Source organism: Brachyhypopomus gauderio, chromosome 2, assembly GCF_052324685.1.
Source record: "Brachyhypopomus gauderio isolate BG-103 chromosome 2, BGAUD_0.2, whole genome shotgun sequence".
Lineage (NCBI taxonomy): Eukaryota > Metazoa > Chordata > Actinopteri > Gymnotiformes > Hypopomidae > Brachyhypopomus > Brachyhypopomus gauderio.
Window position 1 is genome coordinate 10781856 of NC_135212.1, and position 71447 is coordinate 10853302.

Below are 71447 nucleotides of genomic sequence, written 5' to 3' on the forward strand. Positions count from 1 at the left end.
TACAGGGACGTAACCCCCCGTCCTTCTTCTCTACGAAGAAAAACCCAGCCGCGACAGGAGATGTCGACGGGCGAATAAACCCCTTCTGTAGGGCCTCACTGACATAAGATTCCATAGCGGCATCTTCTGGGCGGGAGAGCGGGTACGGCTTAGTTCTCTTGGGCAAGGTTACCCCGGGAAGGAGGTCGATGGCACAGTCGCAGGTTCTGTGTGGAGGGAGTAAACTGGCACGCTCCTTACTGAATACGTCAGCGAATTCTCTGTACTGCTCAGGGACCGCATCGGAGAGAGGTGTGTGAGGACTCTCAACCATCGAGGAGCGAAGGGGTAAATGCATACAATCCTGCTGGCAATGCGATCTCCACGCAACTAATTCGCGTCTTTGCCACGAAATGACAGGGTCATGTTCTCTTAGCCAGGGGAAACCGAGGATGACAGAATCGCGAGGAGCGGAGACCAGGAAGAACTGCCTCATCTCGGTATGGAACAGCCCGACACGGAGGAGCAAGGGCTTGGTACGTCGGTCAACTAATCCGGTACCTATGGGTTGTCCGCTTACTGAGTTAACTCGGAAAGGGGGGTTTACCTCCTCAACGGGAATGTTTAACGATCTGGCTAGTTCGCTGTCGAGAAAGTCCCCTCCTGCGCCTGAGTCAACTAACGCTGAGTAGCTGCGAGTTACACCTCCCCAGGTGAGCTGTATAGGTAGGTTAAATTGGGAATTACCACAAAGAGAAAGTAATGGAGGGCTTACTTTTGCTTGAGAGGGGGAATTCCCACGGAGACGAGGTGGTCGTGTGGAACATCGGTCTCGGAAATGACCTTCCTCGCCACAGTAGAGGCAGAGTCCTTCGCGCATGCGACGCGCCCTCTCCCGGGGAGTGAGTGGAGACCGGCCCAGCTGCATCGCTTCGGAGTACTCTCGATTGTCCTCTCCGGGGAGACGAGACGACTGGTGAGAAAGAGTGGAAGTGCGTACACCTGCTGTGTTAGGACGGTGAGTAGTGAGCAGCTTATCTATGTTCACTGCTGCTTGTATGAACTCGGAAAGAGTTAAATCTTCATCTTTACAGGCCAACTCAATCTGCAGATCGGTTCTGAGACCGCGGCGGAACACCGTCTTGAGGGCAGTTCCACTCCAGCCACTGCCAGCAGCCAATGTACGGAATTCTCTGGCATAGTCTGCCGCGCTGCGTCTCCCCTGTTTGATTTCACATAACTGGGTGCCGACATCGCGCCCGGCGGCGGGGTGATCGAAGACGGATCGGAGCAGTTCGGAGAAGTGGCGCTCCGTATTCAGGGAGTCGTCTCCGCTACTCCAAAGAGCAGTAGCCCAAGCTCCTGCCTCTCCCGTCAGGAATGTCAGCATAAAATCCACCTTTTGACGATCCGTCTGGAACAGGGCCGGGTGATAGGTGAAGTACATGGAGCACTGCATCAGGAAGTTCTTGCAACGCTCCGGAGACCCGTCATATCGTTCAGGTAGGGCAACTGGCATATTGGCGGGATGCATCGCAACGGTCAGGGGGGCAGAAGACACAGGGCTGGCACCTTGGACGTTCTGGCGTGCAGATTCGGTGAGGGCACGGAGCGCGGTTTCTTGGTTACACGCTGTCTCGGTGAGCTGTTGTATACGCTCCGTCAGGGCCGCGATAGTCGCCTCTTGGCGAGCTAGGTGAGCCTGTGTTTCCGCAGGATCCATGGGAATGGCGAAGTATTCTGTAACGTATAGAACACGCTGAGAGGGATCCTGATGCGGAATAACACGTTCTTTATTTGAATAACTCTGTACAACAAGCCACACGATGAGCAAAGTGACGTATGGCAGGTGCAGAGCAGTAGCGTGGGAGCGGTGGTCAGTGCGGTCCAGGGTCGAGAGGCGAGGGCAGAGTCCGGGAGGTAACCAAGGATCAGGCAGGAGACGTGGTCTAGGGGACAAGCAGAGTTCGGCACACAGAGAGACAATCAGGAATAACGGCTTGGTATGCAACGACATGAGGCAATACTTCGCAACCAGGAAGTGAAGTCTGGGTGCTTAAGTATGCCCGGAATGTGGGCGTGGTGGTGAGACAGGTGAACGTGATTATGTTATCTGCTATTCCTGACAAAATGTTTTAACTGTTAATTTCATGTGAACTCACCGTAAATAAATTAATCTGTGAAAACAATAATTTGTACATTTTTTCTCAGAAATAATAATACATTTTTTATTTTTTTATTTATTAACATTAATTTGCTGAAAAATATACAGGTTTTAATTGCTGCATGCAAGTTAGGTTGTGCTGGTAATGAATATATGCTGTAATATAACATTGTGATTTTTAAAAATATTTTCACAGAAAAATGGATTAAGGAGCACTATTCAAGAAACTGAAAGCGCTTTACATTAATCCATTCTTGATTCACAATTTAAAAATGTTCATGTCCTTGTCAGTTTCCTTTTGTTTTGTGATTTTTAATACAGCCTATTCTTCTTCTTTATACTTGAAACTGTGTTTTGGATTTATTTTTTGTAAAGAACGCAACGCATATCTTTTACATATACATTCAGTTTACCTTATAAATCCATCAGGTTTAAATTTCAAAGACCAGTAACTTGATGCATCAACAGCTAATGATAGACTGAGTGAAATCATATGTTATATTCTCAAAAGCATTAAAATAATAATCCACTGTCTGTTCTATTTTTTCATATTTGAATAATTGTGTAGCGAGTCTCCGCTACGGAGAGCCGCCATATCACCCATAATCCCTTGCGTGTCATTCCTAGTGTAGAAAATGTAATGTCTCATGTTTATAAAATGTTTGTCAAGTTGTGATACCGTGAACGTGTACTGTAAGGTGTAATCTTTTGTCTGATGTATTTATGTCTGTTAGAAATGTTGTTTATGGTGCCCACCATCCCTGTGTGTCGTGTCAATGTCATATACCACCCCCATGTTGTGTGAAGGTGAAGTTTCTGCTCACATTCGATAACTCTCTGGTGAATAAAAGAGCCTTTTCCCTTGCTAAATAGCTTTTTCAAATAAAGAGAGAGAGTTGAAATGAACAGAATGACCAGTTCCTGCTTCCACCCCTCCGGGGCACACGCCACAATATTGTATCTGTTTTATTTCACGGAAAATAAAACTGATCTAAAAAAACAAACAAAAAAATAACGTTTCCCCATCTGGAGCGTCTAAAGGCGCCAGAATTCAAACGCACCAATCAGTGCACTGCATCACTGCATCACGCTCCACAGCAGCAGACATAAGTGCAGCAGCTCACAGAGATTCGGCATCAAGCCAACATTCACTAAGTTTTTTTCAGTTTTCTGGATTTAACCTAAACCACAGATCGTCTTTAGTTACTTTGGTAAGAAAATAATCGAAGTAGGTTAATTTATTAATTTATTGTGTTGCAGACAGCAAAGGCGCAAATGATAAAGTTGCGTTAGCTTTAGCTCCCGCCTAGCATTAACGTTAGCCACATTAAACTGTAAAATACGCCTGTAGTGCATGTTTCAGAGACGTGTGTAGCGTCATGTTAATACTTTTTATAACGCCAGGATGGATTTTCCAGCCTGTTTTAATACCAGGCTGGAGCTTTAATTTAGCTAACCTCATAACTGTGTCCTGTTGAAGATGTATTCTTGCAGCATATGTGGCGAATCGGTTAAGTCCGTGAAAGCTTGTTTTTCACTGCAGACTGCGTAATGAACCCCGGCGTATTTTTAAATGTGTTGAAGTAGGTTGTAAGCAGGTATTTTCTGGTAAGAGGATGTCAAAGTGAATATATTTGATGTTCACAACTTTAAAAATGCTAAATAAAATACTTTCTTGCAAATATAATGTGGACATTTGTGTTGTATTTAGAAATGTTAATACATGAATGCTTTGTGCATTTAGCTTGCAGAATATACTATTTAAAAGAACTCTAGTCTAAAAAAGGTTGATTTGCAGGCTGAATATTTTAATTAAAATGATTTGCATTAATGAAATGAGGTAGTAGTTAAGTCATTGTGAAATAACCAGCAAAAGGTGATCATGTTTCATCAGGTAAACCCTATGATTAAAAACTCATGATAGTTTTTCACGTCGTGTCAATTATTAATCATTATTAAAAGGGAAAGTACTCTTCATACATATTCTCTGAATTTTTACAAAATAAAATTATTTTTCATAATTAATTTTACAGGGAAAATGCGTTGTTTTTTGTGGCACAAACTTAATTTTATAGGTTGTTTTCATGTTAATTTTAGGGGAAAACATTGTTTTTTTTATTCAGTTAAAACATCTTTTACAGTAAAATATTGACTCCAGCACCAGTTTTAACCGTAAAAACAACAATGACTTTGCCTTCCAACCGTTAAAGAAAAAAATGTTATACCCGTAATTTTATGGTGGAGTTCTGGCAACCTCAGCTGCCAGCGTTTTACCGTAAAATCTACGTTTTTTTTTTTTTTACAATGTACTAGATGCTCCTGATACATGTGGTAAAACTGCTTTTTGAAGTGCTTGTTCTTGAGTAAAGTAACATTTTTTTTCCTGTAAACTTACTTCCAATCTGTCTAGTGTACACTCTATGACTACACTTGTTATTTCAAAGTTATTCTGTGGAAAACCAGATAGTTTAAATCATCTGAATGTATATATGTTTTTGTTTTCAGATGTGTGTAAACCTGTTGCAGCCATATAACTGAGAAGAATGTCAGATGGGTCTAATGTTCGTTGCCTGTGGATACCATAGCACTGCAAAACCTTTGCTTGAAGACATGGTTAACACTATTGTTCTGTTATCAATAACCCTAAATTGAGAATTTCTATAACCTAATGTGGCCAAACCCTCTTATCACAGTGGTGCCAGTCTAATATTCTTTATTCAGATTAATTCCATCTGTTGCCCATGGTGACACTGTCTTTACCTTTACAGATGGAACAGCATCAGTAAAATTCACAGAACTGAAATGCTAGAGAAGGTTTTTTTTTTTAATTATTATATTTAATCATTTTGAGGGCAAATCTTGTTGGATCAGTGGCAACAGCAGAATGTCCATTTAACTGCCTGCCAAGCCCTCCTGAAGAATGCTCGGACTCGCTTCACTTTCTTGGGTCTTGAGCCTTTGTGTTAAAGAAAAAAGTAACATTTATTAACCAGCCTACATGAAACAGATCAGTACTTAGGACCTGATTAGTGACTCCTGCTGCTGATACTTATCAGCTGGGGTCTCTTCCATTTTCGGCATCTCCGTAGCAGTCTCTCCAATTGCAACTACAGTGTCTGCAAGACTTTCACCTCCAGTTGCATCTCCGACATCAGTCACTGCATAAATGCATACATTATATGTATTCTCGTCTTTCAGTCACTGCATAAATGCCTACATAACATTTATTCTCGTCTTTCATTCCCCTAGATTACATAAGATAAAATGTCAATTAATTCCAAAATGCACTGAACTGAAGTTTACCTTCTGTCTCAAAGAGCTATTCCATTACAGTTTCGACAACAGCACTACGTTGCCATAAAATAAATGCATGCTGGGGATGTGATGAAACAACGCTCTCAAAGTCTTGGATGTGAGTTGCCAATTCAGGAGATTAACTGTGTAACCTAAAAATTTCCATGATCATTTTGGTTACAGTTATCTCCACAACTCTCAGCACAATCTCGTTGTTGTTATCCAAATTGGCAGAACTTGTTGAGCCTGTATCATTCTGACCCTCAATTTGCAGGCCTGATATTACCCTCTCCAGAGATGATTTTACAATATCCCTTTTGATCATGGAGATTTGAGAGGGGCTATCAGTCAATGGTTCTGTTACTTCCTCCTCTATGGTTAATATTGGAGAGGAAGTAAAAGGCAGAGGTTGTCCAGGGAGGTTATTGAGAACCTCATCCATGTTGCTGTCAGTGTCGGCCCGCTGAGAGTATCCACTCGAGTGTCCTGAGAGACCTACTGCGTTCAGCAAAACAGAACTGCGGTACTCTTTACTTGCTGTGCCTGAGATGACAGGTGAAACAGAGTCCTGGCAAGAGACTGCTGTGACAATGGGCTCTTCAGCTATTTGGTCCATATCTTCTTTTGAAGACACTGGGATAAAATCACTGGATGAATCTGTTCTACTGCATGGCGTAATACATTCCTCATGCAGGACCTCCAGCATAACAGAGGCAAGATTCTCCTTTACTTCTCTTGTTAAAGAAGTTGTGGTTTTCTTAATTAAATTGTGCAGATTTTCCACTGTCATCTGTGCAATTTGGGGTATGAAACAGGATGTCAAATTAGGATCAAGATCACAAACACTTCAACACATACTGATTTTCATTTGCACTTGAAATACCATGATTTATAAAATAATAATGAGAACCTAGAGTAGTGCATTTTAAACGTTATGGTCACTGATCTAGCATTATCTCTTAGTATGAATAATAACCAAACTCACGTCATCTTCAGCGGATGTCCTGTTACTCCTAACAAAAGCAAAACAACAAAACCAAGTTTGTCATGTTTGTCTTTGTACATGCGCCCGATGCGCTGTTTGGTGAGCGCAGCCTGGTTTGGTAACTATTTTAAAATATCTACAAAACACCCAATTCACAATTTAAATTGTAAAAAAATTGTGTTCTAATTTAAGTTGAAGCGTAGTTTAAAAGAATGTAATTTTTAAATCACTAGTGCAGGGTTGCCAACTTTTGACGTTCGCTTGGAGTGAGATTTTAACCTGTAGCGTTAAACAACGTAAGTTGTTGAGCATTGGGGGGGGGGGGGGGTTACGTAACGTAACGTAGCGAACGTAAAATGGACACAAACTAAGTATTATATCGCGATCGATCGATCGCCGGTGGTTGGCGCCAGAGCAAACTAGTAACTCATTGAATCATAGATATGGATCAGAGGTAAATAAACTGGATTTTTTTTTCGGCGTGAGATATCGCAAGTGTGGCGTGAGAGCGTGTGAAAACAGTCAAATGCGTGAGAGTTGGCAATCCTGCTAGTGGTTATAAATATAGAATATAGATAGAACTCACAGCTGAAGTTAATTGATCTGTCCACGTGTTTTATGGATAAGAAGTTCAGTAAATCCGTCCGTCACGTATTTAAATGAGCGCGTGTGGGGCGGGCGCGTCTATACTCGCACGCGATGACGTCACAATGACAGCCGCAGGTTAAAAGTAACTTTTGCGTATCAATATAAATTCTCCAATTTTTTGGATGCATAAAATACCTTCAAAAGGTTAAAACACTACTTAGAAATTATACTTGTCACACTGTAAAAAACAGAACTTAAAATTGCTCGCCTTACAATGATTTTTAGTTTAGCTAAGCCAAAAATAATTAATTGCACCACAAACGATAACAAAGTAATTGGATCAGCTTACTTTATTGAGTTTCTTGTTAAAAGTTGATCTGACATTGTCAGAATATACAACCTGCATTGTCAAAATATACAAATTGTAGTTGAACCCTAGTTAAGGCCAGGCCAACTCCTCTGCGCATGCTCAATTTGACTCCTTGTTGAGAACGGGGCGGGGTTTGCGATTGGACTCTTGAAATGGATTTCACCTGCAGCAAGCAGCGACCTACGCTACTCTGTAAAAGCGAAAAAGTCGAGAAAACTCAAAATTTCAAGGCAACTTACTGCACTCGATTTTTGAGTTTTGATCCCAACTCAAGCTTTTAAGAAATTCACTCACTGTTACGAATTGACCAGGCAGAGAGGGATCCAAATGCGGAAGAACACCGCTTTTATTGAAATGAGACGCTGGTACAGAAACAGGCAGGGGAATCACGAGTACTAGGATAAGTAACAGCGTTTTCTTGGCATGGTCAGGACGGTCCAGGGTCATACCGGGGGAGCAGAAGTCAGGAGGTACAGAGGGACTAGGCAGGGGACAAGGTCGGGGACGTAAGCGAGGGTCAGAACACAGGAGAGCAGACAGGTAATAGAACGGCTTGGTACGCGGCATGAGTCGGCAATACTTCGCGACTGAGACGTGCTGGGGAAGGTGTATAAGTGTGACTGAAAGGGGGCGTGGTAATGAGGGGCAGGTGAGGCTGGTTAGGGAAGATCAGGTGGCATTCCTTACACTCACAGTTGAGCCAACTTATTATTTCTTGTTTCAAACGTCCAAATGTGAGTATTTTGGTTGAAATACTACCTTTGTTGCAGAAAGGTATAATAAACGTGTTAATTTAACTGTTTTGCCATTTGTCTTATATGACCCAACTTCAGTTAGCTATTCTTAGTATTGAATTTAGAGGTTTATGTACATGTGAAATATACATTATCTCAGGGGTCACCAACGCGGTGCCCACGGGCACCATGTCACCCGCGAGGACGTCACGAGTCGCCCGCGGGCTTGTTTTATAAATAGTTCACTATAGCGCCATGCACCAAAGCGCTGCATCGTTTATGTTTCTGCTACTATTATAGATTGTCCGCGGTTGCTAGCTATCTTCCCGCTTAGCAATTGACACTCACACACGCACAACTTTCGTTCGCCACCCCTGCATTATCTAAACAAGATATTGTAACGTCGGGCCAATGGGGGGGGCCCTTGCGCTTTTCCGTTTTTACAGTGCAGTAATCAAGCTCTGACAGGCTCAGCTAAAATGTCTGACAATCATATTTTATAGTGTTGAAATAAAAATTGTACAGTATTTGCACACTACTGCTACTAACGAGAAAAAGTATGGCATATGGAACTTATATCAGCACTACTTCTCAGTAAGGCTAAAAAAGAGCAGTATTTAATTTTCTATCTATTGCATACTGATTTGCTACTATAGCATGTCAATGTGCACTGTAAAAACAAAAAAAGTTGAGAAACTCAAAATTTCAAGGCAACTTACTGCACTCGATTTTTGAGTTATGATCCCAACTCAATCTCTTAAGTTTTTAAGAAATTCACTCACAGTTGAGCCAACTTATTATTTTTTGTTCCAATTATTTATTTTTCACAGGTATATAAACTTCAGATTTTAAGTATTGCCTACAAATAATTCCAAATGATTCAAGTTATGCTAACTTATCTTGTTCAGATAATTTATCTTGCCCATGTATATGAACCTCAAAATGTACGTTTTACATACCAAGAGTTCCAATTTTTTAAAAGTTGTGCCAACTTATTATATTGTGGCGTGGTGTGGGAGAAAGAGGCTGCAGACAAGTCCATTCTTATCAAGAACAGGTTTTATTCTCACCTCGCAAGAAAATTGGCACTCACAGGCACAGTCAGATCAAACTCAAGGCCTCAGATAGCTTGGCCTTGCACATGAAACACATGGGGAGGTCATGAAGATGGCAATGTTACACATACATGGAGGGGGAACTCGAATAATGCACATGTATATAAAAAAATGGACCGGGGTGACTTAACTAATAAGACATAATTAATAATCATTAATAACACTATACAGACATAAACACCACATAATATGCATAACAGGGCCGGAGCCGCAAGTGCTCATGGGTAATGATGTCACCCTCTGGCACCCCCCCCCCATTGGCCCGACGCTACAATATCTTGTTCAGATAATGTCTATTTCACATGTACATAAATCTCTGAATTCAATACTAAGAATAGCTAACTGAAGTTGGGTCATATAAGACAAATGACAAAACACATTTGGACGTTAATATTCAGTTCAGAGTAGCGTAGGTCGCTGCTTGCCGCAGGTGAAATTCATTTCAAGATGTCCGGAGTCCAATCGCAAACCCCGCCCCGTTCTCAACTAAGGAGTCAAATTGAGCATGCGCAGAGGAGTTGGCCTGGCCTTAACTAGGGTTCAACTACAATTTGTATATTTTGACAATGCAGGTTGTAAGGTCAGATCAACTTTTAACAAGAAACTCAATAAAGTAAGCCGATCCAATTACTTTGTTATAGTTTATGGTGCAATTAATTATTTTTGGCTCAGCTAAACTAAAAATCATAGTAAGGCGAGCAATTTTAAGTTCTGTTTTTTACAGTGAGGTCACTGTACAGCCCCTGACTCCTCCCTCCAGCCATGTTTAAGTGACTAAATTAATCTGTATATGGTCCATTTCCTTGTGCATCTTCTTCTTTCCTTGTGCATCATGTGTGTTCGTCTGTGTTGCTTTGCACCAGTTTCTTGTTTTGTCATCAGATGCTGGACTTGTGTTTTGTTAGTATTCGTGTATTTAAGTATGTTATTAGTATTCATTTAAATGTGTTTGTTGTCTATGTTCCTCGTTCGTCAGGAAGAGACTGACCAGGATCATCAGGAAGTCCAACTCTGTCCTCGGGTGTCCTCTTGACCCAGTGGAAGTGGTGGGAGACAGGAGAATGAGGACTAGGTTTAAACACATGCTGAAGAACCTGTCACACCCCATGCACTACTCTCTGACTGCAGTAAGCAGCACCCACGGTGCGTGAAGGAGAGATACCGCAGGTCCTTCCTTCCACACTCCGTCAGACTGTATAACACACGCTGCTCTCAATATCTTGTAGTAAATGTTTAACATTGCTACCACATGCCGGCCACATTGTGCAATCATACGGCAATGTGCAATAGTTAGTACTTCTATGTGCAATATCACCATACGTAAGATTATTATATTTTTCAATATCATATATGTTATAAACCAGTGTACATACATTTTTGTTTTGTTTTGAACTATTTATCATATATATTGTTTTTATACTTCCTTTCTCTGTCCCTTCCTCTCTGCTGCTGCAATACTGCAAATTTCCCCATTGCGGGATCAATAAAGGATTATGTTATTGTAGTTGTTAGGTGTGAGGTGTCTCGTGTTATTTAAATAAAAATTACACAAATCACCACTCTGCCCTCCTTGGCATTCATTTCATTTTATTTCTTGCATTACATGTCACAAGCACATAATTCCCTTAAAATTAAGAATATTATTCAGTCAAAATTACAGATTTACATGTAAATTTACATTAAACCCTTTGGTATTCAGCAAAAGCATACCTTAATTTCTACAGAAATAAGATATTAAAAACATGTGTTGCAAGCTTTGAAGCATACACACTTAAATATATTGGGACTTACTGCCATTTTAGGGAATGCTTTTATAAATAAAGGGATAAATTGTATTGTGCTATATGCAATGGAAAACTAAAATGTTATTTCTTGTAGACAGTCAAGTGACTGTTGTGCAGCAATGCTAGCATGTCTTTGCCAGGGTTTAACAGGTGGCTACTAAGGTGTGTGCATAATTGCTAAGGTGTACTGGGGGCTTGCTAGATTGTTCAGGTTATCAACAAAGATCAAATAACAGGCTGCCAGGGTGTTTCTAGGTGGGTAAGGTGTTCTGGTTATTGAGTACATTCTGGTTCCAAACTTTGCAACAGTGTACCATGTGGTTATTAGGATATACATGGTTGTTATAAGGGTGCTCCTCTGTGATTATTAGGATGTGCTGAGTGGTCAGTGGTGGAGCCAAAGGGGGGGCAGTGGTGGCAATTGCCACCCCCAACAGAGCCCTTGCCACCTCTAGTGCCACCCCACTGGAAATGGTAATTTTAAGAGAAAATATGCATTTCTTTTCGTTCATCATTTGTATATGGACCCCTCTGATAAAGCCTTGCTCACCCATTGGCCACCTCTTGAAAAAAAGTCTAGCTCAGCCACTGTGAGTGCTTAACTGGCATAGGTGGTTGCTATAGTGTATTTAGATGGTTACTAGGTGTATGAGGTGATTACTAAAGAGTGGAAGTGATGTTTTTGTTGTTGTTTGGATATTCCAGGTGGTTGCAAAGATAACAATACCCCAAAAATTTGGATTACTGATATAATATATAGAATAAAGAGATCGTCTTTTACATTGTCATTGTCGCATTACAGCCCTGAATTCCTCCATTTTGGGCGTGTCTACATGTGATTTAGTCCAGTTATGTCCTTGTTATGCCCTTATGTAATTACATGTGTGTGACTGTGTGTGTGTGCGCCAATACCCCTCATTCATGTTACCTGTGTCTTGTCTTGTTAGGGTTAGTGTTACACTTGTCTCTCCTTGTGATTCGTGTATATAAACATGTGTCTTGCCCTTAATGTTTGTCAGATGTTGATCATCTGTGTAAGTGTTAGATATGCGAATAGCGATATCAGCTATTATTTGTATAAATAAAGACATCTGTGAGAGCATGCAAGTCTCGGCATCCTGCCTTCTCAATCTTGTCACAGTTATATTCTAGAGCCAGTGATTTGATTATCCATATGCTTAATTTATTCTTCATAATCACTACATACAGTAACAAAGAGCACTTTAAAAGGCTAACCAATAAATAAATATCATGTGTCTTCCTAAAATAATCAAAGTACAATATGCACAGCATGTAGCCTACAGTTTACAATAAAATTCTGAAAAGGTGTGAGCCTGATTGCCAATGTCAGCAGCGGCAGTGTGTGTTGTCTTAATCAACATTTGCCACATTGACATGCTATAGTAGCAAATCAGTATGCAATAGATAGAAAATTAAATACTGCTCTTTTTTAGCCTTACTGAGAAGTAGTGCTGATATAAGTTCCATATGCCATACTTTTTCTCGTTAGTAGCAGTAGTGTGCAAATAGCTGTAAAATTTTTATTTCAACACTATAAAATATGATTGTCAGACATTTTAGCTGAGCCTGTCAGAGCTTGATTACTGACAAGTTTCATTTCTAAGTAGTGTTTTTTTATGCATCCAAAAAATTGGAGATTTTTTTATATTGATACGCAAAAGTTACATTTAACCAGAGCCGTATAGAGAGAGAGTCGCGACAACGGAAGTTCAAAACGCTTGATGGTCATGTGATTCACGGAGACTTCAGATAGTTCCAGGAAGTTCAATTTGAGCACATAAACACAGAGACAGAACTGCGATTTGAGGATTATTGTGAACATATAACGACCAACTTTAGGCTAATTTTAGAGCACATTGCTGTTTAATGCTTTGATTGTTTTATAATTGTTATATATTACGTTCATTTATATATTTAGAGGGACAGGAAGGGGTGAGAAATTCAGATTAGATTAATTTTCTAACATTAACATATCTTTAAATCATGGTAATTTCTGTAATCCCATGGTATTGGTGACCTAAGTAATCTAAATGACTAATGTACATTTTCTGACAGAAGGAAAATTTTCTTTGACTTCATTGTGCAGAAATATGCTTTAAAAGGGTACATTAAAACACATTACATTTAAATCCAGACAGTATATGACATATACATTGATAAATTATATATATCTTGTCTTTTTAATACACACTTATTTACAGCAATTAATTCATTAAATAAATCTCTAATAATCTCAAATATTAATATGTCAAGCCGTTTTTCTGTTTTCTTTCCTCCGTGTTGTTTGTGTAGTGTCCACCATGGTTTGCTGTGTTGCATGGGGATGCTCCAATCGAGCAAAAATGTATGGTTTCCCCACTGATACTGAGAGGAGAAAAAAATGGTTGTCTCAACTAAGCAGGAGCAATCTTACCCTCACTAAAGATTACAACAGCAAATATATATATGTGAGGTAATCATCAAACACTGCATTTGCACTTTTCACAATAAACACACTATTGGAAAGCTTAATGCCTGATTTATTAAAATACAGAATAGTGAACAAAAAAAATCTAAGACTCCAGACAGACTCGGGTGCAGGGTGAGGGTGCTATCTAGTTGCAGGCTCCATTGAATCCCCTATGGTTCTTTGGCTTAAAGAGAGAGAGGAGAAAAAGACAGGAGAAAATGATTATTATGAGTATTGATGTGATATGAATTTGAACTTGTTGCACATCCTTGGTTGTTTTTTATACGTGTAATGAGTGTATACGTATCCAGTAAGTGTTCTCTAATACTGTGTATTCACCCACTATGGAATATTTATATGGGTAGACAAAACTGAGTTGTCATGTGTGAGGAGTAAACTCACATCACTCTGCAGGCACATTTTGAGGCAGACCAGTTCATCAGAACCAAACAGGACAAGACTAGGCTGAGATCAGATGCTGTTCCCACCATTTTTGTGCATCGCCCCGCACTCAGAAAAAGGAAGCCCCCTGCACTACGATGCACCACTGGACCTGTAAAGACAGGGCCCATAGCTGCTGATCACAGCTATAGTGTTGACACAGAGGTATAATAAGTATGACCTCCTAATAATTATATTATTTCTTTAAGTGATAGAATATTTAAAACTTAATCACACTAAATAGTGTATGTCTTTTATATCCAGCAGTTTCAAAAACTGAGGAAATACGTTAATAAAATAAAATTAAAATAAATATAACGAAATTAAAAGGAAAATAAAATAAATAGAAGGATAAATAAAATAAAAGGAAATAAAACGTTAGCTGGTACTCCAAAATGGATATCCTCGTTTCACCTCCTCGACCCAACACACTCTACAATCACACTCAAATGTTATATTTAACCAATACTTAGCTACCCCGCAAAAACATCGCGTTTAGGTGAAATGGCATTAAGAGAGGAATTTACAATTAATAGGCTGTCAGTCGTTAATGTGAAATCTCGCTAACCGTATTCGCGTTGTCTTAGCATAGATTTAGTTCCCTAAATCTGCTTATTAAGAGGTGGATAATTCACTAAAATGTTTTAATGCACATTTTAATGCACATGTTAATTTGATTCTGATGTCCTTATAATACACAATCTGATTTTTTAAGCGTACTAACCTGTAAAAGTGTATCACAGATGGTCCACTGCTCCAGTTTGACTGCGCTGCTCGTATTTGCTGCTAACTTCCGGGAACTATTGACAGGCTCCACGATCCGCCATTGCTGTAAAAAACTGGTCCATTGGAGTGAACGGAGTTGACGCGACTCTCTCTCTATTCACCGTATTTCGCCACGCCCACTTTCAAGTGTGCGTTTCTTCCGCCTTTGTGTTAGAACTTCCGGTCAGCTATTTTCGCATTAGTGTACACTACTACATTTTAATGATTTTTTTCATAAAATAGGCATTCTTGTCTATTTACTTCTTTACTTAATTACTTAAAATTACAAAATGAATGCAAGGAAAAGATGTGGCCACTGATAAAATAGTTACTTATCTGATAGCCTCACAAGCACCCAACGCGTTTACTTCATCGGAGCTTCATAACCGAGCCATTTCTCGGGATAAGGATGATCTGGTGTTGGTTTCCCCTCCACAAAATGATAAGAGCAGACGTATGGACGTTTGGGTGGATGTTTTAAATTTAGCGCCTTCAGCCTTAGACACAGGTCCTCTTCTTTGGAAGGCGGTGGATATAAGTTATAAGGTGCCCCGCAACACTCAGATCTTTTCGAGTTGTGTTCGTAACACTGTTGGTCAAGCACTGCTACATCTTCGTGCTGCGCGGTTTGTTTACAAGCCCAGCGAGCCGCTAATACTTTTAAAACCGGCGTAGTGGAAAACTGGAGACTAGCGGTATGAAGTATCTGTGATATTGTGATTGTGATTTGAGTCTCGTTGGTGAGACGCGGTTCTTCTGTCACACGTTTGGAATAAACCACATACGAGGTTCAGCAAAGGCACCGCACACGACTGAGGGAGGTTTAAAAACTACTGACACTGTGTTATTTTCTTCCTAAAAGTGAGCGCAGGTCAGTGGCGTTGTAACGAGTGTTGATAACGGAGTTTATCCACTTTTTACCTAGAAAACAACAGTTGTGTACATAACAGAGCTCGTAGTGTGCTCCAAACGTGACAAAGTCCTGAAGCATATCACGACTTATGTTTATATCGAAGTTTGTGCTTGTTTTTGTACTTAATACTTAATTTGTGTCCATTTTACATCCCCCCCGCTAATAATTTACACTCGCCATCCCCCATCTTGTGGCTCTTGGTCTCTGACGGGTTGGCCACCTCTGCTCTAACTAAACATATTATGCTAGTCATTTTGTGTTTGTTGTCGTTTTGCTTGTAGGCTAATCGGCATCAGCGTATCCGTAGCACCGGAAGTTCCAACACAAAGTCAACCAAGATGGCCCTGCCCAGCGTTGTCATGGAAAATAGCGTGAATAGGGCTCTGCTTTTAACCTGCGGCGGTCATTGTGACGTCATCGCGTGCGAGTATAAATAGACGCGCCCGCCCCACACGCGCTCATTTAAATACGCGATTTATGACATATCGGATCTACAGACGGATTTACAGAACTTCTTATCCATAAAACACGTGGACAAATCAATTAACTTCAGCTGTGAGTTCTATCTATATTCTATATTTATAACCACTGATTTTAAAATTACATTCTTTTAAACTACGCTTCAGCTTAAATTAGAACACAATTTTTTACGATTTAAATTGTGAATTGGATGTTTTGTAGATATTTTAAAATAGTTACCAAACCAGGCTGCGCTCACCAAACAGCGCATCAGGCGCATGTACAGCGCTTTCTTCCAGGGGTTATTGTGGCTACCCAGATATTATTGTGAAAGGCTGTAGCTAACGTTAGCTAGGAATGTATCTTAATTGTATTTGGATGGAGTTTGCATTATTTCACTTTTAGCACCCCGAAGCACCTTTACAAACTGTTGTCAGTGGGTTTAATGCATTTAATCGGATATTTTCAGTGTTTACTCGGTTTTCGGTGTGCGGCGCAATCAAACAAATACTTAAGAATAATATGAAACTGTCATTTGTCAAGCAGCTATAATCTGAAGACAGGTTCGAGTTTGGCATTGGCAAATAAGTTAGCTAACTAATATTACTAAAACCGAGACCAGCGAGCGGTTTTGAACTTGGACATGAGACTCTAGTCGGCTGTTTCATCTGTCGCTGCCCGTTTCAGCATGTTTCACTCAGTTTATAACTGTGTACCAGCTTAAGCAATAGAACACGAGAGGGAGTGTGTTATCGCGAATAACGTCACGGCTGTGTTCACAGCGCGTTCAGTTGTTCTGCTGTCATTGCAGTCGACCTAATCGTTTTTGTGGTAAATGTAGGTTCAGAATTTTATGTAAGTGTGGAGTCACACTCTTTTTCTGAGTCTGTCCAAACTGGCTGCAGGTCAAACGTTATGTTAAAGGCATCAATTAGATTAATTTTTGCAGGTTGTTTAAGCACAGATACATAAATGTTGCGCGCGCGCACGTGTGTGTGTGTGTGTGTGTGTGTGTGTGTGTGTGTGTGTGTGTGTGTGTGTGTGTATGCCGTTCCTTGGCAACGTGTCCGCGGAGTGATACAGATTAGCGTTAGTTTTCCAGCTAGCTAACGGCTTGTTGTGTAGCTAATTTGTGAATTGAAGTAGTGCCTGCTAACTGTTAGCTCGTTTAGCTAGTGTTGCTAACGTTAGCTACTCTGTGTTGTAATGGTGGTGCTGGCAAACGGAGCTAAAATGAGCCCTTTACAACTGCCAAATCAATTAAGGTCATTTTGTAAAATAAAGGGAATAATTTAAATAAATAGAAGGCTTGTCTTCTCTTTCTTTAACCTATTTCCTTTAGTTGACAATATTCGTGTTTTTCACATCCAAAAAAAGATGTACTAAATTCATAGTGCTCAGTTTTGCTGTAACAAACGTGTGAAAGTCGCATAATCTGTACATTATGAATAAAATGACACCACAAATAACATTAGTTTTCCTTGTATGTAGCAAATACATCCAGTAATATTTGGATGTCTAGACATTACAAATGTTTATTTCTGAACTATACTCAGTTTTCTCACTATGATGTGAAATACTGTCTGTGTAGGCAGCTTCACTCGGTTTTAGGACAGACTGCTCCACCTGGAGGATTTTTCACTAGCTGCCACTGGTATACAGAATACAGTGGAATCTGTAATAAAGAATTTGTTTCGTAAATGTAATGATATAACAGGAAGAAATGATATATAGCTGTTGTATAAGTGATTTGATGAACACAATGCATGGTGGATGGATGATGCAGCAGTGCAAGTGTAAGTGTTACAACTGTACTGAGTTCAGATGGGAAGAAGAGTTTAAGAACACATGGAAGTGGTGTATTTCTTTCAAAGAAATCAAACAGCTTTGTAGTGATTTAATAATGGTGTTTTCTTCTGTTTTACAGATGAATGCTAAGAAGATCGACACCAGGAAGAAGGACCAGAGATCTGAAGTGCCTGCCAGGCCTTCTGTGCTCTACAGGGGCAAATTGGGAGAGAATGTGAGTGTGGGAAGAATGATTTTCACCTCTAATGAAAACACTTTGACTTAATCTGGACCGGTTTATGGTTGCAAATGTTTTTACTTCAACCATCTTAAGTGTTTGGGATTGAGTTAGTTGGATGTGTGCGGCAGGTTTAAAATGCTTTTGATGTTATTCTTTCCTGACAGCTCACTCGACCTTTCCCAGACTTTGACTTGTGGGATCCCAACATGCACCTGACTGACTGGACCTACAACAGTCTGCATGATTCACACTTGAAGAGCTACTTTAGCAAGCCAAATAGGAAAAGGCTGCTTATTAAGCATGGCCTTATAACTCGTGATGAAAAGGTACACACATTTTTAACAGGACAAGATATACATACATTTTCAGAAAGTGATAATATTAGACTTTGAAGTATATTACAATAATATCAGAGTTAGAAGAAAAGGTTCTAAACCAGCACTTTTTCAGGTTCTGTGCTCTCGGAAGGAATTCAGCCAGCACACGAAGTACGTGAAGACTGTTCAGCAGAGCTGGGAAAAGCTCTTTGTCCAAAAACAGGCAAGTCAGCTGTCATTCAGTTAAACTGATTTACATATTTAAAACCTTCACTAACAGTTAATGTTGGAGTAAGATTCAGAAGTGCAGAGTTGGACTAAGCAGAAAACTCAGTACAACATTCTGAATCTTTGTGTGTGTGTGTGTGTGTGTTAAATATATAGTATATATAACATCAATATGTCATAAAGCATGTATAAATGAACGTCCTTAAACTGATTCTTATTTGCAATTGTAACGTATCAATTTATCCTTGCAGAAAGAGCTTCTGAAAGAATTCATGCTGCAGGGACTGAGAGGCGAGCTTCCAGAGCATGTCACTATTTCAGACACGAAACAGTGGCTCGTTTATAAAGGGAAGAATACCTTCAAGACAATGTAGGTTTCTGTAGCTTCAGATTCAATAGTATAAAAGTTATCAGAAGTTACAATGATTTATGTAACATGTAGATTTGATTTATTTAAGATTAAAATTGCTTCATGTTTTTATGTGCAGGTATCAGAAATTCATGAAATGGAGTGACCCTCAGTGTGCTGAATTGGTAGGAAGGCGGTTTAGCATGAATATACTATAAAATAATACATGACCAGCTGTGAAGCAGTGTTGCTGATTGATCAGATGTTGACTGGGCATTTAAGGTTTATCTTGACCATGTTTGTTTACTTAGGTCTGGGAACTGAGCCATCGGTTTCAGCTTGAGGAGCTGGAGAAGAAGATCATCCGAGAGCTACGACTGGAAGGCCAAGGCCAGGAGCAACTGGAGAACCTGAGCAGATTTCTCTCAAGGGCGCGACCTGTTCTCTCCATTTCATCTAATGAGTAAGAGATTTAATGAAATTTAGTAATAATCAAGCTTATATAATGGACGACAGCTGCTATGTGAAACACAAACAAGACAAACTTGGTTTTTTTGTTTTGCTTTTGTTAGGCGTAACAATACATCCGCTGAAGATGACGTGAGTTTGGTTATTATTCATACTAACAGATAATGCTAGATCAGTGACCATAACATTTAAAATGCACTACTCTAGGTTCTCATTATTATTTTATAAATCATGGTATTTCAAGTACAAATGAAAATCAGTATGCGTTGAAGTGTTTGAGATCTTGATCCTAATTTGACATCCTGTTTCAAACCCAAAATTGCACAGATGACAGTGGAAAATCTGCACAATTTAATTAAGAAAACCACAACTTCTTTAACAAGAGAAGTAAAGGAGAATCTTGCCTCTGTTATGCTGGAGGTCCTGCATGAGGAATGTAGTACACCATGCAGTAGAACAGATTCATCCAGTGATTTTATCCCAGTGTCTTCAAAAGAAGATGTGGACCAGATAGCTGAAGAGCCCATTGTCACTGCAGTCTCTTGCCAGGACTCTGTTTCACCTGTCATCTCAGGCACAGCCAGTAAAGAGTACCGCAGTTCTGTTTTGCTGAACGCAGTAGGTCTCTCAGGACACTCGAGTGGATACTCTCTGGGCTCTGGGGCAAAGCGAGCCCTCAGCAAAACCAAGGTTGACTGCTCTAACCAGGAGAGTTCCTCAGCAGTTAAGCTGATCTCCAATCCTCCCTCAGAGTCCAGCGACTCACCAAGTTCTGCCAAGTTGGATAACAACAACGAGATTGTGCTGAGAGTTGTGGACATAACTGTAACCAAAATGATGATGGAAACCTTCAGGTTACACAGTTCATCTCCTGAATTGGCAACTCTCATCCAAGACTTTGTGAGCGTTGTTTCATCACATCCCCAGCATGAGATTATTTTATGGCTACGTAGTGCTGTTGTCGAAACTGTAATGGAACAGTTCTTTGAGACAGAAGGTAAACTTCAGTTCAGTGCATTTTGGATTTAATTGACATTTTATCTTATGTAATCTAGGGGAATGAAAGACGAGAATAAATTTTATGTAGGCATTTATGCAGTGACTGAAAGACTAGAATAAATATAATGTATGCATTTATGCAGTGACTGATGTCGGAGATGCAACTGGAGGTGAAAGTCTTGCAGACACTGTAGTTGCAATTGGAGAGACTGCTACGGAGATGACGAAAATGGAAGAGACCCCAACTGGTAAGTATCAGCAGCAGGAGTCACTAATCAGGTCCTAAGTACTGATCTGTTTCATCTAGGCTGGTTAATAAATGTTACTTTTTTCTTTAACACAAAGGCTTAGGCATTTATGCAGTGATTGAAAGACGAGAATAAATATAATGTATGCATTTATGCAGTGACTGATGTCGGAGATGCAACTGGAGGTGAAAGTCTTGAAGACACTGTAGTTGCAATTGGAGAGAATGCTACGGAGATGCCAAAAATGGAAGAGACCCCAGCTGGTAAGTATCAGCAGCAGGAGTCACTAATCAGGTCCTAAGTACTGATCTGTTTTATGTAGGCTGGTTAATAAATGTTACTTTTTTCTTTAACACAAAGGCTCAAGACCCAAGAAAGTGAAGCGAGTCCGAGCATTCTTCAGGAGGGCTTGGCAGGCAGTTAAAAGGACATTCTGCTGTTGCCACTGATCCAACAAGATTTGCCCTCAAAATGATTAAAAAAAAAAAAAAAAAAAAAAAAAAAAACCTTCTCTAGCATTTCAGTTCTGTGAATTTTACTGATGCTGTTCCATCTGTAAAGGTAAAGACAGTGTCACCATGGGCAACAGATGGAATTAATCTGAATAAAGAATATTACACTGGCACCACTGTGATAAAAGAGGGTTTGGCCACATTAGGTTATAGAAATTCTCAATTTAGGGTTATTGATAACAGAACAATAGTGTTAACCATGTCTTCAAGCAAAGGTTTTGCAGTGCTATTGTATCCACAGGCAACAAACCATTAGACCCTTCTGACATTCTTCTCACACTGTTATATGGCTGCAACAGGTTTACACACATCTGAAAACAAAAACATATACATTCAGATTATTTAAACTATCTGGTTTTCCACATATAACTTTGAAATAACAAGTGTAGTCATAGAGTGTACACTAGACAGATTGAAAGTAAGTTTACAGGAAAAAAAAATGTTACTCAAAAGAAAAAATATACTTTACTCAAGAACAAGCACTTCAAAAAGCAGTTTTAACACATGTATCAGGAGCATCTAGTACTGTAAAATGTTTTTGTAAATTTATGCATTCCTAGAAGTCCTAAAAGCAGGTTTTAAAAATTAAGAACATTGTAGAAAAAAGAATGCAATGAAACATTTTCAAAATGGAATGGAAACATACATGAACCATGAATCCCTGTTTTATGTGCACATGAAAACCTTTAAAAGTATCAGTATTAATATTAGAATGGGGACACTAGACATGCTAATGTGTGAATCTGTTAAACCACCAGTCCTGTTCTCCTGTACGATGTTGTTAATCACTTGAGTAATCATGGAGTTCTTAGTGCTAGGATGGACATGCTCCACTTGTTTTGCTGTTTCCTGATGTTTTCATTGCTGTTACTGTGGTGTCCGTTGTCGATCAGAAGAGGATGGGACCCCCTCTTTCAGTCTTGGTTCTTCTCCAGGTTGAGGAATATATGGTATGACAAATAAAAAAATATCATTAAGAACCCATAGAAGACCAACAAGACGGTACATAGTTGACTTCAAAGAGAACAGCAGGACACTGCAGTCCAGACCTTTACACTTACAGCATTTTAGCAAATGCCCATAACTCACTAGTTATATTATCTACACAATCTGTAACCCACAGCCGTGATAAGTGGATCCTAAATAAGTCATGTGACTCCTTACAAGCGATGAAACACTCCCAACAACACAGAGTGGTGACATCAACAGTTAATTTTTTGTTGGCTAAGTAAAATGTATGCCGAGTCAGTTAACTAGCATGTTTTATCTTTAACACAATGCTATCTGTGTTATGTTCAATGGTATTTTTAAGCAAAATACTTGATGTATATGAAAAATATTTTAAACAAACAATGACAATAATAATAATGACAAAAGTTATTGATCCCACGAGTGGGAAATTCAGTTTCCCCAGGACCCCGGTGTAAAGCACAGAGAACCTAGAGTGGCCACACTTCAAGGTGCCGCCGTACAGATTAGGGAGAAACATAGAGAAATAAACATTAGGAGGAGACAAAAAATATGACCAGATTATTCTCACAAACAGGACAACAGTCTGTGTGCATGCAAAACATCCCCATAGCACATACAAGCATTGATAACACAGACAGTAAGCAGTGAGAGGCGTGATTCATTCAGAGAGGGAGTGGGGGAGCCAGAGGCCTGGCACACAGTCTTTGTGTCAAAGTTAGCGGTGGAGGCGACAGTCTCTGTGTGGGGGTAGGAGCAGGTAACCAAGATGACGACCTTCTGGGAGAAATTTACAGTGGAAATATACATATTAAATAAAGCCAAGAGTACAAGCAAGTAACATTAAAAAAACTTTTTATATTCTGCTGTTTTGTGTGGACGGTACATGCACAGGGAACTGTGGGTAACTGAGGAGCAGGAAGCATACGTCAGTCATGTCTTACAAATCAGGTTGAATGTAGGCTGCATTTCTAGGGTGTATTTGAAGGGCCCTTCAGTTGGAACAGCCTCCTATGATGTAATGGCTGATTGATGCAGCCTATCTAAGCTTTAGCCTAGATCTTGTAACGCAGCTACTGTGTCCCTCTCTCCAACAGAACTCCTCCCATTTCCTCTACAAGACAGTTTATTACACGTAGACAACATCCATCACTTTCCCATCAGTGCACAATACACATTTTGCCAACAAGCAAAACATTTAACAAGCAATATTGTTTGCAATGCATATGTAGCTTTACCTTTCCTATACGTTGCAAAACACATTTTCCACTGCTGAGTCTGGACAGGGACACAGCCTTTCTGCCATCATGCAAAATTAAGGGATGTCCAAGCAAGAACAGACCAGCTTGGGCAGTTTTTACAATGAATTCAATTTCGCAATGTCCTTAAAGAGCTGAACATTGATGCTCTGTAAGCAGTTCTGTAAATGTGTGTAATTTCATTTGTGCTTCTTTGCTGCTGTTTGACCAGGGGAGTCTCATGGTTGCCATGACACTCTTCAGATGGAGTTCTTCTACACGTCTTGATCCACACTGGTGTGCAGAACCTCTGACATCTGCTGTTCTTCACCCAAGAGCATTACAATGGAAAGATCACATGTTCAACATCACATGGTGGCATAACATCAATGAGATCTCACAACATGCTGACACACGTATTACTTTGAGAGCAGTATGACAGAAAAGGGAGCTGAATACGCTGGTCAACAATTATTTAGTTTCCTGCAAATAAAACTCCCTGTTTATGATGTATTTTTGCATAGTGAATCCAAATGTTTCCAGTACATTTGTAAATATTCATTATTGAATGATGAATGAATGAATGAACGTTCGATTTATATAGCACCTTTCAGAATACCCAAGGCGCTTTACAATTTCAACACAGGTACAAGTCACAGACAACCAATCACACACACAGCGGCGAGAAGCGGAAGCCAATTGCGCACAGCGTACTCTCTACCAGGATCCACAGCCCCCTGGGGGACTGAATGGGGTGCAGGAAGGGGAGAGAGGACAGACCCTAGTGGTAGAGCACCATCCACCACTGGGCATACAAGCACACACACACACACACACACACACACACACACACACACACACACACACACACACACACAGACACTAGTTTTTATTGAACAGAGAGACACAGACACACACTCAGGGACTGTCAGGGACTGCCAATTTACCCAGCCTCCATGTTTTTGGACTGTGGGAGAAAACTGGAGAACCCGGAGGAAACCCACACAAACACAGGGAGAACATGAAAACTCCACTCAGATAGGGACTTGAACCCAAGACCCCAGTGCTGAGAGGCAAACGTGCTAACAAGCCACCATGTTGTTGCTTATTAATGAATAAGTCATATACACTGCTCCAAACATTTAAGGTAATGGGGTTTAGGGTCTGTCCCAAATCCAATAAGCTGCCTAAATAGGCTTTGATTACAAACGTTTGATGCTGCCTTAAAATTCGGCCAGATGAAGGTACCTCAGTAGGCAGCATATTTAAGGTATCTAAGAACTGTGACAGCCTACGTGTCAGGACAGCACAACCTCAGTATGATAATATAGCAGTTTTGCTCCTCCAACCCTAAGTTATGCAATTGTACTGTTGCTAAGCAATATATTATATCTGTGACCCATAATAAAAGCAGTCGTGAACCGTACATACTGGCTATGGGCCTTCACTAGACACAGACAAATGAAAACATGACCGTAGTATTAAAAACACGTCCATACTACTGTTGTCATCATCGCGTATACTATGTGCAACGTATTATTTCTCACAATATCCACTTTTTCGTTGAATGACCGTCTGGAAAATGGCGTTGTTAGCAATACGCTGATGCTTGGAAAACCTCACGGTGGTGCTGGCTAAGAGCTGCTAACTTGCTAGCACACTCACTAGGGGAAGCCCCTTAATGGGAAATTAACAAAACAAAATTCACAATCACACTAGAAAAAAAGCGAACACACTAGACCAGACACAAGAGATGTGACAACGCACTCACCAGCTCCAGTCCCAGACGTCATACACAGTGTTCAAACACACACACACACACGACGAAGGACGAGCAAACATTCGAGGCATAGGCAGTCTCGTGTGAGAGGAGCATTACCCCAGTCGTGGGTTCTAGTCCCCCCCATGTTACATATAGTGTGCAAGACAAAAACATTTAGACACGGCGGGATGAACGGTGACCGACCCAGCTCCCTCTCACACAACACTCGACAAACATACATCACGCAGACAAACACCACGAGACCTGACCACAAACGAAGGAGAAAGTAAAGGAGGCTGGCAGCTTTCGAAAGGTGGCTGGTTATTCTGTGACGGGCGAGGAGTGCGGTCATGCCAGTCTCAGGGAAAAAGGAGGGTTTAATGATAACATGCACCAACTAAAGACCTGTGACAAGATTGAAATTAAGGATACAATAACCATCAGTCAACTGGTATTAAAATAAGACTTATATAGACAAATGACCCTCAGGTGGTGGCCTGATGGGCCCCCCGTATTGTGACAGACAGCTCATCCCCCCCCCCCCCCCCCCCCCCAAGGCAAACTTCACAATGTACCAAGTGTCCAAATTGTTCTTTTCAGGGAATGAATGAAAGCCTTGGCATGAAGTCTTTAATTAATATAAATGTGTTGTCCAAGTGCTTAGGATCAAGAAACATTCATTAATATTTCACTTGTAAATTAATGATATATTATGTCAGTGTGTATTGTTCTGTATCATCAGTTGGTCTTGTATCTACTCAATAACAAAAAATACAGATGTCATTTTTACAAACAGGGAATTCATGAATAAGGCCAGTGGAATCCAAGAGAAAAAAAGAGAAGACTTGTAAATGGACTCATTATACAGACAACTCCGTTACAGTTGGGAATGTGCAGTTATAAATTACATGAAAATATACATTTTCATAGTTTTGTCCTACCTTCAGTGTTCAGATGGAGATGATATTGGCCTTTATTAGCACCACTCACATCATAGGTGTCTAATCTGTATCTTCCTGAGTCCTCCCTCTCCGTACTGGGTATTATATTGGTTCTGTTATCAGCTATAAACTGCCATCTTGGCTGATACAGTAAGATTCTGATCTTTTTATATTTTAAAATTACACTGCTATTTTCCTTTTTTAAGATAATTTCATCCCCATCATCCAACTCCAGGTGAAGTTCCTGTCCCAGAGCCCCATAACACGTAACATTCTGATTAACTCTGCAGACAGCAGGACCCACAGACATCACACCTGCACATGAAGAACAGCAAGAACATTGTCATTAACAGCAACACAAACCAATCATGGAGGATGTCCCAGTGCAGTTGATGACAGTTTTCCACTGAGTGTTTTCAGCTGCTGTAATGCCCCGGAGGTCACGTGAGGACACAGTTGAGAGTTTATTACTTAAATCAAAAGTAATTTTAGTGGGAGAGGAGGAAATAGATAGACTACCTACACGAAGAGCAGATACACGTTTACACTGACGATGGGGTATATTAAACATATATCACATCAGAACAAAGGGGTGTACATAAAAATTGCCAGAACTACACAGGGTGACAACTCAAATGACTATTTTAAATACAAAACCACAGGAAAAACATTGGAATACATCAGGGCAGACTCAAAATGGCTAAACGCTGAAACTAAGTAGACACTAAACTAAACACGAAACAGTAGTACTGACATGAACACGAGCATGAATCAGAGCTAAGAGGATAAGAAGATGAGGTAATTAATAATTAGCTTACACAGATATATACAGCAAATACCGGAATACAACGAAGTTCACAATCAAAGACCACCAAAGACGAGAGAGAAATGCAGAGTATAAGTAGCCAGACTAATGAGGGATAAAACTAGATGCAGGTGACGGTGATAGCTGGGAACGAGGGGGTTGAACAGCACCGTGAAAATGAAAGTAAACAAAACACACATGGAAATGGAAAAACACGGAAGAGGGGAATAGACAGGGAGGTGATGGTGGGGTGGGGCAACACGTTACAGCTGCCCCGTGTCACTGCACCGGCTGTAGCTTGTACAGATGGTGCTGGACTTCACGTGTCTCAGAGTCGTGGGTTCTTATAAACAACATTTAATTCTGTTTTCCAACACACCTGTGTCCTGTTTCAGCGCCCTGAGTTACATCACATATACTGTTGATGCTTTCTTCACCTCCAAATTGTTGTGACTAGTGTTACAAAACATCCTTCACATTTTGTCGTCAAGGATGATCATATCAGCTATGCAGCTATGCAGCAATTTATACAAAGTAATGTTTTTTATTAATTACATTTTATGTGTAAAATGTGTTAGAGGTGTATTCAACTACACTGTAAAAAACAGAACTTAAAATTGCTCGCCTTACTATGATTTTTAGTTTAGCTGAGCCAAAAATAATTAATTGCACCATAAACTATAACAAAGTAATTGGATCGGCTTAATTTATTGAGTTTCTTGTTAAAAGTTGATCTGACCTTACAACCTACATTGTCAAAATATACAAATTGTAGTTGAACCCTAGTTAAGGCCAGGCCAACTCCTTTGCACATGCTCAATTTCACTCCTTAGTTGAGAACGGGGCGGGGTTTGCGATTGGACTCCGGACATCTTGAAATGGATTTCACCTGCGGCAAGCAGCGACCTACGCTACTCTGAACTGAATATTAACATCCAAATGTGTTTTGTCATTTGTCTTATATGACCCAACTTCCGGCCCTGTTATGCGTATTATGTGGTGTTTATGTCTGTATAGTGTTATTAATGATTATTAATTATGTGTTATTAGTTAAGTCACCCCGGTCCATTTTTTTAATGTACATGCGCATTATTGGAGTTTCCCCTCCATGTATGTGTAACGTTGCCGTCTTCATGACCTCCCCATGTGTTTCATGTGCAAGGCCAAGCTATTTGAGGCCTTGAGTTTGATCTGACTGTGCATGTGAGTGCCAATTTTCTTGCGAGGTGAGAATAAAACCTCTGTTCTTGATAAGAATGGTCTTGTCTGCAGCCTCTTTCTCCCACACCACGCCACAATATAATAAGTTGGCACAACTTTAAAAAATTTGGAACTCTTGGTATGTAAAATGTACATTTTGAGGTTCATATACATGAGCAGAGTAAATGATCTGAACAAGATATAATAAGTTAGCATAACTTGAATCATTTGGAATTATTTGTAGGCGATACTTAAAATCTGAAGTTTATATACCTGTGAAAAATAAATAATTGGAACAAAAAATAATAAGTTGGCTCAACTGTGAGTGAATTTCTTAAAAACTTAAGAGTTTGAGTTGGGATCAAAACTCAAAAATCGAGTGCAGTAAGTTGCCTTGAAATTTTGAGTTTTCTCAACTTTTTCGTTTTTACAGTGCACATTGACATGCTATAGTAGCAAATCACTATGCAATAGATAAAAAATTAAATACTGCTCTTTTTTAGCCTTACTGAGAAGTAGTGCTGATAGAAGTTCCATATGCCATACTTTTTCTCGTTAGTAGCAGTAGTGTGCAAATAGCTGTAAAATTTTTATTTCAACACTATAAAATATGATTGTCAGACATTTTAGCTGAGCCTGTCAGAGCTTGATTACTGACAAGTTTCATTTCTAAGTAGTGTTTTAACCTTTTGAAGGTATTTTATGCATCCAAAAAATTGGAGATTTTTTTATATTGATACGCAAAAGTTACTTTTAACCTGCGGCGGTCATTGTGACGTCATCGCGGGCGAGTATAAATATACGCGCCCGCCCCACACGCGCTCATTTAAATACGCGACGGACGGATTTACTGAACTTCTTATCCATAAAACACGTGGACAGATCAATTAACTTCAGCTGTGAGTTCTATCTATATTCTATATTTATAACCACTAGTGATTTTAAAAATTCCATTCTTCTAAACTACGCTTCAACTTAAATTAGAACACAATTTTTTACGATTTAAATTGTGAATTGGGTGTTTTGTAGATATTTTAATATAGTTACCAAACCAGGCTGCGCTCACCAAACAGCGCATCGGGCGCATGTACAGCGCTTTCTTCCAGGGGTTATTGTGGCTACCCAGATATTATTGTGAAAGGCTGTAGCTAACGTTAGCTAGGAATGTATCTTAATTGTATTTGGATGGAGTTTGCATTATTTCACTTTTAGCACCCCGAAGCACCTTTACAAACTGTTGTCAGTGGGTTTAATGCATTTAATCGGATATTTTCAGTGTTTACTCGGTTTTCGGTGTGCGGCGCAATCAAACAAATACTTAAGAATAATATGAAACTGTCATTTGTCAAGCAGCTATAATCTGAAGACAGGTTCGAGTTTGGCATTGGCAAATAAGTTAGCTAACTAATATTACTAAAACCGAGACCAGCGAGCGGTTTTGAACTTGGACATGAGACTCTAGTCGGCTGTTTCATCTGTCGCTGCCCGTTTCAGCATGTTTCACTCAGTTTATAACTGTGTACCAACTTAAGCAATAGAACACGAGAGGGAGTGTGTTATCGCGAATAACGTCACGGCTGTGTTCACAGCGCGTTCAGTTGTTCTGCTGTCATTGCAGTCGACCTAATCGTTTTTGTGGTAAATGTAGGTTCAGAATTTGATGTAAGTGTGGAGTCACACTCTTTTTCTGAGTCTGTCCAAACTGGCTGCAGGTCAAACGTTATGTTAAAGGCATCCATTTGATAATTTTTTGCAGGAGGTTAAGCACAGATACAAAAATGTCTTGCGTGTGTGTGTGTGTGTGTGTGTGTGTGTGTGTGTGTGTGTGTGTGTATATGCCGTTGCTTGGCAACGCGTCCGCGGAGTGATACAGATTAGCTAGCGTTAGTTTTCTAGCTAGCTAACGGCTTGTTGTGTAGCTAATTTGTGAATTGAAGTAGTGCCTGCTAACTGTTAGCTCGTTTAGCTAGTGTTGCTAACGTTAGCTACTCTGTGTTGTAATGGTGGTGCTGGCAAACGGAGCTAAAATGAGCCCTTTACAACTGCCAAATCAATTAAGGTCATTTTGTAAATTTAATGGAATAATTTAAAGAAATAGAAGGCTTGTTAATGTCTTCTCTTTCTTTAAACTATTTCCTTTAGTTGACAATATTTGTGTTTTTCACTGTTTCACATCAGTTTTGCTGTAACAAACGTGTGGAAGTCGCATAATCTGTACATTATGATTAAAATGACACCACAAATAACATTAGTTTTCCTTGTATGTAGCAAATACATCCAGTAATATTTGGATGTCTAGACATTACAATTGTTTATTTCTGAACTATATTCAGTTTTCTCACTATGATGTGAAATACTGTCTGTGTAGGCAGTTTTAGGACAGACTGCTCCACCTGGAGGATTTTTCACTAGCTGCCACTGGTATACAGAATACAGTGGAATCTGTAATGAAGAATTTGTTTCGTAAATGTAATGATATAACAGGAAGAAATGTTATATAGCTGTTGTATAAGTGATTTGATGAACACAATGCATGGTGGATGGATGATGCAGCAGTGCAAGTGTAAGTGTTACAACTGTACTGAGTTCAGATGGGAAGAAGAGTTTAAGAACACATGGAAGTGGTGTATTTCTTTCAAAGAAATCAAACAGCTTTGTAGTGATTTAATAATGGTGTTTTCTTCTGTTTTACAGATGAATGCTAAGAAGATCGACACCAAGAAGAAGGACCAGAGATCTGAAGTGCCTGCCAGGCCTTCTGTGCTCTACAGGGGCAAATTGGGAGAGAATGTGAGTGTGGGAAGAATGATTTTCACCTCTAATGAAAACACTTTGACTTAATCTGGACCGGTTTATGGTTGCAAATGTTTTTACTTCAACCATCTTAAGTGTTTGGGATTGAGTTAGTTGGATGTGTGCGGCAGGTTTAAAATGCTTTTGATGTTATTCTTTCCTGACAGCTCACTCGACCTTTCCCAGACTTTGACTTGTGGGATCCCAACATGCACCTGACTGACTGGACCTACAACAGTCTGCATGATTCACACTTGAAGAGCTACTTTAGCAAGCCAAATAGGAAAAGGCTGCTTATTAAGCATGGCCTTATAACTCGTGATGAAAAGGTACACACATTTTTAACAGGACAAGATATACATACATTTTCAGAAAGTGATAATATTAGACTTTGAAGTATATTACAATATTAATATCAGAGTTAGAAGAAAAGGTTCTAAACCAGCACTTTTTCAGGTTCTGTGCTCTCGGAAGGAATTCAGCCAGCACACGAAGTATGTGAAGACTGTTCAGCAGAGCTGGGAAAAGCTCTTTGTCCAAAAACAGGCAAGTCAGCTGTCATTCAGTTAAACTGATTTACATATTTAAAACCTTCACTAACAGTTAATGTTAGAGTAAGATTCAGAAGTGCAGAGTTGGACTAAGCAGAAAACTCAGTACAACATTCTGAATCTTTGTGTGTGTGTTAAATATATAGTATATATAACATCAATATGTCATAAAGCATGTATAAATGAACGTCCTTAAACTGATTCTTATTTGCAATTGTAACGTATCAATTTATCCTTGCAGAAAGAGCTTCTGAAAGAATTCATGCTGCAGGGACTGAGAGGCGAGCTTCCAGAGCATGTCACTATTTCAGACACGAAACAGTGGCTCGTTTATAAAGGGAAGAATACCTTCAAGACAATGTAGGTTTCTGTAGCTTCAGATTCAATAGTATAAAAGTTATCAGAAGTTACAATGATTTATGTAACATGTAGATTTGATTTATTTAAGATTAAAATTGCTTCATGTTTTTATGTGCAGGTATCAGAAATTCATGAAATGGAGTGACCCTCAGTGTGCTGAACTGGTAGGAAGGCGGTTTCGCATGAATATACTATAAAATAATACATGACCAGCTGTGAAGCAGTGTTGCTGATTGATCAGATGTTGACTGGGCATTTAAGGTTTATCTTGACCATGTTTGTTTACTTAGGTCTGGGAACTGAGCCATCGGTTTCAGCTTGAGGAGCTGGAGAAGAAGATCATCCGAGAGCTACGACTGGAAGGCCAAGGCCAGGAGCAACTGGAGAACCTGAGCAGATTTCTCTCAAGGGCGCGACCTGTTCTCTCCATTTCATCTAATGAGTAAGAGATTTAATGAAATTTAGTAATAATCAAGCTTATATAATGGACGACAGCTGCTATGTGAAACACAAACATGACAAACTTGTTTTTTTTTGTTTTGCTTTTGTTAGGCGTAACAATACATCCGCTGAAGATGACGTGAGTTTGGTTATTATTCATACTAACAGATAATGCTAGATCAGTGACTATAACATTTAAAATGCACTACTCTAGGTTCTCATTATTATTTTATAAATCATGGTATTTCAAGTACAAATGAAAATCAGTATGTGTTGAAGTGTTTGTGATCTTGATCCTAATTTGACATCCTGTTTCAAACCCAAAATTGCACAGATGACAGTGGAAAATCTGCACAATTTAATTAAGAAAACCACGACTTCTTTAACAAGAGAAGTAAAGGAGAATCTTGCCTCTGTTATGCTGGAGGTCCTGCATGAGGAATGTAGTACACCATGCAGTAGAACAGATTCATCCAGTGATTTTATCCCAGTGTCTTCAAAAGAAGATGTGGACCAGATAGCTGAAGAGCCCATTGTCACAGCAGTCTCTTGCCAGGACTCTGTTTCACCTGTCATCTCAGGCACAGCCAGTAAAGAGTACCGCAGTTCTGTTTTGCTGAACGCAGTAGGTCTCTCGGGACACTCGAGTGGATACTCTCTGGGCTCTGGGGCAAAGCGAGCCCTCAGCAAAACCAAGGTTGACTGCTCTAACCAGGAGAGTTCCTCAGCAGTTAAGCTGATCTCCAATCCTCCCTCAGAGTCCAGCGACTCACCAAGTTCTGCCAAGTTGGATAACAACAACGAGATTGTGCTGAGAGTTGTGGACATAACTGTAACCAAAATGATGATGGAAACCTTCAGGTTACACAGTTCATCTCCTGAATTGGCAACTCTCATCCAAGACTTTGTGAGCGTTGTTTCATCACATCCCCAGCATGAGTTTATTTTATGGCTACGTAGTGCTGTTGTCGAAACTGTAATGGAACAGTTCTTTGAGACAGAAGGTAAACTTCAGTTCAGTGCATTTTGGATTTAATTGACATTTTATCTTATGTAATCTAGGGGAATGAAAGACGAGAATAAATTTTATGTAGGCATTTATGCAGTGACTGAAAGACTAGAATAAATATAATGTATGCATTTATGCAGTGACTGATGTCGGAGATGCAACTGGAGGTGAAAGTCTTGCAGACACTGTAGTTGCAATTGGAGAGACTGCTACGGAGATGCCGAAAATGGAAGAGACCCCAACTGGTAAGTATCAGCAGCAGGAGTCACTAATCAGGTCCTAAGTACTGATCTGTTTCATCTAGGCTGGTTAATAAATGTTACTTTTTTCTTTAACACAAAGGCTTAGGCATTTATGCAGTGATTGAAAGACGAGAATAAATATAATGTATGCATTTATGCAGTGACTGATGTCGGAGATGCAACTGGAGGTGAAAGTCTTGAAGACACTGTAGTTGCAATTGGAGAGAATGCTACGGAGATGCCAAAAATGGAAGAGACCCCAGCTGGTAAGTATCAGCAGCAGGAGTCACTAATCAGGTCCTAAGTACTGATCTGTTTCATGTAGGCTGGTTAATAAATGTTACTTTTTTCTTTAACACAAAGGCTCAAGACCCAAGAAAGTGAAGCGAGTCCGAGCATTCTTCAGGAGGGCTTGGCAGGCAGTTAAAAGGACATTCTGCTGTTGCCACTGATCCAACAAGATTTGCCCTCAAAATGATTAAATAAAAAAAAAAAAAAAAAAAAAAAAACCTTCTCTAGCATTTCAGTTCTGTGAATTTTACTGATGCTGTTCCATCTGTAAAGGTAAAGACAGTGTCACCATGGGCAACAGATGGAATTAATCTGAATAAAGAATATTACACTGGCACCACTGTGATAAAAGAGGGTTTGGCCACATTAGGTTATAGAAATTCTCAATTTAGGGTTATTGATAACAGAACAATAGTGTTAACCATGTCTTCAAGCAAAGGTTTTGCAGTGCTATGGTATCCACAGGCAACAAACCATTAGACCCTTCTGACATTCTTCTCACACTGTTATATGGCTGCAACAGGTTTACACACATCTGAAAACAAAAACATATACATTCAGATTATTTAAACTATCTGGTTTTCCACATATAACTGAAATAACAAGTGTAGTCATAGAGTGTACACTAGACAGATTGAAAGTAAGTTTACAGGAAAAAAATGTTACTCAAAAGAAAAAATATACTTTACTCAAGAACAAGCACTTCAAAAAGCAGTTTTAACACATGTATCAGGAGCATCTAGTACTGTAAAATGTTTTTGTAAATTTATGCATTCCTAGAAGTCCTAAAAGCAGATTTTAAAAATTAAGAACATTGTAGAAAAAAGAATGCAATGAAACATTTTCAAAATGGAATGGAAACATACATGAACCATGAATCCCTGTTTTATGTGCACATGAAAACCTTTAAAAGTATCAGTATTAATATTAGAATGGGGACACTAGACATGCTAATGTGTGAATCTGTTAAACCACCAGTCCTGTTCTCCTGTACGATGTTGTGTTAATCACTTGAGTAATCATGGAGTTCTTAGTGCTAGGATGGACATACTCCACTTCTTTTGCTGTTTCCTGATGTTTTCATTGCTGTTACTGTGGTGTCCGTTGTCGATCAGAAGAGGATGGGACCCCCTCTTTCAGTCTTGGTTCTTCTCCAGGTTGAGGAATATATGGTATGACAAATAAAAAAATATCATTAAGAACCCATAGAAGACCAACAAGACGGTACATAGTTGACTTCAAAGAGAACAGCAGGACACTGCAGTCCAGACCTTTACACTTACAGCATTTTAGCAAATGCCCATAACTCACTAGTTATATTATCTACACAATCTGTAACCCACAGCCGTGATAAGTGGATCCTAAATAAGTCATGTGACTCCTTACAAGTGATGAAACACTCCTGGTGACATCAACAGTTAATTTTTTGTTGGCTAAGTAAAATGTATGCAGAGTCAGTTAACTAGCATGTTTTATCTTTAACACAATGCTATCTGTGTTATGTTCAATGGAATTTTTAAGCAAAATACTTGATGTATATGAAAAATATTTTAAACAAACAATGACAATAATAATAATGACAAACGTTATTGATCCCACGAGTGGGAAATTCAGTTTCCCCAGGACCCCGGTGTAAAGCACAGGGAACCTAGAGTGGCCACACTTCAAGGTGCCGCCGTACAGATTAGGGAGAAACATAGAGAGATAAACATTAGGAGGAGACAAAAAATATGACCAGATTATTCTCACAAACAGGACAACCGTCTGTGTGCATGCAAAACATCCCCATAGCACATACAAGCATTGATAACACAGACAGTAAGCAGTGAGAGACGTGATTCATTCAGAGAGGGAGTGGGGGAGCCAGAGGCCTGGCACACAGTCTTTGTGTCAAAGTTAGCGGTGGAGGCGACAGTCTCTGTGTGGGGGTAGGAGCAGGTAACCAAGATGACGACCTTCTGGGAGACATTTACAGTGGAAATATACATATTAAATAAAGCCAAGAGTACAAGCAAGTAACATTAAAAAACTTTTTATATTCTGCTGCTTTGTGTGGACGGTACATGCACAGGGAACTGTGGGTAACTGAGGAGCAGGAAGCATACGTCAGTCATGTCTTACAAATCAGGTTGAATGTAGGCTGCATTTCTAGGGTGTATTTGAAGGGCCCTTCAGTTGGAACAGCCTCCTATGATGTAATGGCTGATTGATGCAGCCTATCTAAGCTTTAGCCTAGATCTTGTAACGCAGCTACTGTGTCCCTCTCTCCAACAGAACTCCTCCCATTTCCTCTACAAGACAGTTTAATACACGTAGACAACATCCATCACTTTCCCATCAGTGCACAATACACATTTTGCCAACAAGCAAAACATTTAACAAACAATATTGTTTGCAATGCATATGTAGCTTTACCTTTCCTATACGTTGCAAAACACATTTTCCACTGCTGAGTCTGGACAGGGACACAGCCTTTCTGCCATCATGCAAAATTAAGGGATGTCCAAGCAAGAACAGACCAGCTTGGGCAGTTTTTACAATGAATTCAATTTCACAATGTCCTTAAAGAGCTGAACATTGATGCTCTGTAAGCAGTTCTGTAAATGTGTGTAATTTCATTTGTGCTTCTTTGCTGCTGTTTGACCAGGGGAGTCTCATGGTTGCCATGACACTCTTCAGATTGAGTTCTTCTACACGTCTTGATCCACATTGGTGTGCAGAACCTCTGACATCTGCTGTTCTTCACCCAAGAGCATTACAATGGAAAGATCACATGTTCAACATCACAGGGTGGCATAACATCAATGAGATCTCACAACATGCTGACACACGTATTACTTTGAGAGCAGTATGACAGAAAAGGGAGCTGAATACGCTGGTCAACAATTATTTAGTTTCCTGCAAATAAAACTCCCTGTTTATGATGTATTTTTGCATAGTGAATCCAAATGTTTCCAGTACATTTGTAAATATTCATTATTGAATGATGAATGAATGAATGAACGTTCGATTTATATAGCACCTTTCAGAATACCCAAGGCGCTTTACAATTTCAACACAGGTACAAGTCACAGACAACCAATCACACACACAGCGGCGAGAAGCGGAAGCCAATTGCGCACAGCGTACTCTCTACCAGGATCCACAGCCCCCTGGGGGACTGAATGGGGTGCAGGAAGGGGAGAGAGGACAGACCCTAGTGGTCACACACACACACACACACACACACACACAGACACTAGTTTTTATTGAACAGAGAGACACAGACACACACTCAGGGACTGTCAGGGACTGCCAATTTACCCAGCCTCCATGTTTTTGGACTGTGGGAGAAAACCCACACAAACACAGGGAGAACATGGAAACTCCACTCAGATAGGGACTTGAACCCAAGACCCCAGTGCTGAGAGGCAAACGTGCTAACAAGCCACCATGTTGTTGCTTATTAATGAATAAGTCATATACACTGCTCCAAACATTTAAGGTAATGGGGTTTAGGGTCTGTCCCAAATCCAAGTAAGCTGCCTAAATAGGCTTTGATTACAAACGTTTGATGCTGCCTTAAAATTCGGCCAGATGAAGGTACCTCAGTAGGCAGCATATTTAAGGTATCTAAGAACTGGGACAGCCTACGTGTCAGGACAGCACAACCTCAGTATGATAATATTATAGCAGTTTGGCTCCTCCAACCCTAAGTTATGCAATTGTACTGTTGCTAAGCAATATATTATATCTGTGACCCATAATAAAAGCAGTCGTGAACCGTACATACTGGCTATGGGCCTTCACTAGACACAGACAAATGAAAACATGACCGTAGTATTAAAAACACGTCCATACTACTGTTGTCATCATCGCGTATACTATGTGCAACGTATTATTTCTCACAATATCCACTTTTTTGTTGAATGACCGTCTGGAAAATTGTTAGCAATACGCTGACGCTTGGAAAACCTCACGGTAGTGCTGGCTAAGAGCTGCTAACTTGCTAGCACACTCACTAGGGGAAGCCCCTTAATGGGAAATTAACAAAACAAAATTCACAATCATACTAGAAAAAAAGCGAACACACTAGACCAGACACAAGAGATGCGACAACGCACTCACCAGCTCCAGTCCCAGACGTCATACACAGTGTTCAAACACACACACGACGAAGGACGAGCAAACATTCGAGGCATACGCAGTCTCGTGTGAGAGGAGCATTACCCCAGTCGTGGGTTCTAGTCCCCCCCATGTTACATATAGTGTGCAAGACAAAAACATTTAGACACGGCGGGATGAACGGTGACCGACCCAGCTCCCTCTCACACAACACACGACAAACATACATCACGCAGACAAACACCACGAGACCTGACCACAAACGAAGGAGAAAGTAAAGGAGGCTGGCAGCTTTCGAAAGGTGGCTGGTTATTCTGTGACGGGCGAGGAGTGCGGTCACGTCAGTCTCAGGGAAAAAGGAGGGTTTAATGATAACATGCACCAACTAAAGACCTGTGACAAGATTGAAATTAAGGATACAATAACCATCAGTCAACTGGTATTAAAATAAGACTTATATAGACAAATGACCCTCAGGTGGTGGCCTGACGGGCCCCCCGTATTGTGACAGACAGCTCATCCGCCCCCAAGGCAAACTTCACAATGTACCAAGTGTCCAAATTGTTCTTTTCAGGGAATGAACGAAAGCCTTGGCATGAAGTCTTTAATTAATATAAATGTGTTGTCCAAGTGCTTAGGATCAAGAAACGTTCATTAATATTTCACTTGTAAATTAATGATATATTATGTCAGTGTGTATTGTTCTGTATCATCGGTTGGTCTTGTATCTACTCAATAACAAAAAATACAGATGTCATTTTTACAAACAGGGAATTCATGAATAAGGCCAGTGGAATCCAAGAGAAAAAAAGAGAAGACTTGTAAATGGACTCATTATACAGACAACTCCGTTACAGTTGGGAATGTGCAGTTATAAATTACATGAAAATATACATTTTCATAGTTTTGTCCTACCTTCAGTGTTCAGATGGAGATGATATTGGCCTTTATTAGCACCACTCACATCATAGGTGTCTAATCTGTACCTTCCCGAGTCCTCCCTTTCTGTACTGGGCAGGGGCGATTTTAGGATCTGGTCTTTAGGGCTGCCCAGCCCCCAGTGCTCACGACAGAGGCACATTTTTTCTCACCAAAAAAGGCGAACTAGTATAAAAAAATTCTTATCAGAGAAAAAAAAGATTTATTTCCTTAAAATTACTTAATTTTACTTGTTAAGATTTTTTTTGCAGTGAAGAAACATACCTTCTCACCCCAGCTCAGGTGCTGGCTGCCTCGCAGATCCAGAAATGTAGAATGTGAACAGCTAGCTTACGACCAGAACACAATGCCAAGCTGTAGACAATTCTAGCAGCAAGCAGTCGCGTGAATGTGCCAACCAATCAGAAGAGATATAGTTGATAAGTGGACTGGTCACAAGCCTCGTTTTGAAGCAGGGTTGCCAGATTGGCCAGTCGAACCAAAGTATTGCGCAGGTGCAGAGCAAGTTTTTTGCACAATATAATATTTTAAAAATGTGTTGAGCCAGGGGGTGCTGAGCAACCTCACGGTGGTGCTCTAGCACCACTAAAAATACCCTAGCCTCGCCCCTGGTACTGGGTATTATAATGGTTCTCTTATCAGCTATAAACTGCCATCTTGGCTGATACAGTAAGATTCTGATCTTTTTATATTTTAAAATTACACTGCTATTTTCCTTCTTTAAGATAATTTCATCCCCATCACCCAACTCCAGGTGAAGTTCCTGTCCCAGAGCTCCATAACAGGTAACATTCTGATTAACTCTGCAGACAGCAGGACCCACAGACATCACACCTGCACATGAAGAACAGCAAGAACATTGTCATTAACAGCAACACAAACCAATCATGGAGGATGTCCCAGTGAAGTTGATAACAGTTTTCCACTGAGTGTTTTCAGCTGCTGTAATGCCCCGGAGGTCACGTGAGGACACAGTTGAGAGTTTATTACTTAAATCAAAAGTAATTTTAGTGGGAGAGGAGGAAATAGATAGACTACCTACACGAAGAGCAGATACACGTTTACACTGACGATGGGGTATATTAAACATATATCACATCAGAACAAAGGGGTGTACATAAAAATTGCCAGAACTACATAGGGTGACAACTCAAATGACTATTTTAAATATAAGACCACAGGAGAAACATTGGAATACATCAGGGCAGACTCAAAATGGCTAAACGCTGAAACTAAGTAGACACTAAACTAAACACGAAACAGTAGTACTGACATGAACACGAGCATGAATCAGAGCTAAGAGGATAAGAAGATGAGGTAATTAATAATTAGCTTACACAGATATATACAGCAAATACCGGAATACAACGAAGTTCACAATCAAAGACCACCAAAGACAAAAGAGAAATGCAGAGTATAAGTAGCCAGACTAATGAGGGATAAAACTAGATGCAGGTGACGGTGATAGCTGGGAACGAGGGGGTTGAACAGGGCCGTGAAAGTAAACAAAACACACATGGAAATGGAAAAACACGGAAGAGGGGAATAGACAGGGAGGTGATGGTGGGGTGGGGCAACACGTTACAGCTGCCCCGTGTCACTGCACCGGCTGTAGCTTGTACAGATGGTGCTGGACTTCACGTGTCTCAGAGTCGTGGGTTCTTATAAACAACATTTAATTCTGTTTTCCAACACATGTGTGTCCTGTTTCAGCGCCCTGAGTGTTATGTATGTTACTGCTGGGATGCATGCATGCTCTGTTTTAGGATTGAAGTGGATCCAGGTTCCAGACCGGGATTTCTGCAAATCCCTCTTCTAATTGGGATGCTGCTCCGCCCCAGAAGATGGCCAAGGGGATATAAGGACAGCAGACAGGAGCAGAGAGAACTACTACAGGCCAGCAGCTGTAGTGGCAGCTTGGGGGCACGCTTTATATATGGTGCAGACTTGTCTGTTGTATTGGCCTGACTTGTTGGCGTGTCTGTTTTAGTAAGGTTGGTTGTATTCATTGTGATCCTATATGTTATGTGGTGTTCTGTGTTTTCCTTCCTTTTCCTCCCTCCCCTCTGGTTAGTAGGAAGTGACTGCCATGTTGTTTTGGGTTGGTTTTGTCTTTGTTTGTTGGTAGGGAGATTGATTTGTGTGTTTTTTTTTTGTTTGGGATTAGATGTAGCTGTATTTCCTTTCTAGTGTGGGGTTTGTTTGTTATGTTGGCATATGTCACTCCTGAAAACAATACCAGAGTTGTTTGGTATATGTATTTCTTTTTATATGATTATAATGACTTAAAGCCTATAAATATATAAAAAGTGTCTAATACAATCACGCTAAAGTAGAACCCATGTGTGCTGTCTTTATTCGGTATTTAAAGTTATTATTACTTTTGTCACCTTGGACGCTGTTGTGGCCTATAGCCTAGAATGGGTCGTAACATGAGTTAGATCACATATACTGTACAGTTGATGCTTTCTTCACCTCCAAATTGTTGTGACTAGTGTTACAAAACATCCTTCACATTTTGTCGTCAAGGATGATTATATCAGCTATAAGGGTGACATCATTACCCATGAGCCCTTGCGGCTCCAGCCCTGTTATGCGTATTATGTGGTGTTTATGTCTGTATAGTGTTATTAATGATTATTTATTATGTCTTATTAGTTAAGTCACCCCGGTCCATTTTTGTATGTACATGTGCATTATTCGAGTTCCCCCTCCATGTATGTGTAACGTTGCCGTCTTCATGACCTCCCCATGTGTTTCATGTGCAAGGCCAAGCTATTTGAGGCCTTGAGTTTGATCTGACTGTGCATGTGAGTGCCAATTTTCTTGCGAGGTGAGAATAAAACCTCTGTTCTTGATAAGAATGGTCTTGTCTGCAGCCTCTTTCTCCCACACCACAATATAATAAGTTGGCACAACTTAAAAAAATTTGGAACTCTTGGTATGTAAAACGTACATTTTGAGGTTCATATACATGGGCAAGATAAGTTATCTGAACAAGATATAATAAGTTAGCATAACTTGAATCATTTGGAATTATTTGTAGGCAATACTTAAAATCTGAAGTTTATATACCTGTGAAAAATAAATAATTGGAACAAAAAATTATAAGTGGGCTTAACTGTGAGTGAATTTCTTAAAAACTTAAGAGTTTGAGTTGGGATCAAAACTCAAAAATCGAGTGCAGTAAGTTGCCTTGAAATTGTGAGTTTTCTCAACTTTTTCGTTTTTACAGTGCTGACATTATTGTATTTTCCCATTCATTTTGCAAAACAATTTTATTCTCAATAAAAGTTATTTATTGTTTCTTTATTTAAGGCAAATTACTGTATCTACTATGGTGATATACTATACTAACATCTTTAACATATATGTAACATTGTTTTCATCTAAAGAGACTGTTGGAGCTGCCACGTGCCGTCGGAACTGCCATCCCTTGCACTCTATTGACTGCTTATCGCGCTTCTTTGTTTGTCGATATATATATATATATATATATATATATATATATATAATGATGGATATTAAAGACGTGCATAGCCCCCTGCTCAGCGTCCTGTTTGCATCCTGATGGCCTTCTGCGTCTCTGCACATAAAACAGCACACCGGGCAAAGTTATATATCGGTCCTGTAGAGAAGAGAGCTGGCTACAAGGAACGACAGAAGACTGATCCTCCCCCTGAAGTTGGATGGCTGCGGCCCCTAAACCTGACGCCCGGCCCACTCTGAAAGCGTCCTGTACAACTCCACTACTAACACCTTTAACTTGATGAACAGTGTTGCGTAGGGCTCCGATACTGGGCGGTGGCCGATGCAAAGCTGTTCAAAGGGCTGTCGACACAGGGCATCAACCACCCAACCTTCAGCCACTGGCTGAACTTTTCACACACCGCCCAGTTCAGAGCAAGGAACTCTAGCCTGTGCACGGGGTAAATCAGCTGAGACCTGGACAAAGTTTTACTAGCATAAGCTAGTGATGCTACAGCCTCACCAGGCAACATATGCGAAAGGACTGCCCCGATCCCATCGAAGGAAGCGTCCACGGCTTGTCGCAGTTTGGGTGGGCCAGGGTGAGGGTGGACACCAGGTCATGTTTCAATGTCAGGAAGGCCTCTTTGCGTTCAACAGACCAGTCTGCGGGGACAGCGGAACACATCCCTGCTTCCTTCTAGCTTTGGGGCTTTTTTTTATTTAATAAGTGAATGTTCGACTCTGCCGTCAGCCAAAATAAAGGCCTGGGCTTCACTGAACAGCTTTCAATAAAGTGCTGGTAATACATGACCATACCCGAACATATGCAGGGTAACCATGTTAATTATGCACATATGATTCTGCTGTGCACGCCAATTTAGGGGACATTGCCTGAGAGACGAACTTAGCCGAGGCAGGCATCTTCCACACTGCTTGGTGTCTCCCAGTGTTCTATTTATTGCAACGCATTACCCTTGCTGACCAACAGATGGCACTAAACCCGTTTTTTCAGGAATTTCACATAAAAGTAATTTGTGACACTATTACTAAAGGTGTTATAATAAATTAATAATATTAATAATTTCCTGATTTAGAGGCAACATGAGCAGAGTGAAGAGAATGTGGCAGCAGGTCATGGTGAAATATAAAAATATACACCTGAATGGTAAGTGTCGTTCCAGTCGATTAGTCTAATGTGCAGGGCAATGTAAAACACCATATTAAATAAATGTAATAACTGTATAAAATATTTTAGCAATCAGAAAGAAAACTGCTACTGCTGCTGTGCCTCCTGTAGCGGGGGGGGGGGGGGGGGGGGGGGGGGGGGGGCTTGGTGGCGGGCCGCAGTTTGGCCACTCCTGTTCTAGGTCTAGTCTATGGACAAGAAGAAGAATAAGAAGCAGTAGGATAACAAAATTGGGGTTTTAAGCCCTATAATAATAATAATAAGTATGAGGGATAACAGTATAGGGCTATACCTAAATATATTTATATTGTGTCTGTCATAGCAGATTAATGTTTCTTCCATCCTAGCATGGAACATAAATCGGGATGCCTTTCATTCAGGACAAAATGTTCAATGGCGACATACACGCAAAGTAGTCTTTCTGAAAGCTTTTATCTGCTTTTGTCCGTATAACGTGTTTTGTCATGATTGTGATAGTCGAAAGGCAAACAACGCTCTTTCAAATGTAATGACACGGTGAGGAAGACCGTGTATCGTGGTCATGGCGAGGAACGTCAATAAACCGGAGCCGCCAGAACTGCGCCTGTTTGTACACAGGGACACGGTGGTCTTGTGTTTCCCCAATGCAATTACAGAAGTTCCATCGGAAATTAAATCGCATTCGTTTATTCACTCAATTTCAAAACTTGAAAGTATAGGGAGTGAATAAACCATTGATGAACTTAAAAATAAGTTTCTTTCCTTTGAGGAATTCTTTTTGTATAGAAAAATATCTGAATACAATCTTTTTTTCACTCGTTTGCTTTCATTTGCATCCAATCTATGAAAAAGACAAGCTGTGTACGTCTTATGTCCCGAAAGACCAAGGTCAGAGACATACCTAACACAGATTTCATTAGATCCATGTGTAGAAGACTAATTCAATATTCAACTTCCTGTCAGTCCCTTCATGCCTCGTCCTAGCCTACCTGCTGAAGTTGTGATAAACCACTTAGCTGACCAGCAGAGTGGCAAGATGCAACCCACACTCGGTTTCTTTCTTGGATGGACCAGATGTGTGTCCTGTTCCACCACTTTGTGGAGCTGGATCACGTGTCCTGCCAACGTTTGATGGATGGTGTTATGTCTGAACTTTGAAAGCTCAAGTTATCGTTGCGTGTCCTGTTAATTGGCTGTTAGCGGTGTTCTGATTCTGGTTCTGACCCAAGCAGCTGTCTTTAAATACTGTCCACTGGGCTAAAACCAAGAGTTTGGCATTGGTTTGCAAATAGGATCCAGGATGGTACAGGAGGATGAGGAAACAGTATCTGTTCAGAAAGGCCAGCTGTAAGGAGTGTGTGTCTGAGTATCTGTCTATTAATGTGCTGTGTGATCTCATGATTTGTGCTATGCTGAATTTACACTCTTTAAAATTTCCATTGGGTGGGCAAAACTTGCATGTACCTGTTCATTGATGCTGTGAAATGATTTTCGATTCACAAAGTCTGCCTCCATGGGTCCAGATGGAGCCTTTATCCAGATGTGAGTGCAGTCTATAGCACCAATGACATTTAGAAATCCTGGAAAATTGAATGCATTTTGAATTGAATTAATTTTAGTATGAAATAGTTTATCAAGATTAATACAAAGCACTTTGGTAAGTGCTCTGGATAAGAGCGTCTGTTAAATCATATAAATTTAAATCCAAGTTATTGATCAAACAACACTACTTCTCATGAATACATGTTCTGAAAAAAGGCTTCTTTTATGGGTAGGATGACTCTGTGATCAGGGAATTTGATGAATATAATAGGGAAGCGCTTAAGTGCAAGGCAAACCTTTTGAATTTCGCAGCAGACCATTGCCTTACTAAGACATTCGACATCCCTTACACTGTACAGAAATGCGCCACTGGCAAAGAAGCGCAACACGATACAGTTTGGGGTTTGGTAAGAGCTTTACTATGTCTAGTTGTCTTCTCAATATATGACCCCAATTATTTACAAAGATATACAATGCTGGGTTTTCTGAATCTGTAGTGCTCAAATAAGTAGTCACCCAGAAATCCCAGTGGATCTGTCCTGTCCTGGAATGACCTTGGAGCTGGTAGCATGAATGCTCTGCGCACTACACACGCTCCCTCATCTACTGGATTTTCTACAAATGGGCATGCCATGGTCAATCAGCCTTCAGCCTTCACTGTTAGCTGCTCTTTTTATAGCTTACATTTTGGATTATTTGTATCACCTGTAAACAAATCTTGGTAAGGTAGTTGTCTGTATCCATTTCCTTTTTGCACCATTAAGTTAACCACCCATTTATGTTATTTATACTGAACATATGTGAATTGCAGAGTGATATGATTTGTATAAGCACTTGTAATTTGAACACAAAAGAGGAAGCATAGGGATAAAAATATACCTAAAAGTATCTTCACCTAAACTACTCAGTTATTATTAATACTCAGGTACAAATAATTGTATTTTTGTGATATAGAGTTTATGCTAATGTATCTTTGTGGACCATAACTGCGATTAGACACTGTATTCCATCACTGACCTGAATTAGTTAAGATTAAACCAATAAATTGAAATGTGCAGAAACTTCACTGATTAACAATGAATATATACTCTGAAGGTTAAAATATGGATTGCTTTTGGAAATATAATTATTACATTTTAATAATAATAATAACATGCAATCATTCCAAACTAATACTTAATTACAGTACTCAATTAAATGTATAAATATATCCTGTAGCCACGGACGTAATTTGGGGGGGGGGGGGGGGTGACGGGGGGAACATGTCCCCCCCCCCCACTTTTTCAAAAGTCCCCCCCAGTTTTTACGGTTAAAACCAAATATTTAAATAGCGATGAATCCATGTCCCCCCCGACTTTTGAAATCAAAATTACGTCGATGCCTGTAGCAAATCAGTAATTTATTGAACAGAACTGCGGCGGAACCTTGTTCCTCAATTTTGTTTCCCGGCCGGGCGAGACTATGACATCACACGGCTCAGCTAAGTCTAGCCTGGTACAGAGCAGGGTTGACGTTCTTAACTCTACTTCGTAACCCCACGAACGGTCTTAAATTTACGCCAGTTTCCCAAAAGCCTTCGTAACCCACGTCGTACTTAAACCCGTGCGTAAATCTACGAGTGGTCTGACCCATTGATCTATATTATATCTATATTGATCTATAGATAATTGGTCTGACCCTGTCGTAACCAGAGACGTAACTCGCTAAATTGTTCCTAACCGGAAGTTCACGCGCAGTTCTGTCTGAAAAACGGAAGAGGGCGCTGATGATCCGTTTAAAAACCGAACTGCGCACGCCCGTGTGTACAAACACGAATCCGTCAACAGTTAAATGTACTTTTGAAAGCGTAGTTGCGTCAAGTAAAATAGATCCAAAGTCCATAGTTCAATACTACGCATATACGTACTAAATTTAAATTGTTTTCAGGAAATAAACGATGGAAATTGGTTAAAATACAACATGCTATTTATTGATATATTAATATATGCAATTGTTTCCAGTGGAACAGTCGTAAGTCAAATAATATATTGTTCCTCAAGCAATGGTTACAAATTGGCCTACTAAGCTTGTTAACTTAAATCAAATTCATTAATTAATTGCACATATAAGTATCAAGATTAATGCTGACAGGGTTATTGTGGTGTTAGCTGTACAGAGAATATTGGTTCTCAATCAAAGACGTAGTTAGAGAAGACGCCGTAATCAGCGTGGACAGGCAGCTCGTCTTAACGCAGTTGGGCGTCTAAGTGTGGGTCAACTTTATCTCCCTGATGATGTCCTGTGTGACAGATGCCGCCTGCCTAGGGAGGAGATCGCGGCTCTGCTCGGTCTCACACAGGAGGAGTTAAGAATGGAGTCGGTGTGGTTCACTTTTGGACTGTCAGAGCTTGTTCTGTGCAGACGCGGGGCGGAGTTTTCTCTTTCGTAAGTTTGGAATATAAGAATAGTTTTGGGAAACCGGCGTGAAAACAGCGCTATTAAAGTTACGTCGTTCTTAAAGTTGTTCGTAAATCGCGAGGTTTAGTCGCTTTCTGGAAACTCACCCCAGGTTTGTACAAACGAATATGTTGCTGTAGTAACTGAGCGAGGTTTAAGTCTAACCTCTTTCGTGCAACCGAATTTGAGCTAAATGCCCGCCTTACTAAGTTGGCTCCCTTCGTCGAATAGCCCATTGTTTGCTCTTTTCTATTGTGCTGTGATTTGTGATTGATAGTTGGCTGAACTTTGTTTTGTTATTCGATTTAGTGCATGATCTTGGTTTAATGTTTGACTTTGACATTGCCCATTTAACTGGCTGCTTTCGTGGATTTTGTACATTGACTGCACACAGGTAAGTAGGGAGTTGTCATTCTCGTGAGGACTGGGTTTTCTGTCTGTGATTGCATTTAGGGGGTTAGTTTAGTATTTTTAATATCTATTGTCTGGAAAGTTTAGTCAGTGTCTTATTTTTATTTTTTGGCCTTGATCAATTCTGAAGTAAACTGCACCAGTGATGCATTTTGGGCTTTTTTGTATATTTTTGTGTAATACACTGGTGAGATTTAAGCTACTGTGGTCTCCCCTGAGGTTTGATTTCTTTCTGCTCATACTTTGTCTAGCTGTTTGGCAGTGCCTCTTGTTATGGCCTAAGAGTCATTGAAGTCGACCTGTCTAATCTCCAGCACAAAACCAGGACTTTTATAATTTAATTTTACATCCCTTTTCAGGAAATGGCTCTCGTGGCAGGTCTTCTTTTATCGGACGTCAGCACAACCATGTCACTCGGGGCTGTGCTGCTGATTTTAGTGCTGTATCTCCTGTACTCTGGCACTAGTTCCCAGAAAGCACAGAAGGAGCCTCCTGGACCCAAACCACTGCCACTCCTGGGAAACCTGCTGCAGATGGACCTCAGGAGGGTCCACGAGAGTCTCTGTGACGTGAGAGCTCTTCAGCACTTCACATGTGGAAGGATTATTATTTAAATTTACTGAACCATTAGATACATTTCTCTCATTTTACAGCTCTCAAAAAAATATGGCTCTGTTTTTACGGTATATTTTGGATCCAAGAAAGTAGTGGTCTTGGCTGGATACAAGACTGTTAAGCATGCGCTTGTAAACTATGCAGATGTTTTTGGAGGTAGAGATATTCCTCCTCTATATCATGATCTTGCAAATGGATATGGTAAGTAAGATGCTGTTGTTGTTTTTTTTTTGTGATAAAAATCCCATGTAAAGATCTACAGTTTAAAAAAGAGACACTAACTATACATTCAGTATAAATTATGCTTTAGGAAACATTTACATTTAGGGCATGTAGCAGATGCTCTTATCCAGAGTGTTTACAGAATACATTCTAGATCAGGGGTCACCAACATGGTGCACCAGGTCACCCGCAAGGACGTCATGAGTCGCGGGCCTGTTCTAAAAATAACTCACTATAGTGCCACATATCAATGAGCTCTTTCTTTTTTTTTGCTATTTTTTTTATCAGCCTTGCATTGATGTAAACTTGAAAATGAGAATATAAAAAAAAACTTGTTATATGTAAAATTATTACATATTAGAATAAGATTATTAGAGATTGCCCACGGCTGCCATGTGGAGACTAGCTAGCGGGTACAGTGAAGGTGGGGCGATTATTTACACCTGACAACATGGCAGGAAAAAGAAAGAAAACATATCATTTTCATAGTGAATAGGAGGAAGAGTTCTTTTTTACTACTGTAAGATTCCTGCGTGTGCCTCATTTGCGGGGCGACGGTGGCGACGGGAAAGCTGCACAATGTGGAGAGACGTGTATAGGACGTGTCACACAAGCTACCATGCTAACCGGACAGTGCACTACGTGAGGAAAAGGCCCGCGAGTTAAAGGCAGCTTTGTGCAAACAACAGTCTTTTTTCACGAGGCCGGTGAGAAACTCCCAGAAAGCAACCGAAGCCTCATGTAGAGTTACACATTACTTAATTAAGAAAAATAAGGCATTTTCAGACGGGGAGATTTTCAAAGAAGCAATGATGATAATTGTAAACACTGTGCTTAAAGACGAGAAATATGTAACAGATGTAATCTCCACTCTCCCTGATGTCCCACTGGGGGCGGCTACAATGGTTACAAGAGTGTTGGCTATGTCCGGGAACTTGGCTGATCAGCTGGACCGGGATCCGGCAAAGTGCAGGTGGTTTATATAATATGGGGCACCGCAGTTCACCGTAGTTGTAGAAGTGATCATTTGAAAATGTAAATACTTGTAGATATTTATAGAAATAAAATATTGATATTTATCTGTTTGCTACCTTGTTAAATTATTGTTGATAATTATTGTGAGAAATCATTAGTGTCATCACATTTATAATAACACTAATTAATCATTAGTGTCATCACAGATGAATATAATTATTAATAATTACAATTATACCTTTAATTATGTTATTTACCTTTAATTATATGTTATTATTAATTAATGATATTCATCTATGTGAAGCAAAATTGAGCAAATTTGTGATTTCACCAGTGTGTATCAAACTGGTAGCCCTCCGCAATAATTGGTATCCAAGAAGTAGCTCTCTGTTTCAAAAAGGTTGGTGACCCCTTTTCGAGATAGTAGCATAGAGAGGTGAGAATTCATGATACCCTTGAGCCAGACTACTAAACTACAGGACTCCATGCCATTACCTAGTAGGTAATCTAAGAAAACCATTTACTGTCTGTAAGTATAAAACAACCTGTAACTGTTTCACTCCAGGAAACAATGTCCACAAGTCTATTGGCTTGGAGTGGAGATGATACAGTTCATACAAACAAACCAAAGTGCAGAACCAAAACCAGGAGCAGGATAGAGCAATCTGCAAAATAGCTTTACAAGGAAAGACTGAGGGCAAAAAACATGAAAAAGCAAAAAATTTAAGCAAGACAGTAAAGTGGCTCTAAGGTTGGAGGAGTTTTATCCACACAAAGGATATTTTCCCTTGCAAACTAGCACATGTACTGTTCTGTTGGATTTGATTTCTTTAATCATTTAAAACTTTTTTTTAAAACTTTTCAAACGTGTCCTGAAAACAGTGAGAAATTAACTAGATATCTGTTCATGTAAAATTTTTCTTATGATGGGCTCCACGTTTGTCTGTCACCTCCCACTCCCTCACTGTGTTGGCTGTTAACTGTCCTGTTAACTGTCCACCTGGACATCTCGCTCTCCCCTTTTCTCATGACTGCTTCAGAAGAAAACAAAGTAAATGATGAAGCTATTTTGTTAGCTTATCTTTGGCCATATCAGACATTGTATAATGGTTCTTTCTCCAAATATTTCTTCACCAGAATGACAGAGAACAATGTCAGTTGTTGGTCCACAATTTTGCAAACTACATATCTGTTCATAGTTTAAATTTCTATGCACTGACTTTAATTTTTGAAAATGCATCATCTAATTTTTTGAAAATTGTATTGTTCTAGTTCTAGGTTTTCCATGCAATTTTCATAAAATTGGTCTCAAATCAGAAGAATAACAACAAGAACAGAAACTTATTTGTTTGAAACAATGAGATCAATTTGAGTGACTAGTCTGGAAACCTGAAAATATCTTTTGGATGTGGATTTTTCTATCTGATTAAATAACACCGTATATATGCAAATATATACACAGGCATCTTGTGGGCAAATGGAGGCAACTGGAAAGTGATGAGACGCTTTGCTCTCGCTGCTCTTCGAGACTTAGGAATGGGCAAGAGAAACAGTGAGGAGAAGATTATAGAAGAGACGCATTATCTGAAAGACGTTTTTGAGAAGTTTGAAGGTATGTAAAATCAGAACTTAAAAAAAAAAATAAAAAAAAGCAATCAACATTTTTGCCAACAGCACTACCATTATCAGGGTCATTATACAAACCATGGAAGCCACATTTTATTTAGAACTAGGTGTAGGCAGCCAAGCATCATGGACACTTCCATTATGTCACATTTTTTATGTTTCATTTTTTTTGTTTGTTTTTTTATATATATTTTTTGTCCTTGCCTTGTTTTTATATATTTCTGCCCTTCATTGTTTGCAAGTATATATTTGAAAGTTTGTGAACTATTTTAGGAAGTTTTTATATTTCTTTGAATGGTGGAAAACCTTGCATGGGAACCTTTCGGTATCTGCTGTGACCCCCTTTGCAATAATTGCAAACAAACCAGTAATTGTTGTCACAGGCCGAGAATGTGCAGAATAAAGGAATCAAAAACGCAAGCCGCTGTTGATGGAGGTGACTAGCAGGGGGCCTCCATGCTGTGACATATTAATTAGTCCTGCAAGGATTAGTCATTGATAGTCCTCTATAGAAAACATCTTCATCTCAGTTACATTGGTGGGTTTCCTCCCATTAACTGGTTGTTTCAAATCCTTCCACATTTCAACTGGATTAGGATCAGGACTTTGACATGGCCATTCTTAAACCTGATGTTTATTCTTCTTTAACCATTCTTTGGTAGAACCACTTGTGTGTTTAGTATTATTGTCTTGCTATACGATCTATGATCTCTTGACATTCATGGACAGATAGCCTGACATTGTCCTTTAGAATTTGCTGGTTTAATTCGGAATTCAGTATCTACAGCCAAGATACGTAGATCTTGAGGTCTGCTCTTTGATTCTAGGACAGAATAGAATAGAATAAACTTCATTGTTCAACCATGACTGTTTCTTTTTTGTTTGTTGTCATAAAATGACATAGAAAATGCAAAAGATATGCAGTAGATGGTTATATCAAATTCAGATCTCACTGAGAATTTCCCATTTTCTTGTATTTCACCATTACAGGAAAATCGTTTGACACAACCCATCCAGTTAATGTTGCCATCTCCAACATCATCTGTGCCATCACCTTTGGGAACCGATTTGACTATGAAGATCCTAAATTCAAACTCATGGTTAACAGGGGCAATGAAAATATGAAGAATGCTGTTTCTATCCCATTACAGGTTCTCTACTTCCTTTACCTTGAGTGGTCAACATGATACATGTGTAAGCAGAAGGAAAACTGGTTTTACCTTGTGCTTTTCCATATTCCTTTCAGCTCTACAACATGTTTCCCAAGATATTTCCAAGAACTAGGAACTGGAAAGAGCTCGTAAATAATGTAGATAACACTGTGAATGAAATGCAACAAATATGTAACAGTCTTAAAGAGACTCTGAACCTATCAGTCAGTAGGGGACTCATCGACTCCTTCTTCATCCGCAAGGTATAACAAGCATCAATAATGTTCATAGCTCATGTCTGATTTTTACCTCACAGGTTTCGACTTGTATATCTGTTCTTGGCAAATATCCTTTAGGCATTAGGGGAAAATGATGTGCACTTCCATGAGAAAAATCTGCTTTTCACTGTATCCAACCTGTTTATTGCTGGCACTGACACTACAAGTACCACCCTGCGTTGGGGTCTGTTCTTCATGGCCAAATATCCACTAATACAAGGTAAGAAAGAGACATTAAGCAATGCCTTACAGTACTTTTCATAGATTGCCAAGCTTTTGAGCTGTATGGCCTCAAAAATGTAATCAATCTCACATTGATTTCTATACATCGAGTTTTTACAGTAAGAAAACGTAATAAGACTTTTCAAAACTATCATGGAACGACAATTTAAATAACATCCTCCATGAGACCAAATCATCTATAAAATGTAATATTTTGTTTTATCTCTTAAAAATAACTTTTGTGCTGCAGCCAAAGTCCAAGAGGAGATTGACAGGGTGGTTGGAAGTCGTCTGCCAGTCATGGAGGACAGAAAGAACTTGCCTTACACAGATGCAGTGATCCATGAAACTCAGAGACTGGCCAACATAGTTCCCATGAGTCTCCCCCATATCACCACGTGTGACATTCAGTTTGAGGGGTTTTTCATCAAGAAGGTTAGGACGTCAGCACAATTTTCTTCAGGTGTGACGTACATTTATTTTTAAAGTATCCGCGTTTCATTCCTCTTTTTTGCCTTCCTCAGGGAACCTCCGTGATTCCACTCTTGACATCCGTGTTGAAGGATGAGAATGAATGGGAAAGCCCAGACAAGTTCAACCCAGCACACTTCCTTGATGAAGATGGACATTTTGTTAAAAGTGATGCCTTCATGCCCTTTTCTGCAGGTAAAATATTTACAAGAGTTCATTCTTATTCAGAGCAATATATGTTTATTAATGTGGCATTAGGCTCCATGGGCACTGAACATGTCTTTGGTGTTCTTTGCAACATTTTTGTGACATTTTATTCTTAGTGGTCCTTTTTCGATTAAAAAAACACTCAACAAACTTTGGGCTGATTCATCCATGACAATGTTACAGATATTCTGTTGAGAGTTTATTAATAATCTATAAAGGACCAATCAAAATATTGTTACTACATCTCTCTCTACCTCCGCTAACAGGTGGCCTATCAGATATACTTAGGGTTGGTTTGAAGCAGTTCAATTCTGATTTTAGTGAGAAGATTTAAAAGCAACATAATCTGTTTCCTATCTAAACCACTTCACCCCATGTCATTAAAAGCATCCAGTGGTTCCATCTTGCCAGTGTGAATGCAGTAGGGAATATGCTCTACTATAATACAACATTTTAATGAAAATCACCAGATTCTGCATCTCCCACAGGAACACACCCCACCACTCCTACAAAGGTCTCAGTGCTTGAAAGAAATGGTCACAAATGTCTACACTACTTTGAGTCCTAGAACAAACAGAACTCTTTGAAATCCTTGTTGCGTCAGTGTCAGCATGGCATGCACCATTTGAGGCTTTGTGTAAAATAAATCCCTCTAAATAAATACCTCTGTAGCTACTTTTATGCTGCTTTTGCAGTTGGTCAGTTTTATTTATTTGTTCATGTAGTGTACAGACTCTATTAGTCTTTTAATGTTTTCCTCCCATTCTCCTTTGTGTGGTTCCCTCAGGGCGCAGGGTGTGTCTTGGAGAGAGTCTGGCCAAGATGGAGCTCTTCCTCTTCTTCACCTCCCTCCTGCAGTACTTTCAGTTCACTCCTCCACCAGGTGTTTCTGAGGATCAGCTGGACCTGACTCCATCTGTGGGATTCACACTGAACCCCTCCCCCCATGAGCTCTGTGCAGTGCGCAGGAACAGATCACCCTAGTGCTCCTCTGAAAAGAATCAACGAAAACACACAACAGGCATTGTTGTAGCTAGGGCATTGATATTAAATTACATTTCAGCAAACTACAAAAACATGTAAGTTTTCAATAGGTTGACATTACATCCTGAATTTGTATATGCCATTACAGACTTCCTTTTGGTTCTAATTCTAATAATTTTATCTGATCTGGTATCTTCTGCCAGGATCAAACTACAGGTACATGAATACAGCTTGATTTTGACACAAATTTATAGTAGCTGACACATTTTCAACATCAGCTCAATTGTTATCAACTCAAATATGAGTGGGTGGGGCAAGGAGCAGCCCTTGGAGAGGGACCTGGGTCTCCTCGCAATAGCATATCAGCATTTATTTCTGTTTAGTTTGATGTGTTAGAAATTCTGAAACCCTTAAATGGTGAGCACAATAACAAGTCAGAAGCAGTTGGGTAAGATAATAAAGTACAATGATTTATTTTAACAAAGCATGGATTAACCCAGAGATCTCATTTACACACACACAAGTACACTCTGTTGCAGAGAGCTAATTCCCCATTCCGAACTCTCATCTTTTATACTTTTAATCATCAATACACACTGTGTCCACGAGGTGAACATGAGGTGATCAACCAAATGTGATTGGACAATACATGACATAATTAACACTGATTTGACAGATGCATATGATGCATGCCCCCTCCACACTCAGCATCCTCGTGATGTCATGACAGACTGAGTGTCGCCGTAGTCCCTTCCAAGTAGAGATTAGGCGTCTCCAGCGAGGTCAGTTTAGGAACACCAGAGGAACATCAGATTAGGCCTCAGCCGAGGCCATCCAGAGAGAAGACAAACACATCTGAGGCCTACTGAAGTCACGAGAATGGCTTCAGGGCCATGATTAACACACGTATATGTAAAACCCTACTTCTAACGTGTTTAATGTATGCTAAGAAAGCCTGACATAAATGGAAATCATCAAATTTCCATCACATTTGACGACAACTAAGTTTTCTTTGATTCACATAATTTACATTTTCTTGACCTTCCTATGATCTCACACAAGGACGTGAACAGTGATTACGAGGACGTGCAAAGGAATGCAGGATGCCGGGACACGGAGATTATTGATGAGCAAAAACACGGAACACTTTCACGACTCCGCAATCACAGAAGATAAGCTATGACACAAACACGTACTTAAATGCACAGACGCTAATAAGACACAAGTGCAACGAGAGACAGGTGAAATGAGTAACATGCATGCACGGACTAACACACAAGATAACACAGACAAACATACATGCATACCCCATACAGCACAGCCCAAGGGAGAAGTCAGGAATACTTTGTTATTATTTGATTACTCTTGAGGTTTTTAAGTTAGATTATTGAGAAAAAATATATACATGAGGTTTCCTGTGAGGAATAAGAATTTAAAAGGTAGCAAAAAGGGAAAAGTCAAATCTCTCACATTCTCATGATCCGTTCATCCAGTTTATCACGGGTGAGGAGAGGCAGGATGACTAAACGTGTTCATAGGAACATGAATGGGTTTATTAAGTAGATCTGTGTGAATAGTGAACATAAGCATGGGACATTTCATTGATGCACATTATAAGGGCTCAAATGAACGAGACGCAAGTGTTGACGAGATGAACCACAGGTGAGACAGATGAACACGCACATAGAACCACACCCATAGGAAATGCATACTTGAACATAACCAGATGTAGATTACACATGCACACATCTAAGTAGAGGGGCCAGGGGCTGTACAGTGACAGTCTACTGAACCTCCTCTCTTGATAAGGAGAACACCAATCATACATATATTATTCTACATTGTCTTTCTTCTGTATTTAACTAGTATTATCATTAAACTTTGGAACTATTTCCTGACACGTGTGGTGTGAATCTGCTCTTCCAACGCTGGTTACAGAACACTGATGGCTGAACAAATTTATAATCCTGTTTAAGATTTAATTTTTAATTAGCTATAGTTTTACATTTTGCTGACACGAATTCCCTGTACATTAATCTGCACAATACATTAATCTCTTTATGTGTATTCTCAGGACTGTGCAACTTATAACTTTATATCATTTTCAAATTAGAATTTAGGGGCAACATTCAATTCTACATATATTACCTATTTCCTATATACAGTCATATGAAAAAGTTTGGGCACCCCTATTAGTAATTTTTAGTTATCAAAATTTGGGGTTTTGCAACAGCTATTTCAGTTTGATATGTCTAATAACTGATGGACACAGTAATATTTCAGGATTGAAATGAGGTTTATTGTACTAACAGAAAATGTGCAATATGCATTAAAACAAAATTTGACAGGTGCAAAAGTATGGGTACCCTTATCATTTTCTTGATTTGAATACTCCTAACTATTTTTTACTGACTTACTGAAGCACTAAATTGGTTTGGCAACCTCATTGAGCTTTGAACTTCATAGCCAGGTGTATCCAATCATGAGAAAAGGTATTTAAGGTGGCCACTTGCAAGTTGTTCTATTTGAATCTCCTCTGAAGAGTGGCATCATGGGCTCCTCAAAACAACTCTCAAATGATATGAAAACAAAGATTGTTCAACATAGTTGTTCAGGGGAAGGATACAAAAAGTTGTCTCAGAGATTTAACCTGTCAGTTTCCACTGTGAGGAGCATAGTAAGGAAATGGAAGACCACATGGACAGTTCTTGTTAAGCCCAGAAGTGGCAGGCCAAGAAAAAGAAGAAAGGCACAGAAGAAGAATGGTGAGAACAATCAAGCACAATCCACAGACCACCTCCAAAGACCTGCAGCATCATCTTGCTGCAGGTCGTGTCACTCTGCATCAGTCAACAATACAACGCACTCTGCACAAGGAGAAGCTGTATGGGAGAGTGATGCGAAAGAAGCCGTTTCTGCAAGCCACAAAACAGAGTTGCCTGAGGTATGCAAAAGCACATTTGGACAAGCCAGTTTCATTTTGGAAGAAGGTCCTGTGGACTGACAAATCATTACCACTGTGTTCGATGCGGTTGCCCCTATTAAAACCAGAGTTAAACCTATGACAAATCTGTCTCCATGGTTAAATGATGAAATTCTAGCTTTAAAGAAAAAACGCAGACAAGCCGAGCGTAGGTGGAAAAAATCTAAATTGCAGGTCCATTATTTGTATATGAAGGACCTACTAAATGTTTTTAATACACGTGTTAGGAAAGCAAGAGAAGCTTATTTTATAATCACAGTCAATAAGAAGAATTCAAGATATTTGTTTTCTACTATTGACCGGTTGATAAAATGGGGCTTCTTTCTCTAGCTCAGACCCCAACATTGACTGTGGACAGTTTTTAAACTGTACAAAAGGCCGGGACTCTTATTGTAGGATTTCTTGATGTTGCGTATTGTTTCCTGTTTCATCAGCCTGTATTAGAAACGAAGCGATCCTTTCGTTGGGCACGCTCAGAGTTCAATTCTGAAGCTTTCCTTTAAGTGAAGTTCATTTTAGTTATTTAGTTAATGGTGGTGGCATTTCTTCACAGTCAATGATGAGAAACTGTGTGTGTGTGTGTGTGAAATGTCAACTCATCTCGCTTCCTGTGAATGTGAATTCACAACGTCAGTCTATGGGTACAAAGCTGTGGATATGAATCAGTGTGGATGTTAATGCTACCGGTTTCAATATTGAGTCAGAATACAATTCATTAACCAAGCCCATCGTCTCCTCATCATTCCTCTACCTGGCATTCTGACCGATGCCCCATGTTGGATGACGCCTAACACCTAAACGAACTAGCTATCATTATATCTCCCCAACAATGGTCCTTCGAGCCGGATAGGCATATTCAAGATGGAGTTTGGTGAAGAGACCATGCCTGTCATGCGTCCTAAACGGCAAATACGTCAACCTCCCTGGCTTGATGACTATGAAGTGGACCGTTACATGGGCTCATCACCTCCCACAACAGGGATGCATTCAGGTCATTCAAGTCCCCTAACCTCACAGACTCGTCCTGGTAGCCGCCAAAGTGATGCTGCTCACAGTGAGATCCCTCAGCTAGCCATCAGCTGCTTCCAGAGGAGGGATCTGACCAGCGATGACCTCCTACCTGAATACCATCACCTGCAACGCTCACACCTAGGCCCCCACTCCTCAGCGGAGTTGAGAGCCATCCAAGAGGAGAACGCTAAGCTGCTCCAAACAAGGCATTACTTTGAGTCAGGCATAGCAGAGCTCAACAGGGCACGAAGCGAGATCAAAGAGCTAATAGAGGTGGCACGCTCACTGAGAACAGAGATTGGGCAGTCCAATGCCCCCGCATCGAACTACCCCACGCACCATCCCCCTCCACGCAGTACTGCAGACCCAAGTTGTTCCCTCGCGGTACAGCCTAGGGCGGAAGAGGAGGAAGAGGAAACATGGCCCGACCCTCCAGTGTGGTGCAAGCCTGAGGAGGAACTGAATGAAGGTGTATACAACCTAAAGTTTGAGGCACCAAAGCAAGGCTACAGCCAACCCTCCTATGCCTCACTAGAACCTGCGTACACGCCTTACAAACCTCCACCTCCAGTGCGGTCTCACCCCTCACCTTCCAAGTCTGTGCTTCGTAGAAGGGTACCAGCCTACTACGCACAGGCAGAGTACCCCCAACAGCTGCCTCAACCTCCTGTATCACACTCACAACCAATCGCTCATCCTGCTCCAGCCTATGCCAGGACATGGCCCGCAGTGCCTAACTTAGTCTACCCTCCAGCATCATCCTACAGAGTGAGACCTGCAGCACCTACACCTTACCTACCACCGCATCCCTCAGTGCCTGAAGAACATTATAGGGGTCCGAAACCCACTATCCCCAAGTTTGCTCGCCCAGATCCTAGTGACTTTGCTCGGCTACGCATAGCTCTTGGAAACCTGCTTCCATCTAATGCTACAGAACTCTTTAAGTACCAAATACTTGTAGACCACCTGAAGCTAGATGAAGCTAAGCTCATCGCTGATGCCTACCTGAACTCACCAACACCTTACTCTGACACAATGGCTGCTTTATATGATAAATTCGGCCAACCCCATCAGCTTGCCCTTAGAAGGATACGGAGTGTCCTGGGGGGTCCGGAAGTCAAGCGCGGTGACATACCCGCCTTCGAGGCGTTCTCCCTCCAGATCCAATCGCTCGTGGGCCTATTGCAGAACGTAGGACCCGAAGGGGAGATTGAACTCCACTGCGGCTCACATGTAGCCAACCTTCTTGGTAAGCTCCCTCCTGAACTACGAGCCAACTTTCGCCGATATCAGTTAAAGCACTCCAGAACCGCCCACACGTTGTACAACCTGTCAGAGTGGCTCCGCCATGAGTCATGGTGTCAAGGCACAGACGAGCTAGTCCCCGAGAAATGCAGTAAAGAGAAGCAGAACACAAAGAGTGATAGCCGTCAGGCAAAGAAGACCGTGTCAGTCCTGCATGGTGCGGGTGAGGTCCTACAGTCCACCTCCCAGTCACCTGTGCAGAAGAAACCAAAGAAGAAGGCCTACTGTGCCTACTGTGAGAGTACTGAGCACTACCTCAGTCAGTGCATTGATGTTGCCAAGCTCTCCAAGGATCAACTAAGAGAGTGGATCCAAGTCAACAAACGCTGTTGGCGCTGTGCCCGAGCCCACCAGGCAGCACAGTGCACACTCAAGAAACCCTGCAACCTCTGCCAAGGGAAGCATCTCCTCGCCCTCCACGAAATAAACATGAGGACAGACAAGGCTCGGAGAGATGTAACAGCTAAAGAAAGTAGCGCCAGTCCTGCCTCTGACACACTCTACCTGGACAGACCTGGCGCAAGCAACCGTGCACTGCTGAAGGTTGTGCCTGTGCTTGTGCACTGTGGTGGAAGGACCTTCGACACCTTCGCGATCCTCGATGACGGGTCTGAGAGGACAATGCTGTTGCCCTCCGCAGCTAAGTCCCTCGCCATACGGGGAACTCCTGAAGCCCTACCACTACGCACAGTCCGTCAGGATATCCAGGTACTCCACGGACACACAGTTTCATTCTGCGTCTCTCCTGCTGCCACACCTCAGGTCAGCTACAAGATAGATGGTGCCTTCACAGCAAGCCGTCTCACCTTAGCTCAATACACCTACCCTATTGAGCATCTTCAGCACAAATTCAGACACCTGCGTGGCATTCCCCTACCTGCATTCCAGGGAGCCAAGCCATGCCTCCTGATTGGCTCTGACCAGCCTCACCTAATAACCCCTGTCGAACCTGTAAGACTTGGACCGCCCGGTAGCCCGGCAGCTGTTCGTACTCGCCTGGGATGGACTCTTCAAGGCCCTGTCCAACTCATGGGGCGGCCATCACACTCCACAGAGTGCCTGTTCATCTCTGCCACCCCACCGCCAGAAGAGCTCTTCAAGCACATCCAACGGCTCTGGCAAGTGGACACCCTGCCTCATCAGCGAGAAAGGGAAGTAACCAGGTCAAAGCAGGACAAGCAGGCAATCGCTCTGCTTGAAGCTCAGACCGTCCGTGTCAAAGTGGAAGGAGTCTACCGGTATGCTACTCCCCTGCTGCGCCATACATGTATGCCGCCACTGCATTCACCTAAAGAGTCAGTGATGCCCTTGCTGCGTAGCACAGAGAGGCGCCTCCTCAGAGACCCCCAGCAGGCAGATGCATACAAGGTAGAAATGAACAAGCTCATTGAAGCCGGTGTGGTGAAGGAGGTCAGCGAGGAGAGTTCCTCAAAGGAAAGCTGGTATATCCCTCATCACCTTGTGAGCCACAACGGGAAGAACCGCCTGGTCTTCAACTGTTCACACCAATACCAGGGACAGACGCTCAACCAATATCTCCTGCCTGGCCCCACCCTTGGCGCCTCCCTTCTGGGCGTCCTTATGAGGTTCCGTGAACACCCTGTGGCAGTCAGTGGAGACATCAAGGGGATGTTTCACCAGGTCCGCCTCCTCCCTGATGATAGTCACCTCTTAAGATTCCTGTGGCGTGATCTGAAAGTCAGTGAGCCTCCTAAAACCTTTGAGTGGCAAGTCCTACCATTTGGTACTACCTGCAGCCCCTGCTGCGCTGTGTACGCACTCCAACGCCACATAATTGATCACACCAAGCCTGATGACAGCCTGAGGTTCTCCGTGGAGAACTGTTTTTATGTGGACAACTGCCTACAGAGTGTACGCTCAACAGATGAAGCCAAGCTGCTGGTGAACCGACTCCAGGAACTGCTGGCCTCTGCAGGCTTCCAGCTGCGACAGTGGGCCTGCAATGACCCCAGCGTACTGAGCCACCTACCTCAAGAAGCCAGATCAGAAAGCCTCGACCTGTGGCTAGCAGAGGATAAGTCCAACCCGCTGGAGTCCACCCTGGGCCTCAGCTGGAACTGGCAAACAGATACCTTCGGCTACAAACACAGACCAGTTGTATATGATGCCCCAACGCTGCGCAACATATACAGAGTCGTTGCCACACAGTATGATCCCCTGGGCTACCTGTTGCCCTACTCCACCCGGGCAAAGCTCATTATCCGGCAGCTGTGGGACAAACAGCGTAGCTGGGATGACTCCAACCTGCCAACTGACCTCCTGCAATCCTGGTCCACCTGGGAAAGTGAACTCAAGTTCCTACCCCACATCGCCTTTCCTCGTCCTTATGCGCCAGCCGAAGCCAGCCTAGAGGCTGCCGCACGAGAACTGCACATCTTCGCAGACGCCTCAGAGCAAGCTTATGGTGCGGTGGCCTACATGAGGACTGAGAATGCTGATGGCCATGTGGACCTGTCGTTCCTTCTTGCCCGCTCTCGAGTAGCGCCGAAGCGCATGCAGTCTATCCCACGCCTGGAGCTGTGTGCTGCTCTGGTTGCAGCCCAGCTAGCTCGTGTCTTTGAGCGAGAGCTCACCTTGCAAGTGTCCCGTACCGTATTATGGTCCGACTCCACTACAGTACTAACCTGGCTACACTCTGAATCTTGTCGCTATAAAGTCTTTGTAGGGGCAAGAGTAGCTGAAATTCAAGAGTTAACGGAGTACTGCTCCTGGCGTTATGTCGACTCGGCAAATAACCCTGCCGATGACCTGACTAGGGGAAAATCCCTAGAAGCCCTTGTGGAGCCCAATCGTTGGTCTCAAGGACCTCCGTTCCTGCTCCAGGGCCCAGACACATGGCCAGAGCAGCCTAGTGCAGAGCCACCTGAGGACAAGACAGAGCTGCGCAAGTCTGCATTCTGTGGAGTGGCAGTCACCTCTCCCATGACTCAAGCATCTGATGAAGTATATAGCACCTGGCAAGAGCTTATGGATGTTACTGCATGTGAACTCCAACAGAACCCCAGCAGCCCCACCCCTACTGCTGAGGAGTATCGCCAGGCAGAGGTGATCATTCTTCAGCGAGCTCAACAGCAGTCATTCCCTGATGATTACCGACTACTATCTGCCGGGAAACCTGTCTTGTCTGGTAGCCGCCTCATTACCCTGGCTCCCGAGATGGACAAGTCCACAGCTCTCATTAGAGTTGGCGGACGACTCAGGAGACTGGAAGGGCAAAGCGACACGACCTTGCACCCTGTTGTCCTGGATGCCTCCCACCCAGTTACACGCCTGCTCATCCAGAAGTACGATGGAGACCTACATCATCCTGGTCCCGAACGCGTCTTTGCAGAGCTGCGGCGGTCGTATTGGGTGATACATGGAAGAGAGGCGATCCGGAGACACCAGCGAACCTGTGTGGAGTGTCAACGCTGGAGAGCTCAGCCAGCCATCCCGAAAATGGCTGATCTTCCCGCCGCCCGTTTACGACTACACAAGCCTGCGTTTCATTCCACGGGTGTGGATTGCTTCGGCCCCATGACTGTGAAGGTGGGTAGGCGCCACGAGAAACGCTGGGGGATCATCTTCAAGTGTTTAACTACCAGAGCAGTATACTTGGATCTCCTGAACACTATGGACGCTGATGCCTATCTCATGGCTTTAAGGCGCTTCATTGCGCGGAGAGGCACTCCAGCTGAACTATGGTCCGACCAAGGGACTAATTTCAAAGGAGGTGAAAGGGAGCTTAAGGAAGCCTTTGCCAGTATGGCACCCACCTTGCAGAGGCAACTAGCTCGCCAGAGAATCAAGTTTCACTTTAACCCCCCCGCTGCCCCACACTTCGGGGGTGTGTGGGAAAGAGAAGTGCGTTCGGTCAAATCTGCACTTTATACCTGTGTAGGGTCTCAACCCATCCCCGAAGAGGTGCTCCTTACCGTGCTCCTGGAGGTTGAGGCCATCCTCAATGCCAAACCACTGGGTTACGTGTCTGCTGACATTGCAGATATCGATCCGGTAACTCCAAACAGCCTCCTCATGGGGCGGCCTGATGGATCACTTCCCCAAGTGGTCTACCCCGAGTCCGAGATCCTGAGTCGTCGGAGATGGCGGCACTCGCAGATCCTGGCGGACCACTTCTGGTCCCGATTCATCAGAGACTACCTCCCCAGCATGCAGACCAGACGGAAATGGCACTCCTCTTCTCCCGAGCTCCTGGATAATGCTGTGGTCATGATGGTTGATCCTCAGCTTCCCCGGGCCTCGTGGCCCATTGGCCGTGTGACCCAGGTTTATCGCAGCGATGACGGCTACATCAGGTCCGCTGATGTACTCATCAATGGACACACCTACACCCGACCGGTGGCCCGGTTGGTGATGTTGCCAGCCCTTCCACCTGGGGAGGACGATACTTCGCCAACCACTGACTTTACGGTTCCTGACTGATTGTCCCTTTATAGTTAACAAACGTGCTTTGCAAATTTGGGGGCGGCTGTACAAAAGGCCGGGACTCTTATTGTAGGATTTCTTGATGTTGCGTATTGTTTCCTGTTTCATCAGCCTGTATTAGAAACGAAGCGATCCTTTCGTTGGGCACGCTCAGAGTTCAATTCTGAAGCTTTCCTTTAAGTGAAGTTCATTTTAGTTATTTAGTTAATGGTGGTGGCATTTCTTCACAGTCAATGATGAGAAACTGTGTGTGTGTGTGTGTGAAATGTCAACTCATCTCGCTTCCTGTGAATGTGAATTCACAACGTCAGTCTATGGGTACAAAGCTGTGGATATGAATCAGTGTGGATGTTAATGCTACCGGTTTCAATATTGAGTCAGAATACAATTCATTAACCAAGCCCATTGTCTCCTCATCATTCCTCTACCTGGCATTCTGACCGATGCCCCATGTTGGATGACGCCTAACACCTAAACGAACTAGCTATCATTATATCTCCCCAACACTCCCCTTAGGTGATCTTATTCAACGTTTTAACATTTCCTTTCATTTTTATGCTGATGACACACAGATATATCTATCTGTTAAACAAAAGGACATTAGTAGATTGACAAACCTTACCAATTGTCTGACAGCCCTAAAATTGTGGATGTCTCAAAACTTTCTCAAATTTAATGATGGAAAGATGGAGGTGCTAATTGTGGGCTCTGAGAGCATGTGTAATAAGGTGCAGTCAGCTCTGGACAGTGTTGATTTGAAGGCCAAGCCTTGTGTGAGGAATATCGATGTGACTTTTGACTCCCAACTGAGTTTCTCTCCACACATTAGAAAGGTTCTTCAATCCTGCTTTCTTGAGCTCAGGAAGATCAGTAAAATCAGGAATTTATTGCCCTCCTCTGACATTGAAAAAATAATTCTTGCATTTGTCTGCACCCGCTTGGATTATTGCAATGCTTTATTCATGTGCTTGAATCAGAAAGAAGTAACTCGTCTACAGCGTGTTCAAAACTCTGCGGCTCGTCTTGTCACAAGCATGGACGTAATTTTGATTTCAAAAGTGGGGGGGACATGGATTCATCGCTATTTAAATATTTGGTTTTAACTGTAAAAACTGGGGGGGGGACCAAAGCCGGCTTTTGAAAAAGTGGGGGGGACATGTCCCCCCCGTCCCCCCCCCAAAATTACGTCCGTGGTCACAAGAACAAAGCGTAGGGAACATATCACACCAGTACTGGCATCTTTACACTGGTTACCTGTTAGATACAGAATTGATTTTAAGATTTTAATGATTACTTATCAGGCTGTTCAAAACGAGGCCCCAGCATACATAAATTAGCTCCTGCATCCTATTCATAGTAAGAGAACTTTAAGGTGTGACGCTCGAGATATGAAGCACGACGAACGTCAACTGTGCAACACTGAACGTTTAATGAAAACAAACAAACACGTGAAGCTCCGTGCGGAGTGCAAACAGACAACACACCTCTCACACAGGCACGAAACTTTAGACAAAGACGAGCACAAGACACTGCGCGAACGCACATTAAATAGGTGAATAACACAAACCCTCGTGATCTCGAGACAAGGCACAGGTGCGACTACGAACACGCTCACGAACAACCCACACCCACGGAAGTACATACATGGGCATAACGACACGCAGACGACATAGTGGCACGCCCACAGGGAAGGGTCCGGAGCTGTGACCGTGACAGAACCCTCCACCAGGGGCTCGCTACTCCCGGAGCTTCCCGCGTAGCTGGAAAAGCCCCGAACCAATACCAACGGGCAGGTCCGGAGCCGCCGGGTTCACGAGCCTCCGAGAGCCGTCTCCCCCGATGGTGGGAACCGCCGCGAACAGCTCTAGAACACCCTCCCTGGGAAGACAGGGGAGAATACGTTAAACAATGGCACAGTCACAAACATGCACACAGGGACGCTGAACACAAAGGGCACAAATGGGAACAGTGGATTAGGGAGAAACACTGGGACTGACAAAAACACCGGTACATAAACATTCATCATCGGAGCCAAGCTCCCCGCCTTAGGCAAAGCCTGCAGCGGAGAGAAAGCTCCGGGGACTGGAGGCGCTGCAGAAGGCGGGTCTCCCCCCGCCTGTGCTGCGTGCTCACCGCCAGGTGACGCACGACCGGCGGACGCGCCAGGAGCAGCGCGACTTGGAGACCGCTTGGGGGCAGCGCGACTGGTGGCCGCGCGAGGCGCAGCGCGACTGGCGGCCGCGCGAGGCGCAGCGCGACTGGCGGCCGCGCGAGGCGCAGCGCGACTGGCGGCCGCGCGAGGCGCAGCGCGACCTGTTTCCCGCCTGGAGGCGGTGCGACCAGCGTGTCTCGCGGCAACTGTCCTCCCTGGTCCGCGGCTACCTCCTCCGGGAGTTCCGTAGGGGCTTGCCGCCCTATAAGCCTGCTGGCGCTCCTCCACCCTCTCTGGGAACCTCCCGTAGGAAGCCCTTCCTCTGCCAGGCCAGCCTCCCCTGGTTCCGGTATCGGGGGTGGTGTCCATCGCCGGCTCCTCCTCCTCGGCCACGCTCCAGTCCATGGACCGTGTGGGGGTCTCACAGCGAGCGTGCTCCATGGGCTCCTCACCGCAGGAGTCTCCACTGTCTGACGTGGGCGGACTGTCCGGTCCGCTCCTACCCCCTTTGCATACGGTCGAGAGGGAACTCACCGACCGAAGACTCTCCCCCTCGCTCTCCTCGCTCTGCCCGTCGGTTCCCGACAGGGCTGGGTGCAGCGACGAAGGGGGACTGAAGTCTTCCCTCTCCTCGCCGTAGTCAGACGGTGGAGGACTGACGTCTCCCTCCCCGTAGTAGACCGTGCTCTTTGAGCACACTGACGGGGAATACTCCTCCACCTCGTAGTCCGTCCCCTCCGCCCCGCCTTCAAACGGTGGGAGACTGCCCCCCTTCCCCCCGTAATACACAGTGCTCCTTGAGCAAACTGAGGGGGGATACTCCTCCTCCTCCGAGCCGTCCTCCTCGGACTCGTCCTCGGGAGGATTGGCACGTACCATCCCCGCATAGACGACCAGCGGGTCCTCCGTGCCTTCTCTGGTTTCGGCCAGGGGGTTGGTCTCGCGCGTCATCGCGCGGAGTCCCTCTCTCCACGCCGCCTGGAAAAACACCTCCTCTCTCCTCTCCTCGGCGCTCTCAGGAACTCGCTCGGGAGAGGGCGCGCGCCGGGGCATGTTTCTCTCCACCTCCGAAACACAACCGCCCACAGCCCTTGGTGGTGGCTCTAGGGACGCGGTGGGGTGTTGGTCCTCCCATATACGCACCGCGGACTGACGGAGGTGTTCGGCCATCTCCGCGTCTTCCGCACTCCGAGCGGCGCAGAGTATGTAAGCGCAGATGGGGCTCTGCATCATCTCCTGCTCGGAGATGGGGGCTTCGGGACGTCGGACTGGAGAAGAGCCATGGTGACGTCGGCTCTTTCTCCTACCTTTAGGCGCCCTGGTGGCATATCCAGGCATACCTTCTTTTATTTGGCTCGTCTTTCTGTGACGCTCGAGATATGAAGCACGACGAACGTCAACTGTGCAACACTGAACGTTTAATGAAAACAAACAAACACGTGAAGCTCCGTGCGGAGTGCAAACAGACAACACACCTCTCACACAGGCACGAAACTTTAGACAAAGACGAGCACAAGACACTGCGCGAACGCACATTAAATAGGTGAATAACACAAACCCTCGTGATCTCGAGACAAGGCACAGGTGCGACTACGAACACGCTCACGAACAACCCACACCCACGGAAGTACATACATGGGCATAACGACACGCAGACGACATAGTGGCACGCCCACAGGGAAGGGTCCGGAGCTGTGACCGTGACATAAGGTATTCAAACCAAGGGCTAATATTTGTCCCCCGTACAAACTTAAAATCAAAGGGGACCGGGCCTTTAGTAGTCTACGCTCCAAAATTATGGAACAGTCTCCCTACTGAGATCAGACTATCTGACTAATTTCAGGTCTTTAAAAAGCAATTGAAGACGTATTTTTATTCTCTTGCTTTGAAATAGTTTATTGTATCGATATAGTAGGTGTGTATTTGAGTATTTATGTAATTTTTACTTAATTTTATTTTATTACAAAAGTCAATTATTTATTGTTGTACTAAAATGTAGTTTAAACTTTGTACCATGTTTTACTTTTTATGGATTCTGTAAAGCAGAAAGTGCTATATAAATAAAGCTTTACTTAATTACTTACTTACGAAGTTGAAGTTATGCCGGGGATGGATATTTCAGCAAGACAATGATCCAAAACACTGCTCCAAGTCTACTCAGGAATTCATGCACAGGAACAATTACAATGTTCTGGAATGGCCATCCCAGTCCCCAAACCTAAATATCATTGAACATCTGTGGGATGATTTGAAGCGGGCTGTCCATGCTCGGCGACCAACAAACTTAACTGAACTGGAATTGTTTTGTAAAGAGAAATGGTCAAAAATACCTTCATCCAGGATCCAGGAACTCATTAACACCTACAGGAAGCGACTCCTTTTGCAAAAGGAGGATCTACTATATATTAATGTCACTTTTCTGTTGAGGTGCCCATACTTTTGCCCCTGTCAAATTTAGTTTTAATGCATATTGCACATTTTCTGTTAGTACAGTAAACCTCATTTCTATCCTGAAATATTACTGTGTCCATCAGTTACTAGATATATCAAACTGAAATAGCTTGTTACAAAAACCCTAATTAAGATGATTTAATTAAAATGATTAAGATTATTAGGGGTGCCCAAACTTTTTCATATGACTGTAGGTGTACCTAGAGGTGAACTATACAGGATTATGTATTACAGGTGGTTAGATATCGTAATGAAGCAATACAAATGTTCTAAATGACAGAATTGCAACATAAAAAATTCCTGAGTGTGACAGCCAAGGGTCTGAATTAATCCCTCCATTGATGTTCTGAAAACGGCTACACAGTCTACCTGTGATGATTTTCTTAGACATTTTAAAAACAATATAGACTCCATTAAGCAGGACATTGCTAGTACATATAATACTGTACAATAACATCTGCTGTTATTAACCATTTTGAGTTGATATATCTACCCATCTCACTGAAGTGGTTCAACAAATGAAATCCACAAACTGTCCTCTGGACATCATTCTTTCTAAGATGTTCAAGCAGTCCTTTGACACTATTGGTCCCTGTCTTTTGACATTTATTAATAGCTGTCTAAGTTCAGGATTTGTCCCGTCCGTCTTTAAACACGCTGTGGTCAGGCCACTTCTTAAAAAAAACAGGTCTAGATCCTACAGTTCTTTCTAACTTCAGGCCAATTTCTCATCTATCATTCTTATCTAAAGTTCTGGAAAGGGTTGTTTTTATTCAGTTGCAATCTTTTCTAGAATCTCATAATTTGTTTGAAAAATTCCAGTCTGGTTTTAGATCTCATCATAGTGTTGAATCTGCACTACTTAAAGTACAAAATGATGTTCTTTTGTCCCTTGATACCAGTTCTGCTGGTCATGTTAGACCTCTTAGCAGCTTTTGACACTGTGGACCATCAGATACTTATTACTCGTCTGACCACCATATCGGCCTCCAGGGAGTTGTTCTTAAGTGGTTTAAGTCCTATCTAAAAGACAGAACATTCTCTGTAATGATAGGTGATCTTTCTTCCACTTCTGCGATTCCTTTGACCTCTGGTGTTCAGCAGAGATCCATTCTGGGGCCTGTACTTTTCTCACTTTACATGCTGCCACTAGGATCTATCATTGCACGTCATAACCTGTCTTTCCATTTGTATGCAGATGATTTACAAATCTATCTGCCTGTTGCTGCAAAATCAGCACTCAGTCTTAATTCTGTTATCAGCTGCTTAAATGACATTAAGCATTGGTTGTCTCAAATTTTTCTCCATTTGAATAATGACAAAACTTAATGGATTTTGTTTGACACTAACAGGAATCCATGTAACAATTATTTCAGTTCAAGTATTTCGCTCCCCCACCTTAACCAGGTGGTAAAAAATCTACGAGTGAAGCTTGACAGTAATTTAAAACTTGATAAACAGATTGATTCAGTTGTGAAAACATCAGCCCCGTTTGCTCTCTGAAGTAAAGCCTTTCCTCAGCCATACTGATTTGGAGAAAGCCATCCATGCATTTGTGAGCTCTAGACTCGACTATTTTAACACTCTATATGTTGGAATTAATCAGTCTTCCATCTCTCGTTTACAGCTTGTTCAAAACTCTGCCACTCGTTTATTGACATGTAAATCTGAGCACATTACACCTGTTTTTTCATCTTTACACTGGCTCCCGGTTCAGTTTAGAATACAGTTTAAACTGCTGGTCTTTGTTTTTAAAGCTTTGAATGACCTTGCACCACCCTACATCACAGAACTACAAATCCATCAGCCCAGCAGAGTCTTACAGTCAGCTGGCCAATACCTACTCAAAGTGCCAAAATCTAGATGCAAGCACTGGGGGGATCGTTCCTTCTCTGTTGCTGGTCCAATGGCCTGGAACTGTCTTCCCTTAGAGTTGCATTCCATCTCTGACCTGACCTTTGACGTATAATTCTTGGCACTTTAAATTACTTCTACTTTTATTTTAAATGGTTGTATGATATTGTTTTATTTGTTTTGTTTGATTAAGCACTTAATTTTTGACATTGCAAATTTCTACTTTTACCTTAAATGGTTTTATGATATTGTTTTATTTGTTTTGTTAAGCACTTTGGTCAATGCAAGGTAATGAAGGAATGGAAGGAGCTATATAAATTAATTTTGATTTGATTGAACATGAAGAGACACAGACACACTCAGGGAGAATTTGTCAGGGACTGCCAATTTACCTAACCTCTATGTCTTTGGACTGTGGGACGAAACCAGAGCCCCCGGAGGAAACCCACGCAGACATGGGGAGAACATGGACACTCCACTCAGATAGGGATTTGAACCCAAGACCCCAGTGCTGAGAGGCAAACATGCTAATCATCAAGCCACCGTGTTGCCCATATACCATATAATAAAATATTCCATGTTAAAAGGAATATGCAGAGGTAGAAAACACCAT

At 41.7% G+C, this 71447-nt stretch overlaps 3 protein-coding genes and 5 long non-coding RNA genes across 13 annotated transcripts; 5 read left to right on the plus strand and 3 right to left on the minus strand.

Annotated features, from left to right (window-relative positions):
* Positions 1-13536: 13536 nt before the first annotated feature.
* On the minus strand, positions 13537-15968 carry LOC143508765 (uncharacterized). The gene is made up of 3 exons (XR_013129458.1): positions 14649-15968; positions 13886-14070; positions 13537-13667 (listed from the first exon to the last, which is right to left on the minus strand). It is a non-coding gene; the product is annotated as an uncharacterized LOC143508765 (long non-coding RNA).
* Positions 15969-16098: 130 nt separating this feature from the next.
* LOC143508764 (uncharacterized) lies at positions 16099-18622 on the plus strand. Its single transcript, XR_013129457.1, has 4 exons — positions 16099-16157; positions 17989-18084; positions 18255-18416; positions 18541-18622. It is a non-coding gene; the product is annotated as an uncharacterized LOC143508764 (long non-coding RNA).
* A 267-nt stretch (positions 18623-18889) lies between these two features.
* On the plus strand, positions 18890-21303 carry LOC143508766 (uncharacterized). Its single transcript, XM_076997403.1, has 8 exons — positions 18890-19005; positions 19124-19169; positions 19296-19447; positions 19557-19584; positions 19780-20449; positions 20595-20699; positions 20858-20962; positions 21060-21303. Exons 1-8 carry the CDS (start codon positions 18908-18910, stop codon positions 21146-21148), a joined length of 1293 nt encoding a protein of 430 aa, XP_076853518.1. The 5' UTR covers positions 18890-18907; the 3' UTR covers positions 21149-21303.
* Positions 21304-23061: 1758 nt separating this feature from the next.
* LOC143508767 (uncharacterized) lies at positions 23062-26980 on the minus strand. Its single transcript, XR_013129459.1, has 3 exons — positions 26940-26980; positions 26122-26436; positions 23062-23743 (listed from the first exon to the last, which is right to left on the minus strand). It is a non-coding gene; the product is annotated as an uncharacterized LOC143508767 (long non-coding RNA).
* Positions 26981-28976: 1996 nt separating this feature from the next.
* On the plus strand, positions 28977-31465 carry LOC143508768 (uncharacterized). The gene is made up of 4 exons (XR_013129460.1): positions 28977-29025; positions 30821-30916; positions 31087-31248; positions 31376-31465. It is a non-coding gene; the product is annotated as an uncharacterized LOC143508768 (long non-coding RNA).
* A 249-nt stretch (positions 31466-31714) lies between these two features.
* Positions 31715-34006, plus strand: LOC143508769 (uncharacterized). Its single transcript, XM_076997404.1, has 8 exons — positions 31715-31830; positions 31949-31994; positions 32121-32272; positions 32383-32410; positions 32606-33275; positions 33421-33525; positions 33684-33788; positions 33886-34006. The coding sequence occupies exons 1-8, from the start codon at positions 31733-31735 to the stop codon at positions 33972-33974; spliced, it is 1293 nt and encodes a 430-aa protein (XP_076853519.1). The 5' UTR covers positions 31715-31732; the 3' UTR covers positions 33975-34006.
* A 1382-nt stretch (positions 34007-35388) lies between these two features.
* Positions 35389-39283, minus strand: LOC143508771 (uncharacterized). The gene is made up of 3 exons (XR_013129461.1): positions 39121-39283; positions 38833-39021; positions 35389-36553 (listed from the first exon to the last, which is right to left on the minus strand). It is a non-coding gene; the product is annotated as an uncharacterized LOC143508771 (long non-coding RNA).
* A 7237-nt stretch (positions 39284-46520) lies between these two features.
* On the plus strand, positions 46521-56524 carry LOC143487700 (cytochrome P450 2K1-like). Of its 6 annotated transcripts, none has more exons than XM_076986792.1 (10): positions 46521-47458; positions 48241-48450; positions 48535-48697; positions 51156-51305; positions 52310-52470; positions 52566-52733; positions 52827-52968; positions 53221-53405; positions 53495-53636; positions 54436-56524. In XM_076986792.1, the coding sequence occupies exons 2-10, from the start codon at positions 48244-48246 to the stop codon at positions 54630-54632; spliced, it is 1515 nt and encodes a 504-aa protein (XP_076842907.1). In that variant the 5' UTR covers positions 46521-47458; positions 48241-48243; the 3' UTR covers positions 54633-56524. The 6 variants fall into 6 exon arrangements, with proteins under 6 accessions (XP_076842907.1, XP_076842897.1, XP_076842917.1 ...); XM_076986782.1 differs by having other exon boundaries at positions 46522-47582; XM_076986802.1 differs by lacking the exon at positions 46521-47458 and adding an exon at positions 47603-47864.
* Positions 56525-71447: the final 14923 nt, after the last annotated feature.

Coding starts and splice junctions, on each gene's coding strand:
- LOC143508766 (XM_076997403.1), top strand. CDS start 18,908: ATGCTGCAGGGACTGAGAGGCGAGCTTCCAGAGCATGTCACTATTTCA. Junction 19,170..19,295: donor ACCCTCAGTGTGCTGAATTG/GTAGGAAGGCGG, acceptor TTGTTTACTTAG/GTCTGGGAACTGAGCCATCG. Junction 20,963..21,059: donor AATGGAAGAGACCCCAGCTG/GTAAGTATCAGC, acceptor TTTAACACAAAG/GCTCAAGACCCAAGAAAGTG.
- LOC143508769 (XM_076997404.1), top strand. CDS start 31,733: ATGCTGCAGGGACTGAGAGGCGAGCTTCCAGAGCATGTCACTATTTCA. Junction 33,276..33,420: donor ACAGTTCTTTGAGACAGAAG/GTAAACTTCAGT, acceptor GCATTTATGCAG/TGACTGATGTCGGAGATGCA. Junction 33,526..33,683: donor AATGGAAGAGACCCCAACTG/GTAAGTATCAGC, acceptor GCATTTATGCAG/TGACTGATGTCGGAGATGCA.
- LOC143487700 (XM_076986792.1), top strand. CDS start 48,244: ATGGCTCTCGTGGCAGGTCTTCTTTTATCGGACGTCAGCACAACCATG. Junction 52,734..52,826: donor ACTCCTTCTTCATCCGCAAG/GTATAACAAGCA, acceptor AATATCCTTTAG/GCATTAGGGGAAAATGATGT. Junction 52,969..53,220: donor CAAATATCCACTAATACAAG/GTAAGAAAGAGA, acceptor TTTGTGCTGCAG/CCAAAGTCCAAGAGGAGATT.